Genomic DNA, 69,600 nt, shown 5'->3' with positions numbered 1-69,600 from the left:
TCCCGTGATTGCTTTGATTTTATGATTGTTTATTGAATAACTAAGGGCTTTTTACTGCATCTGGGATTTCCATGATGAATATTTTCGTTTTGATTGTTACTATTGATTGGTCAAGTCCTTAAGGCATAATGACCTTTTGTGTAGAAATATGCAGTATCAGTAGAGCTTTGTCCTTCTATCTCCTTGAATTGTCCCCAATGAAAGTAGTTTGGGCTTCCATTGCTCTGAGATAAAGATTTCTTATTTTTTGACTAATAATTTGTTATCTTGCTTGTATCATGGGGGAGTTGTACCACATTGCCTACATATAAAAAATGATTAGAAGTGGACTCGGTGAAGGTTTGCTGTGGTTGTTATCAACATCTGTTTTATTTTTTTTTCTTTTTGTAAAATTACAAAGTGGTTTTGAAGACTAAATTTTTTTCCAAGTGTTGTTTAATTTTCATTTTTATCCATAGTGAAGGCACCCACTTCGCCCGTTGTGATTCATTGTTATGAAAGAAATTCCGAAGCAATTAATAATTATGAACAAGAGTCATGTATGTAGTCAACCATAACCTTTTGGGTTTCTGTGCACCAATTATTTTCTGATTCATGGAATACTTGGAGATAGAGTTTTTATCCCTAATTAGCCATTAGTATATTTTGGTATATATTTTTTGGCGGGCAGTTTGTTTGTTATTTAAGGCTTTGTCTATACCTTGAGCTTTTTCCTTTCATCTCTGCAGATGTTTACTGTAAAGTAAACGTTGTAGATGTTATTTTGACCTACTACTGTGTCATGCAGAAGTCTTACAGGCAAGACAGAATTTTAGAAAGTCTTAATGTTACGGAGGAGATGTTGAGCCCAACTTCACTTACAAGGCAGCTCAACGATCAAATTGCACTAGCTAAATCTCTTGTCGTGATAGCTAAAGAAAGCAACAACCTTCAATTTGCATGGGAACTAAGTGCTCAGATTCGCAACTCACAGGTCCTCCTTTCTAATGCTGCTACGAGACGTAGCCCATTGACTCTTAGGGAGTCGGAAACTGCAATCAAGGACATGGCGCTTCTGCTGTACCAAGCTCAGCAACTTCATTATGACAGTGCAACCATGATTATGAGATTAAAGGCTAAAATGCAATCTCTTGAAGAGCAAATGAGTACAGTGAGTGATAAAAGCTCTAAATATGGGCAAATCGCTGCCGAGGAAGTCCCAAAAAGCCTCTATTGTCTTGGTGTTAGGTTGACAACTGAGTGGTTTAGAAATCTGAGTGCACAGAGAAAGCTTGCTGAAAGAAAATTAAATGTCTCAAAACTCAAAGATAACAGACTTTATCATTTCTGTGTTTTCTCTGACAATATCCTTGCAACATCAGTAGTCGTAAATTCCACTGCAGTGAACTCGAAAGACCCAGAAAAAGTTGTTTTCCACCTTGTTACTGATGAGGTTAATTATGCACCTATGAAGGCATGGTTTTCAATGAACGACTTCCATGGAGTAACAGTTGAAGTCCAAAAGATCGAGGATTTCAGTTGGCTCAATGCTTCCTATGTTCCAGTCCTAAGGCAACTCCAAGATTCGGACACCAAAAACTACTATTTTTCAGGGAACAATGTAGACAACAAAACACCTATAAAGTTCCGGAATCCCAAGTACCTCTCGATGCTTAACCATATCAGGTTCTATATCCCTGAAGTTTTCCCAGCTTTGAAGAAGGTAATATTCCTTGATGATGATGTTGTTGTTCAAAAGGATCTCTCTCGTCTATTCTCCATTGATCTAAACGGCAATGTAAATGGGGCAGTTGAAACGTGCATGGAAACATTTCATCGGTACCACAAGTACTTAAATTATTCTCACCCTTTGATTCGATCGCATTTCGACCCTGATGCCTGTGGGTGGGCCTTTGGAATGAACGTCTTCCACCTGGTGGAATGGAGGAAAAGGAATGTCACAGGTATATATCATTACTGGCAGGAAAAAAACATAGACCGGACTCTCTGGAAATTGGGCACTCTTCCACCTGGGTTACTGACTTTCTATGGGTTGACAGAGCCGTTAGATCCCTCATGGCACATTTTGGGTTTGGGATACACCAATGTGGATCCCAAATTGATTGCTAAAGGGGCTGTACTGCACTACAACGGAAATTCCAAGCCTTGGTTGAAGATCGGCATCGAAAAGTATAAACCGCTATGGGAAAAATATGTTAATTACGATCATCCTATACTACAGCTTTGTAATGTTCACTGAATCTCGTAAGATGGTGATTTCCTTTACCCCTTTCGAGTTTCCGCCTTTTCCCGTCCAGCATCAGCATTCAGCTGTACTTGGGACTCATTTTTTAGACATGCGCGATTCTTGTAGCACTGATTAGTGATGAATATGCAAATTTTTTGAACAGTAGATCTTTTAGACATTGTTATTTAGCCTGAAGCTAAATTATGTAACTAGCCCATCTTCTAATTTACTTGAGTTTCGTTTGATTGCGTAACTAACTTGTCGTCTTGTAACGGTCGTATTAACCCAATTTTTCTAAAACAAGCGCACCACATGGTGTAAACTTTGAGTATGAAACATCAGCACAATACAACTTCATACACAACAATGACAAAAAGTTAAATCTCAAAAAGACTGAGATCAGCAATATGAACCAAAAGATCAGTTTCGGACTTCACAAGAAAGTTGAGTAATCAGCATCAGCAACAAAATAACCTTAGACAATAGGGGCGAAGCATAGACTCCTTATTCCGAATATGTGATATGTTATTAAACCCGAAAACAAAAGACAAATATTTTGTCAGAAAAGGCTAGGAGTGTTCATCAGACAAATAATTGTGAATAAATAAGCGCACTGTTATGCTCGAACAAATGATCATTACAACATTGATCTTTCGGATATTAGATCATCGATGTCTATTTGGTGATTCCCAGTATTCGAATGAGAAACGACTCGCAACCACAGTAATCTACAAAGCTATATAATCTCATTACATATCGTCATCATCATAATCTTCAGTCTCATAATCAGAATCTGACTCGCCTGTTCTCGGTTCCATCAGAGATTTCATGTCAAACATGGGCTCAGACTCCATGTCATCCAGTTCAATAGATTCATAACTCATTCTTCGATCAAACTTCTCATCCGAGCAATTTAAAAGCCAAGAAAGGGAGCATTTCAACCCTCTTTTCGCAACCTGTCGATGCCTTGGCTTTATCGTGGATTCCAAACCATAAGTGAAGAAGGCCGGAAAATCGACCAAGTCATCCAAGGGTCTACCCATTTCCATTTGAAAGTAATCAAAATTAAGCTTCATTATATCAAGATTCAATGCAAGCAACTGTGGGTACCCAACAACCATCTTTTTAATCTGTTGTAAAGAGAAACCACAAATCTTAAGAAAATCGACATGGTTCATTATCGCTGATTTATTTAGGCTAACAGCCTGTGGCATTCTCTCGAGTATTTGCCCAAAATCTTCGGAACCTAGATTAAGGACAGAATCAAACAATGCTTGTTGAGTGGAAAGCTTGGACTTCAGATCACTCCCCAAAATCTCAGGATACTGAGCAATGACTGATGCAAGTGACCTTTCTCGAACATTATATTCTAGAAGACATTCAACATTTGGTTTTACCCTTTCCTTTAAATCAAATCCAAGAATGTGCGGCCGTTTTTCGATTAATCTAGCAATAGCTAACCCGGGAATGCCAATACCTTCAAGGTACTCAACAAAAGGTTTGATGGTGCGGCCTACTCGCATACCTAAAATCTCGGGGTATCTAGTTAAAACACCCCCGATTTCTCTTCTTCCAACACCTATCCCGACCAAATATGCTACTGACGTGCTCATGGTCCCTTCAAGCTTGAATCCCAAAACCTCAGGATATCTCTCTAAAACACGAGGAATATCAGCTTGTTTGATATCCATTCCTTGCAAGTACTTAATTACAGGTTGAAGATCCACAACAACACTAGAGTGGAGAACTTGTGGATACCGCCTTAAGAACTCGGTGATGCTAGACTTTCGGACACCAAGTTTTCCAAGGTAATCTAGTACTGGGATCATGTTCTTTTTGACGCTGCAGCCAAGAACAAGTGGATAGTTATTAATGTCCTCAATTGTAAGTCCCAATTTGTGAAGAAAGTCAACACGTTCCCTCATGACATCAACTGTAACGGGTAGTTCTAGTCCATCTAGTTCATCAGGCACAACACCAATCCCTTTCAGAAACTCATAAACACGGGCACGATTCTCCATTGTTTGTTTCTTCATTTCTGATAAACTAGGACGCATATACAAGGAAGATGCACGCTCTTCCTTCTTCTTAACCTGGCCGGAGTAAGGTTTAGATGCTCGAGAGCTTGAAAAAGATCTTTCAGCCACTGATTGCTGAAAGCTAATCTTGAAACCTGATTTCTTGTTAAGATTACATGGTAACGGAAGTGCTAAAATTGGAGGCAAATGTACTTCACGAAGCCTCAAAAATGGCAAGTCCATAGGTACTAGCGAGAAACCAGGCTTTGCAATACCAGTGCAACCTCTGATATTCATGTTCTGAGATAATACAGACATTTAATTTATCTGCAACAGCAAGAGCAACTATCATGTGTAAGTTAAACTCTTCTAGCATAGAAATTAGATATATTTCTACTTTAAAGACAAACAAATAAAAATGTTCTAACATCAAATAAAGGAAACCCAAAAGAAGTAATCTATGTTATTATGTTAATAACAAATAGTGTTTGTAAATCAACATCCACACATATAATTAAGTAAACCGCTTAAGCCAAACAACTAACATTAGCATTTTTAATAATCTGGTGTCTTGATAGTTTATCGTTTTGAAAATCCACATCCATTAATAAGTACAATCATCTGTTTCCTTCAAATAGCTACACATCTCTCAAAAAACTCTCATACAATAAAATAACGGAGAATAGTGTAATTTATCCAAACCAAATAACTTCACCTCGGTGGGAGCCAAAAGATTAATAGAGTACTTCTTTAATTTTAGATTATAATGACTGAATTGAAAAACACAATAAATTATGTAACTTTTATATATATGTTTGATATTGAGTACTAAAGTCAATAAGAATAAGATTGCGTAGATCTCCTTCATACCCCTTTATACCCCGCCTAGATAAGAGCCTCTAATATCATTGTGGTAATGAAAAAAAAGGTCCCACCTCTTCCAATGTTACATTTGCCACCAATGTCTTCAAGCAATCTCTCCCCCTAACACTAATCAACCACAAACACATCTCAAACTAAGCTCAAGCTATGTATTAGCTTTAATGTATTGCCCAAGGGAGGATATGTTCAACCGTATAGGGCCACAAAAAATTCAGGGTCTTAATACTAAATCATATAGTATATGTTCAGCGTTTGAAGATATAAAGTTGTTCATGATTTTTAAAATTGCACAGGGCTCCTTTGAAGAATTTGTTAATTTTTACTCCCCTTTATATTGCCCTTATCTTTATAGATGACGGAACCGTAACCACATTTTAGCACCGGTAACACGAGTAAGAAAGGTAAGCATAATACCCAAAATATTGCAATAACATGACTACTACAGTATGAATTGATGAATGATGAGAGTAACACGGAAGAAACGATAAAAAAAATAATTGGGAATTAGAAATATACCCATGTTGGCATTTTGAAAACTCAAATTATAGAAGATAAAGGGGTTGAACAAAGCGCAACTGGAAAAGAAAATACAACGAAATTGAGTGAGAATTGAGACTAAATATAAATGAGAAAAGCTGAAAAACAAATAGAACAAAAGAAAATACCTGAAATGGTGGAAATTGGAGATATCTTCTGTTGAATTTTGAAGAAAATATGAGAATTAGTTCAAGTTCTTGAGCTTTTTATTGGTGTTTTGTTTAAAGATAGAACACAAGAGTCCAAGAGGAATGAGGATGAAAGACGAGGGTTTTTCCGAAGGGATTCGTAATTGTAGTGTTAAATTTTGGGGCACTCTTGTAAATTTTGGGATAAACCCAATTGAATGATTTTACAAGAGGTCTTGTGCCAGGAAAAGTGAAATAAACAAACTCACTTTTGAACGCTATTCAATTCATTCACTCTTAAATTATATTTTATTATTAATTATTAATAATTGAATTTATAAGTTAAAATATTGTTGTGTGGAATCTTATTTAATTTATTATATTAATTAACTCAATTTTTAGTTATACATAATAAGATATATTAATTATTGAATAAGTACATTAAATAATATGCATAAAGTAAACACAAATTCTTGGGAGAGACGGTCTCTTTGAGACATATTCTCTAATTGGGTCAACTCATTATATATTTTTTAAAATATTATAAATAGACATTAAGAATGATATAAGACTTATAAGTAGACATTTAAGATATAGAAAGTAACCATTAAGAATAATATTTGTAGGCATAAAGAATACAATAAGTAGGCATTAATCTTTAATGGGTTGGACTTAAAATACGTCTTTCAAAAAAACGATCTTTTAAGAAACAGCTATAAAGTAAATAAGACACTTAAGATAGATATAACTTAAGGGGCTAATTGCTAAAAAATGGGTTGTTTGAAAGAGCTACCTAAGGGCTAGGTGTTTAGATGAGCATATGGACATAATAGTTTCGGTGCGTTCAATTTCATGTGTTTTCTCTTCTTTAAATGTTTTTGATGATGTAAAGCTAGCTTTGTATGTAGGGGGAGTAATACCGTAGCTTATATGGTGGTTAGATGGGAGATTGATTTTACTCATTGGAAAAGTTTATATGCCTCTTTTTTTTTTATTGTCTTCGAACTTTGGCTGAGCTTGATTTAGACAAGTTTAATCTATAGTTTTTCTTAAAAAAAAACCCTTATAATGCAGAAAGAGTTTTGTTTAATTCTCATTGCTTGTAGAAAAGTGTAAAATTCTTCCCTTTTGTCTGTTAGTAGTCTATAGTCTGGTATGTATATAAAAAATATATGTACACATTTGACATGATTGTTTGAAAGAGTTGTATTTAAAAAGAAATTGATAGTAATTGTTGTTATAGTATATTTTAAGGATTTGATAATAATATTTATAATTATTTAAAATTTCATTTTAAATATTGTCTAAAATATTATTACATTTATCTATTTTAAAAAGGAAAAATTACTGTGAATAATAGAAATTTTTACTGATTTCCTTGTAATAATACAAACTTTCAATTATCCTTGAATAATATCAACTTTAGGGTGTGTTTTCTCATAACATCCAATTTTACATATGACTTGTAAAACAGGTAATTTTTACTCCAAAAAAAAGATAAAGTAAATTTAAATAAAAACAACACCAACTCCCCTCTTCAATCTCCCATATGTGCACCACCCTCTCCCTCTGCGATAACTCCCCACCCCATAACTGCAACACCAGTTTAATAGTGGTGGTAGATTTTGATAAACGAATTTGAATGTGAAAAGGTAGAGTAAGATGATATTGGTTCAAATGTTGGATGGTTATGATGGTGGTTCACATTTAGGGTGGGTGGTTATAGTGGTTGTTTGTGGGGTCGCATCAGGGGAAGGAAGGTGAGAGAGGCTGCGCAGGTGCTGTTTAAGGGAGGATTGATCGTGGTGGATTTTAATGAAGGTGGTGGTGGTAGAAATACACATCCGCAAAAAATACTTCAAGTTGTAGGAATACACATTTTTTTTCCTTTTTCCTGCAATTTGCTGCGATGTAAAAAGAAGCCGTCCATGACAACAAAGATCGAAGAACAAGTAAAACTCAATTGATTGTTTCTTCTTGAAGCTTTAATTTCACAATTTAAGCTCAAATTTTCATCTCCAATTTTGATTTTTTATTGTATTTTGTTTGATTCATTGATTGTTTTATTTATTGAATTTCTAGAATTTTCATGAATTAGGTTTTTTATTTGTGTGTGATTGTGATCGAAACTATTTCGAGATCCAACTCTCGCTTTGTTGAGTACTTGAGTTAGTTTGGGGAGTAACAATTTGTGTAGAAGTTTGATTATAGTATTATTGTGCTGATGTTTGATTTGAATTACACCATACAACTTCATTGATTTAGCTTTTTTATTGTATTTTTTATTTATTTTTTATTTTTCTTTTTTTGTGCAAGTTGACCTATAATTATAGGTATTCAACAAGTTAAGTATGTTAGGGGGAAATGCACACAAAAATTGGTACTATTCAAGGTTAATCGAAAGTTTCTATTATTGTAGAAAAATTAATGAAAATTTGTATTATTCATTGTAATTTTTCTTTTAAAAAATATTTTCTATTAAACTTAAATAAATTATTAAATTTATTGTCTAATTCCTTATTAGGGGTGATGTGTGTATTTTATATATTATTTTCTACCATGCCCCCATTGTATTTTCATAGCATTTCTCGCGTATTTTGCTCAATATTCTATTGGTTTTTATGCTTGGTTGGAGTGTTTGTTTCTTATCTATTTTGTAGGTACAAAGCTCTAATTATGCTAGGAATCGACTCTTGGAGCGAGATTTGCAAGTTGGAAGGTCATAAGCTACTCAAAGGTCATTTTTGTGCTGACCAGGTCTCATACCCGGCCGGGTGAGCCTCTCATACCCGGCCGGGTTTCCACATACCCGACCGGGTTTGCACTTGATACTTAGAAGAACTTGAAGATGTTATTTGGAAGAAAAAGTTGCCACACACACCCGGCCGGGTTTCCACATACCCGGCCGGGTGAGCCTCTCATACCCGGGTGGGTTTCCCACATACCCGGCCAGGCCTCTATTGAAGATTAAAATGCTCAGCTGCGTACCCGGGCGGGTTTCCACATACCCGGCCGGGTTTACTCCTGGACTTAGAAAATTTTTGACCTTTGAGATTTAGTTATGCTTCGCACCCGCCCGGGTTTCCACATACCCGGCCGGGTACTGCAGTTATTTTTTTAGTAACTTCCCGTATCCTCCGATCTCTTTTGAGGAGGATATAAATAGCTTTTGAGGGGAATTTTCAAGACGGTTTTTTTTATTCTCTGTTTTGAGGGCTAGGTATTGAAGAGATTTAGCACATTACTTGTCATGGGGGATTGTTAATCAACACTTGAACATTGTAATTTTAATTATATTGAAGGTATTAGTTTCAATTCCAATCTCTTGTTCTTGTTTATCATTATTATTTTTGAATGTTTGTTTTTCCATTAAATTTGAATTTGATTTTCTCCATGAATTTAATTGTTGAATCTCTTGTTAGTTTTAATATGCTTAGTGAGTAGTTTTATTTCTAGGGTTTGGTGAAACTATGCAAAAGGTCATGATTCTTGTTTGATTTTAGGATTTAAATTTGGTTTGTTTAGGTGATTCAATTGATGGGTTCTAGATTGATTGCATGTTTGGCCAATTTGCAAGTTTTATTCGCTCAATTCTATAAGCGAGAGTTGCGAGTTTGAGTGAACGATTTCCTTCTTTGAACAATTAAGCTTTAATCGCGATAGCTTGTTTTATTGTTTAATTGTCGAATTTGTTTGCGAGAGCAACATCTTCCTTCGCCTATATTCATTCTTATCTCAATTGTTGTTCATGAATCATGATCTATGCATAGTGGATCCTTTTAGCCCTAGGTTTTTAATTATTGAATTCTATTCATCTCTTATTTTTGCGTTCTACTTAGATAACCAAAAATCCAACATTTGATCGTTAACAATAGTGAACTTAATTTAAATTGTATCTTCATCTGTCCTTCCACAGTGGTTCGACCCTACTTTCCCAACTATACTAGTTAGGTGAATTAGGAATTATTTTTGGTAGTAAAACGACCTATCAAAATTTGGCGTCGTTGCCGGGGAAGGGCAACAATTTTACTTTTTGAATTTAGCGTTTGCTTTTGCTAACCCACTCGAAGAACAACTGTTCTTCGAGCGTATTTACGTTTGTTTTAGTGTTTTTTGTGCATGACCAGGAGTACCAACAAGCAACCTTTGTTTTTTGATCCTGAGGTTGAGGCAACTGCTCGTAAAACACACGCAAGTGCAAAGAAAAGGAGGGCGGAGGCTCGTAAACAAGCTCAACAGGCCTCTCGATCTCTTGACATGGCGGCTCAGACTCCCGAGAGAACTCTTAGGCAGTCTACACAGCCCAAGGCTAGCAATGTTACCGCGGGGATTAGGATGCCGACTACTAATGCTGGAAACTTTGACATCAAATCCCATGTTATGAATATGATCACGGGAAATCAGTTCTATGGTCTTGACAATGAAGAACCCGTCGATCATCTGCAGAAATTCCTTCAAGCATTTTCTCTACAAAAGATTACTGGGATGACTGACGACGAGCTCTACTTGTACCTCTTTCGTTTCTCTTTGGCAGGCAAGGCTCAACGTTGGTATAACTCTCTTCCAAACACCATTACTACTTGGGCGCAATTGTCTGATGCTTTCCTAGTGAAGTATTATCCCGGTTATAAGACTCACGACTACAGAGTTAAGCTCTATAGTTTCTCACAAGATGCGGGGGAGACTTTTCATGATGCGTGGGAGAGATTCAAAGATTACCAATATATGTGCCCTCATCACGGTATAGAGAAGGAATTTCTTATGCAATCTTTTTATAATGGTCTTGATAATGAGACTAAGAGGATGGTAGATGGTGCGGCTGGCGGCTCTTTCATGAACAAACAAACTTCTGAGGCTATTTCACTCTTGGATACTCTTGCTGAAAATCAATGGAATAGCTCATCTAGGCGCGCAGCTCAAGCACCAAGGAAGGGGAAGCATGAAGTTGAAACTTATTCCCTTCTATCATCACAAATCTCAGCTTTGAATGCGAAAATTGATGGGATGCGCATGAATGCTAATACATCTATGCCCGTCAATGCTATGGCTACCTCTAGCCAAGGTGGAGTTGCTTGTGATTATTGCGGTGTGCACGGTCATTCTCTAATGGAGTGTTCCGTTAATCCCAATGGAGCTATGGGGGTGCCAGAGCAAGTCAATGCTTTTCAAGCTCGTCCTCCTTTCAACAACAATAGCTACTATCCTGGAATTCGGAATCATCCTAACCTGTCATATCGCAGTAACAATGTGTTAAATCCTCAACAACAACATTTTCCACCACAAGCACCAGAACAACATTATGGGCAACATCAGCAATATCAGCCCAATCAAGGACCACCCGGTTTCCAAAGGCCTCCTCAAGGCCATCAACAGCAGCATTTTCAGAACCAACAACCCCAATCCGAATTGGGGGAGTTGAAAAACATGATGGCCCAAATGGCCAAACAGCTTGAGCATACTCACAATAAAATGCTTGAAACTCAAGTTGCTCAATTGGCTGCATCTAGCTCCTCTAGACAAGCAGGAGCATTGCCCGGCCAACCCACTCAACCACATGGCAAGGAGACCGCCAATGCAATCACTACAAGGAGCGGGTTGAGTTATGATGAGCCGCCCATGCCTCACAATGAAGAGTCAAATTCGAAAGAAGTGGGCATTCCTGAAGTGGTTATTGATGAAGCACCTTCTGAGGCAGTGCACGAGAAAGAGAAAGCAAAAGAAGAGGCATTGCAAGTGCCTCCCATCACACTTCCTTTTCCCAACCGCCAAGTAAAGAGCAAGCTTGACAAACAATTCGGTAAGTTCTTGGAGGTAGTTAAGAATTTGCAGGTAACAGTTCCTTTTACTGAATTAATCACACAAGTGCCTGCTTATGCTAAATTCATGAAGGACATATTGACTAGGAAAAGAGCCTTTAGTGAGGTGGAAACAGTTGCTTTTACTGAACAATATAGTGCTTTGCTACAAAACAAATCCCCTCCAAAACGGAAAGATCCTGGTAGTTTCTCCATCCCCTGTCACATTGGGACACTGTTTATTGATAAAGCTTTATGTGATTTAGGAGCTAGTGTCAGTGTAATGCCTTTTTCTGTCTGTTCTAAACTGAAAATGGGAGATCTAAAAGTTACCAATATTACTTTACAAATGGCCGACCGTTCTGTTAAATATCCTTTGGGTATTTTAGAGGACGTCCCTGTTAGGGTAGGTAAGTTTTATATCCCTGTTGATTTTGTTGTTCTTGATATGGAGGAAGATCGACAAATTCCTATTATTTTAGGAAGACCTTTCCTTCATACGGCAGGAGCAGTTATTGATGTGAAAAATGGTAGACTTACACTTTCTGTGGGGGATGACAATATAACTTTCAATTTGAGCAATGCTTTGAAAGGTCCCATGCTTGAGAAAAAATGCTATGCTATTGATGTAGTTGATGTGATTTGTCATGATAACTTGCCCCTAACTCTTATGAAAGATCCTTTGGAGGCCGTTCTTTGTCTTGAATCTTCTACAGGTGATGCTAGCATTTGGAAGACTGAAATTGATGCTATTGAACAAGCTCTTTGTAATGAAGAGCTTAGTCACAGCAAAGGCAAGAGAGTGCAAAGGTTAGTTCGGCCTGTATGCAAAGTTGAGGTAAAGAAGCCCGAACTAAAACCTCTCCCTTCCCATCTTAAGTATGTTTTTCTTGATGAGCAAGAGCTCCATCCTGTTATCGTCAGCACTACACTCAATGATGCCCAGCTTTCCCAACTTTTAGATGTTCTGAAAAATCATAAGAAGGTCATTGGGTATAGTGTTGATGATTTGAAAGGTATTAGTCCCGACTTTTGCATGCATAGGATTCATTTAGAAGAAGATCACAAGCCTTGTATTCAACCACAAAGGCGCTTAAACCCTAACATGCAAGAAGTCGTGAAAAGTGAGGTATTGAAACTACTTGACGCAGGCATTATTTTTCCTATTGCTGCATCTAAGTGGGTAAGTCCTGTGCAAGTGGTTCCAAAAAAAGGTGGGATGACTGTTGTTAAAAATGATAAAAATGAATTAATTCCCACTAGAACTGTCACTGGTTGGCGCATGTGCATTGATTACAGGAGACTGAATTAAGCTACTCATAAGGATCATTTCCCTCTCCCCTTCATTGATCAAATGCTTGAAAGGTTAGCTTGTCATAGATATTTTTGTTATTTGGATGGTTATTCTGGATTCTTCCAAATTCCCATTCATCCTGATGACCAAGAGAAGACAACATTCACTTGTCCTTATGGTACTTTTGCATATCGTAGAATGCCATTTGGGTTATGTAATGCACCAGCTACATTTCAGCGTTGCATTATGAGCATTTTTTCTCATTTCATAGAGTCTATCATGGAAGTTTTTATGGATGACTTTAGTGTATATGGTAGTTCTTTTGAATCTTGTTTGGCTAATCTCACTAAAGTTTTGAAAAGATGTGAAGAATGTAATTTGGTTTTAAATTGGGAGAAGTGTCACTTTATGGTGACTGAGGGTGTGGTTCTTGGCCACATTATTTCTGATAAGGGCATACAGGTAGATCGAGCCAAGGTACAGGTGATTGAGCAATTACCACCACCAGTCAATGTGAAAGGGGTAAGGAGTTTTCTTGGTCATGCGGGGTTTTACCGCCGCTTTATTCAAGATTTTTCTAAAATTGCTAAACCACTAACCCAACTTCTTCTTAAAGATGCACCTTTTGACTTTACTGAGGAATGTGCTGAGTCTTTTAATAGGATAAAGCAAGCTCTCATAACCGCACCCATCATTCGCCCTCCCGATTGGGAACTCCCATTCGAGATTATGTGCGATGCAAGTGATTTTGCGGTTGGAGCTGTGCTCGGGCAAAGAAAGGACAAGGTCTTGCATGCCATTTATTATGCTAGCATGACTTTGGATGAGGCTCAGGTTAACTACGCCACCACAGAGAAGGAACTTTTAGCTGTTATTTATGCCTTAGAAAAATTTAGATCATATCTTCTTGGTTCCAAGGTTATTGTGTATACTGACCATGCAGCTTTAAAGTACCTTCTTGCTAAGAAGGAAGCCAAACCAAGGCTTATTAGGTGGATTCTCTTACTTCAGGAGTTTGATATTGAGATTCGTGATAAGAAAGGAGCAGAGAATGTAGTTGCAGACCACCTGTCTAGAATTAGGTATGATGATGGTAAGATCTCCTCCTCTATTGATGATTCTTTTCCTGATGATCAGTTGTTTGCAGTCACATCACAGGGTCCGTGGTTTGCAGATTATGCTAACTATGTGGTAGGCGGCATTTTGCCTCCTGATTTGTCCTACCAACAAAAGAAAAGGTTCTTGCATGATGTTAGATATTATTTTTGGGATGATCCTTTTCTTTTTCGTGAGTGTGCAGATGGAATTTATCGCAGGTGCATTCCTGAGTGGGAGGTCCATGGGATCCTCCAGCGCTGCCACAACTCACCCTATGGGGGACATCATGGGCCAGATAAAACCGTTCGCAAGCTGAATGAGTCTGGTTTCTTTTGGCCCACGATGTTCAAGGATGCTCAGTCTTTTGTTATGTCATGTGATTCTTGCCAGAGGACCGGCAACATTTCGAGGCGGCATGAGATGCCCCAAACTGGTATTCTTGAGGTCGAAATTTTTGACGTTTGGGGTGTCGATTATATGGGACCTTTTCCATCTTCTAATGGGAATTGCTACATTTTGGTCGCTGTCGACTATGTCTCTAAGTGGGTCGAAGCAATCGCGTCTCCCACCAATGATTCTAAAGTGGTCATCCGGCTTCTAAGCAAGGTCATATTTCCGAGATTTGGGGTTCCTAGAGCTCTCATTAGTGATGGTGGTTCGCATTTTCATGAACGAAAGTTAGATTCTCTTCTCAAGAAGTATGAAGTTTATCATCGTACTGGACTTGCATATCATCCCCAAACAAGCGGTCAAGTTGAGATTTCCAACCGCGAGATCAAATCTATACTAGAAAAGGTGGTTGCAAAGTCTAGGAAAGATTGGAGTGTGAAGCTTGATGACACGCTTTGGGCCTACAGAACAGCTTTCAAAACACCTATTGGCACCTCCCCATACCGGCTTGTGTACGGAAAATCCTGTCATCTTCCCGTCGAGTTAGAGTACAAAGCTCATTGGGCAATTCGCGAGCTTAACATGGATAACAAGTTAGCAGGGGAGAAGAGGCTTCTTCAACTTAATGAGTTAGATGAGTTTCGATTGTCCGCCTATGACAGTGCTCGGATTTACAAGGAGAAAACTAAGAAATGGCATGATAAGAAGATCCTCCCAAGAGAGTTTGCAAAGGGAGATAAGGTGTTATTGTTCAATTCTCGACTCAAGTTCTTTCCCGGAAAGTTAAAGTCTAGATGGTCTGGTCCTTTTTTGGTTACTAATGTGCATAAGTTCGGCTCCGTGGAATTGAAAAATGAAAAAGGTGATGTTTTCAAGGTCAATGGACAACGTTTAAAGCTTTACCATGAAGGAAATGTTGTTGGAACGATGGAAGTTATCCACCTTCATCCTTCTTCATCCTCTTAAGTTGGTCGAACAAAAGGGTCGTGCGGGACCTTAAAAACCAGCACTTGTCGGGAGGTAACCCGATTTCAGAGTTCACATCAATTATAAAAAAAAAAAAAAAAAAAAAAGAGAAGAAGAAAAGAAGAAAAAGAAACACTACCCGGACCCGCCCGGGTTTCTGCTCACCCGCCCGGTTTTTCTTCTGCACCCAAACCCGCCCGGGTCTTCACTCACCCGCCCGGGTCCGGTCTCCTCCCTCACCGGTTATATTTTTTTTTTTCTTTCTTTCCTTTCCCTCATTCACACTTCACTCACCACTTCATCTTCTTCCTCCATCATTTTCTCTCTCTTCCACCATTACTCTCAACTTTCCTAACTCTCTTTCCTCAAATTTTCCACTTTTCATTCATCAAAAATACCTAAAAATTTCCCCATCCTCATCCTCTTCTCATTCTCTTTTCCATTCACTAGTTCTTTTTCATCAATTTCACCCATTCCTTCAAATCTCAATCTTTACACATTTCTCTTTTTATTTTTAATTTTCACCCTCCAACTACATTAACCCAATTCCTACTACTTTATTCTTACCCATTCTTTTATTCTACTCATTCACCCATCAATTTCAAAAAAAAAAAAAAAAAAAAAACGGGAGTGCAATGGCAAGCAAGCGGGCACGAGCTTCGGGGTCCAGCTCACAACCTATAGTTCCAGACATTGAGCGCGATGAGGATTTTCCCGACGTTATTTTCTGCAATGAGGATCAACGACAAAAGTTTCAACATCTCAAAGGGCGCATTGTGTCATCTAAGTGGATCGATCGTTCGGCACTCGAACGATTAGGTATTCTCGAACCCACCCGTGATTTATTTGCTTCTCTTGGATTGTCTACTTTGTTTAATGCATGTCATAACACTCATGAGCATCTTACATTAGAATTTGTGAGTTCATTGTGGGAAGATGTTAGTGATAGGAGCAAACCTAAGTTGCGGTTTCGGCTGCACAACCGGAATTTTTCCTTGACCATTTCGCAATTAGCTAAATGTTTTGGCCTCCCTACGGGAGGAGATTTGCGAATACCCCAAGGGGGTGAGGCATGTGAATTATTTCGTCGTTTAACTGGACTGACCAATGTTAACACATCACACATGCATATTAATCAAGTTCATCATCCATGTGTGCGTGTGTGTTTGAAATTCTTCAGTACTTGTTTGTTTGGTCGAGCCGACCCTCACTCTGCTCGTAGTTTGGATTTAAACATTTTGGCTAAGTATTTCTTGGCGGGACAGACAGATATCAATATTAACATTCCTGTTTTCCTTTGGAAACACCTGTTATCCATTTCCCGCCATGCACTTTCTTCGAGCCAGGATGTTGTTATTGGGGGTTTGGTCACTCGCATCGCGACTAAATTTAAAATTCCTGATGATGCGGTTGTTCTTGCTGATTGTTTATTGTCCTTACAGCACCTTTGTCAATGTGGTTATTTGGTGGAGGGTAGTCAGGGGGGTTTTCGGTGGAAAATTCATTCCCGTCCCCCCTTTTATATTGATATGCCGACAAAGGATTTACCATCTTTGGAGCCCAACCGGGCTCATTACTTATTTCCTGCGGCTTTTCCTGCTGAGTCCTCCGGAACTCGTACGGGACCTCCGCTGGGACCACCTCCGATGGCTCCCCAAGGGTACTCCCCTTTTGAACAACTCATGATCGATAATTTCAATGCGATGCAATTGTCTCAGCGGGAAATGGCCGCCCAATTGACCACTTTGGACACTCGATTCACTCACTTCGAGCTCCAATCTCAGGCTGCTTTTCGACCACTGCTTGACTACCATCATCAGCAAGGTCATTTTCATGCCGATGTTCAGTATCCTGATTGGTATTCTCCCCCTCCTACCTATCAGGATGATGACGATGATGATGAGCAGCAGGATAATGATTTTGACCCCATGGGTTAGTGGGCTCTTGCCTCCCTCTCAAACTCTGAGGACAGTGCTTGATTTAGCTTGGGGGGGATCTTGATTGTTGCTTTGAACACTCTCTTGTATATATTCTACTGCTTTTAGTGTAGTTTTTTTTGGTCGGAGTTGGTTGCTTCTCTCCTTTTTGCAGGTTCTTTTGCAAGTCACACTTTGGATAACGTGACGATTTTCTGTACTTCAGCTTGCATTAGGAAGTTAATTGGTAAGATCTTCCCAACTCTTTTCATAATTTAGCTTTGAGTATTTTTATTGCTTTCTTAGGATTGTTGCATGGTTTGTACCACTCATTAGGAGTGGGAGTTTACATGTGACCAAAAATATTGTATTGCTTTCTTAGTTGTAATGTATTTCTTTCTCCCTTGATGCGCCTTTGGATCTTTTTGACAAAGTATGTTTCCCTGTGCCCTATGGTTGAAATTTTTAACACTTGTGATTGCGGAGACTGGTCATTGTAGACTTTTGGGTTCTTTTTCCGATTCATTTGTATTATTGAAACTTGTGTTTTTGAGCATTATTATCTATTGTTTGGAACAAGGAAGAGTTTACCTTGTAAGGGTTTGGACTTTGATTTCTATCTCACTATTTCCTTCTTGAGTGATTAGTTCCTGGTGTATCACTGATCTCCATTTTGGCTTGGTACTGGTCTTGTTAGCTATGTAATTGCGTGATGAGCATGATAGAAGGCCCTCATTTGCTAGAAGCCATGTAACATTGTTTTCAAAGACATTATTTGCCATTTGATTCTTTATTTTATTTGCCATTTGATCCTTTATTTTAAGCCCTACATTTTCTTTCATAACTAACCACATTGTAAACCTTTTTGACCCTATTTTATCAACCCAAGTCTAGCTTGGGGGAGCATTTGATCGGTTAGTAGGCGATATATATTCTGTCTTTTGGCTCACATTTAGTTGCATGGGGTACTTGAGTTAGGTTGATTATTTCCTTGTTGTTGGAGTGTGCTTATCTTCTTCATTGCTCATATTCATTCAATCAATTATAAAAAAAAAAAAAAAAAAAAAAAAGGAGAAAAATCCTCTTGGTTTGTCATATGTTACCATCTTTTCATTATTCATATTTATGTAGTTTCAAATAAAAAAAAAAAAAAAGAAAGAAAGAAAGAAAAATTTGTCTCACATCTTTTATTTTATTGTACATTTTCGCCTTTGTAAGTTGTAAATCTCTTATAATTTGATGATGATATGACGGTGCTTTCCATTAGTTGGGTTGGTTCGGTAGTTATGAGTTGAAGTTATTTGGAGTTGTTTTCACCTCATTTTTTGGCTACGTTACTTTTTAGATTATGCTCCCCCAAAATAGACTTTTAGCTCGCATATTTTCAAATTGAATCCTACCTTTGACCCAAACCCCATTACAAGCCCAATAAAGACCTTCTTGATAATCATGCAGTTATATGTGCTTCCTCGATTTAATACCTTGCCAAGATCTGAGAGTATGTGTTGCATTTCGAGTCGACTTCGATAGGTCGAGTGATATTATTTCCCCTTTAAACACATGAGTGTTGTTGAGATGGGAGGGTGCCTTATTAGCATTTTAGGCTACAAAAATTGATTCATATGCACATCTTTTGCATATTTGTGGGCGGAGAGCGATCGAGTGCATTTTATACTCGCCACAGATAGAGGAGTGTCACCCGTGAGAACTCTTTTCTTGATTCCTCGTTATTTCTTGGCGATAAGGCTTGAATTCGCTTGTATGATATTTTACTCTTGGATTGGTATTGAACTATTTGAATGCTTTGATTGAGAGAATGTGATCACAAGCGTTTTGCGATGTTGCTTTTATAGGGTGAAGCATACTTTTATTCTTAGAACCTTGTCTTGTTTGCTTGAGGACAAGCAAAGGTTCGGCTCGGGGGAGTTTGATGTGTGTATTTTATATATTATTTTCTACCATGCCCCCATTGTATTTTCATAGCATTTCTCGCGTATTTTGCTCAATATTCTATTGGTTTTTATGCTTGGTTGGAGTGTTTGTTTCTTATCTATTTTGTAGGTACAAAGCTCTAATTATGCTAGGAATCGACTCTTGGAGCGAGATTTGCAAGTTGGAAGGTCATAAGCTACTCAAAGGTCATTTTTGTGCTGACCAGGTCTCATACCCGGCCGGGTGAGCCTCTCATACCCGGCCGGGTTTCCACATACCCGACCGGGTTTGCACTTGATACTTAGAAGAACTTGAAGATGTTATTTGGAAGAAAAAGTTGCCACACGCACCCGGCCGGGTTTCCACATACCCGGCCGGGTGAGCCTCTCATACCCGGGTGGGTTTCCCACATACCCGGCCAGGCCTCTATTGAAGATTAAAATGCTCAGCTGCGTACCCGGGCGGGTTTCCACATACCCGGCCGGGTTTACTCCTGGAGACCTGGACTTAGAAAATTTTTGACCTTTGAGATTTAGTTATGCTTCGCACCCGCCCGGGTTTCCACATACCCGGCCGGGTACTGCAGTTATTTTTTTTAGTAACTTCCCGTATCCTCTGATCTCTTTTGAGGAGGATATAAATAGCTTTTGAGGGGAATTTTCAAGACGGTTTTTTTTATTCTCTGTTTTGAGGGCTAGGTATTGAAGAGATTTAGCACATTACTTGTCATGGGGGATTGTTAATCAACACTTGAACATTGTAATTTTAATTATATTGAAGGTATTAGTTTCAATTCCAATCTCTTGTTCTTGTTTATCATTATTATTTTTGAATGTTTGTTTTTCCATTAAATTTGAATTTGATTTTCTCCATGAATTTAATTGTTGAATCTCTTGTTAGTTTTAATATGCTTAGTGAGTAGTTTTATTTCTAGGGTTTGGTGAAACTATGCAAAAGGTCATGATTCTTGTTTGATTTTAGGATTTAAATTTGGTTTGTTTAGGTGATTCAATTGATGGGTTCTAGATTGATTGCATGTTTGGCCAATTTGCAAGTTTTATTCGCTCAATTCTATAAGCGAGAGTTGCGAGTTTGAGTGAACGATTTCCTTCTTTGAACAATTAAGCTTTAATCGCGATAGCTTGTTTTATTGTTTAATTGTCGAATTTGTTTGCGAGAGCAACATCTTCCTTCGCCTATATTCATTCCTATCCCAATTGTTGTTCATGAATCATGATCTATGCATAGTGGATCCTTTTAGCCCTAGGTTTTTAATTATTGAATTCTATTCATCTCTTATTTTTGCGTTCTACTTAGATAACCAAAAATCCAACATTTGATCGTTAACAATAGTGAACTTAATTTAAATTGTATCTTCATCTGTCCTTCCACAGTGGTTCGACCCTACTTTCCCAACTATACTAGTTAGGTGAATTAGGAATTATTTTTGATAGTAAAACGACCTAATCAAGGGGCATAAATTAAAAAAATTGTACTTTGGAATGAAATTGGTAGATTAGCTGGTCAGTGGTCAGTCGTCGAAAGAGAATCTTTTTTGGAGAAGAATTGTGAAGAACTTCATGGGAACAAGATCAATTCTTTCTCGAATCTCTTCAAACATCGCAATTCGAATCCGCCATAACCAAAAACTTCAAACTTCATCTTCCTTTTCATCTTCTTATTCTTCCTTATCTTCTTCTGCTGCTATTCTTTCAGATTCTTCCCCTTCTTCCTCCGATGAGATTCATATTACTGATAATTTTGTTCGGGTACTTTTTCTCTCAATTTTTTTTTAATTTTATCTTTTCTTATTTGCAGTTCGTCAATTATTTATCCTTTCAATTTGTTATGGTTCATGTAGCAAATGTCATATTGTTTGGATTAAGGCTTTAACATTGTTTGTTTGTTTCCATTGTGCTCAATTTATATGTAGCCCTAATCCCTAATGACTGTATACGAACTTCATTATATTACTTCGAAAAGCATCAATTGAGAATTTATTAAATCATGTTGATAGCTAAAATGAAATGTATCATATTTCCATCTTTAGCTCATGTACATAGCCTAAATCCGATACAGAACGAGGGATTACTACCCTAAAGTGTGGATTCTGCAATCCTTCCTCAAGGACCGAGCATACTAAAAGGAAAGGGAGGAGTTATGTTTGCGTAATCATAGTCTCATAGAGAACTATTTCTTTGTGATCACAAGGTATGTGATAATCGAAATCAAGATCTTAATGGAGTATAGTAAGTTACTTTTTACTTGAATGAAACTACGAAGATAATGCCAATTTACACTCTTGTGACCAAAGTTCGATTCTCACCACCTTTCGGAAGGATTAAATCCCTTACTCCTAGCCTGTGGTAGTGATTCTCAAGCCTTACACCCAACTTTAAAAATAAAAAGATAATGCCAATTTTCTCAAGAGGTTCAAGGTACTTCAGTATTGGTGTCTCTTGAAATTTGTTGTGTTAGAAAGATAGTAGGTCACCCATAATCCAAGACACCTGGTGTGTATAATGTATATATATGTCCTTTATTGTATTGCCTTTTCTTATGATTTGGAGGAAATATCTGTCCTTGCCTTCTTTTTTTCTGGCAAAGCTTCTCCTTGAATTTGCTGGTGCTAAAATAAAATTTTTGGATCTTTAAAATTTGCAAGAAGGCAAAGTATTTTTGGATCTATGTGGTTTGAAGAAGGTACAAGTTATCTCAGGAGGCTTTGATTCGCATTATTTTATTGAGGACCTTGGTTTGCTCTGTTCTTTTTCTCGTACACCAAGCCTTTCCTGGTACTTTTTTTCTGTTAATTGGGAATTTTTACCAGAATGTGATCCATATTAATCCTATGCCTTTATTCCAACTTTCGAGTTTCTGACTGTTTCTTTTGTTTTATCAATGTGGATGGAAAACTATAGGAGAATGTGATTCCTGAAAGATATAACTTCTTATGAAGTACGCAAGGGGTGAAAATTTTTGTGACATATAAAATGATGATTGCACATCATGACCTTCATTCAAGCAGTTACTGGGAACTATAAACTTGGAGACTATTGACATTTCACCCCATTATAGCCTGCAAGTCCTTTTGCTTAGCTTGGATACTCAAGTTAAGAATGCCTTCCGTTTAGAGGAAATTCCTTTTTTTTTGCACGCGCGTGGGGATTCTCACTGAGAGCATGTTCTTAACAGAAATTAACAGAAATGAGAGTTTCCAACTGTATAGATTGTCATGTGTTTTATTTTTTTGAGGGGGGGGGGGGGGGGGGGGAACGTATTTGAACGGAGGACATATTTGTGGTCATGAGGTGTGCTTTGTGCTATTGGAATGCAGTGTTTCCGCTGATGCTAAAATAGTTATTATATTATGTTGTTTCTGTGGAATGCTATGATTGTCATGTACATTTTGACTGAGGGTGAAATTTTTTTAGAGGATGAAAGAACTGCAAGCTACTGAGAGTGGAGAAAAGATGCTTCGCCTAAGTGTAGAAGCTGGAGGGTGTTCTGGTTTTCAATATGCCTTTGCTCTGGATGATAGAAAAAATACTGATGACAGGTAATAGAGTATTTCTTTTCTTTCTTATGACATTGATTATTGATCATACTATCTTTTTCAAATTTATAATTTGTTTGTTAGGTGATTAGCTTATTAATGTATCTTTCACAACTATGTTTTTGTATACGAAATTGTTAGTGCTGATTTAGAATATGCTTGTTTGGTGACTATTGACTAGTATAATTTGCTAAATCTTTTGCACACAATGTTTGCGGTCTCGTACGGAAATTCGATTTTTGTAGAATCTTTGAGAAAGATGGCGTCAAATTGGTGGTTGATAAAATTTCTTACGACTTTGTGAAAGGTGCAAGTGTTGATTATGTTGAGGAACTTATTCGCTCTGCTTTTCAGGTCAGTCATCATTTTCAAAAGATTGATATCCTATCTGTGGTACTTACGTATTCTTGAATTCTAGATGCTTTCACATCCATAAACCCCAAAGTTTTGGTTTCTTGGTTATACCATACTTTCACTCAATAATGATTGCTTCCGAAACTGTTTTTCATTGTCATTCATAAGAAAATTCGTTACTGCTTCACATTTCTACTTTCTACTAGAGGGTGAAAGTATGTACCTTGTCTACTTATGGTCAAGTAGGGAAATGAAGATTGACACTAGGAGTGTTTTTTGTCTCAAATTGCCTATTTATGATTCTTGAAGACAACCTTTAAGAACTAAACTTACTACAACAACATTCCATTATCCAAATGCCATTAAGTGGCTCCAACCTAGGGTGAGATTTGGGATAATCAGATCACGGATGTAACCAGATCACGGATGTACTTGACTTACTAATCTCTATGAGAACATTATCATGATGGATGTGTTGTCGAAAAAAGCTTTACACTAGCTTCAGGAGTGATCTAGGGACAAGAGCATCAGGCTTAGTGCAGGAGTGGCCAATTCGGAACGCGATGGTGATAAATGAATTCAACCAAACTCTGCCAATGATCTTTACGCAGAAAGGGAAGTGCCATAGAGTTTATCGGACCTTATACATCAAAGAAAAAAAACTTCATGATTTCAACATCGGATGAAGGATATATGGCCAGTGCAAATTCACCCTGATAATTGTAAATACGGATAGAAAGATGTACAAAAGAAATAAACAAACAAAAAGAAAATGAACATAGTGGTTGTGGGTGGATATTGTGAATCTGTTATGTTAAGCTCAGCAGCAGCAGATCAATTCATCACAGACAACAGAATGCAATCAGCAAGTACAGACAGAATGAGAGAAAGAAGAGTAAAGAAGGAAGAAAGAGAACAGAAAGGAAAGAAAGGTAGAATGCTTATATTATTTACTAGAGAGCAAAGTACTCCCCTGAGCTCTTTGAGTGGCCCAGTAACTCCCAAGGTACTACACCCCTATTGATACTACAAGCCTAATGCTCTCCTCCTTGGATCACTGTTGAAGGTAATTTGAAGCTTTTTTTGATTAACACAACACACTCCTGATATTGCTTATAAAAGGGTTAGTAAGGTAAGTACTCACAAAGACTTCATTTAATGATGCTCTACTCATCCTAGAGTTAAGAATTCACATCATAGTAAAAATATTACAAGGATAAAATCTACATAAGGTAGGAACCTAGGCATGCACACCGTCCGTGGCTTAAAGGGACTTCTGATTCACGCCTATTACTCGTCTAATTTAGAACGAGCGAATGAATTATGCTTACTCTATAAAACATGACTCCTACTAAGACTAATAAATATGTTATGATGCTATCAAGAATCTAACATGTCCTGACTAAGATTCGGAATACATCTTGAAATTGAATAAGAACTTGAAATCAACCTAACTCATCAGCCTACTTGACATACAACTCCTCCAATTTGAATTAGAAAAATCTCTATTCATAATCGTTGTTGGGAATTGAGTGACACTTTGTTTCACATGAAATGAATCATCTTAGGGACTTGGGCAAAACCATAAAACCTACTAGGACAAGCATTCACAAAACAACCAACTATGTAGATGAACCTAACCTAACATCTATGTTGATGAACCTTGAACCGACACTTGTTTAGATAAATCTTGGACTTGAATTGAATCTTCTAGACATGCTTCCATGATCGCATCATTTGTACACTAACTATGTTCAAAATCTTTGGAAGTTTTCACAATATAGTCAATTTGGACAAATGACATGTATCTGTTTGAGGCACAAGTTTGAGTCCGAATAGCATCCATATGCAAAATCATTTATGTTTTACAATATAAAGTTCTATAAATTATCCATGACACTGATTTTATAATTTGGCGTAACAAATTTCCCTAGATTGATTTTCTGATACTTGAACGCTGGTCAGGGATATTTTTTAGTTGGCCTCTTGTCTGTGTGATTTATCAACTCTTGAGCTCTTATAATGTTTTTGTTGACTGCATGTGTACCTTGGATATGCAGGTTGTTGAAAATCCAAGTGCAGTAGGTGGTTGCAGTTGTAAAAGTTCTTTTATGGTGAAGCAATAGTCCAAACTTGAGCAAAAACACATGCATACGAAATCAAGTGATACAAGACTCAACATTGTGGCTTTTACGCAAAGTCCGCTTTTAATGTGGTTCTCTTGTATTTATGTTCAAGCAAGCAATTATTGCACCTATTCATGAAGATGAACCTCTAATTTGTATTGTTTGTACGAAATAGCTATTCTATTATAACATGTCTTTTTGGTTTAACCTACATTAGTTTGCTTCATCAATTTACACATGGAATCATCAGATATATTTTGACATTCAAGGGTGTAAGTTCTCATTTATGAAAATTTGTATTGCCGCTGCAGATTGCTATCCGAACCATCGACAAAAACAGAGCATTCAAGTTTCCTGGTATGTGAAATTGCAATCCAAACCATTGACAAGCTTCAGTTTGTCAAAAACAAAATTGAAACACTATTCGTTATTACAAAATCAATATGGCTTTCAATATGCCACTCTAAATTCAAAATGCAACAAATTCTTCAAGGTGAACCCATACAATGAAAGATTATTCTTCTGACTGTCTTTGACCAAGCACAGGGATGTCTTCATATCGTTTCTGCATACCAATTAAAAGATAACAAAAAATCAATTCCTCCACAAACATAAGAAGGAAGCAAATGGGAAGAAATAACAACCCAAACCACATAATACTATGCTACACTAGGCCTACACAAAGATCATAAGTTCAAATACACTAATACGATATTATTGATGCAGAGAGATATACTGCATTTTCTTCTTCATAAACATGTATCCATACTAAACACTTTTCACTATATACTATACACTTGTCAGCAACATTATTCATCTTCGAAACGCAATCAAACAACTTTCCATTAAAATTTATCACATGTTCACATTAGCTACAAGAGAACCAGTCATATAAAGACTATAAACCAGCAGCCAAAATTTATCCGATCTCCAGATCCCCCATAGGTTGGATTAATCAATATTCAACTCCCCCAGCAAACAGAACATGATTGGGCATTGACATAAATCACCCTAGTAACTACTAATTATACTTGATCACCAGCCCCAAAGTCAGCTAAGCCTCAGTTTTTAGATTGCACCTGGGAGGGAAGGAACATAAGCCTTAAAAATATGCAACATGCTCAAAGGAGATCTCAAAAAAGGTAAATAGAAAACATATGTGGTGAGTGGGCGCATCAGATGGGCTTTCGAGGCTAAGACCAAAAGGCGTTCACGCCTAAGGTGCTCTCAGGCAAGCTTTTTAAAATTCAAGGTGAGAGACTTGAAACTGAAGAAGCATAATACAAAGTCAGAGGAAAGAAAAGAAATAGACATACCCCCTGGTTGTTGTACTCCCACAATTTATGAACTCCATAATCCACTACCTGCAATACCATGAAACTAACATCACAAACACTCTCCAAAATAATCATCAACAATGACACTCAAAAAAATAAATCCATCCACCATATGAAAAAATCAGGAGACTAACAAATGTGCAGTCTTCTTTGAATGTCAACCACCACAAGACTTGCATTCCAAGAACACAAACAAATTTTGCTAATGCAGAACAATCCACAGCGAAACTTAGCAACTCGTACCGCTGATAGTTTTGGATAAGCATACATGATACATCTTTACTTCAAGACTAGTTCAGTATTCAATGAATAACATTCAATGCTTGAGCAAAAACTTTCACTCCTTTTTCTTTTATTTTTAAGCTAGAGAAACTCTAACAATATATTTGGATAACATCTTTGGAGAGAAAAGAAAAGAAAGGTGAAGGGAGGGAAGGGAAGAGAAATGGAAGGGAATAAACTCTTGTTTGTATAGGAGGGAAGGGAACGGAGAAGGGAGATAAGAGTTTTCCCTTCAAATTTTCAACTTTAGAAATATTGATACCTTAACAAAAAAAACATTCATCCAATCCCTCCAAATCACTTCACTCCCATTTTGTTATCCAAACAAGGGATCCCACATCCCTCCAAATCCTTTCCTTCCTTTCCCTCAATTTCCTTCCATCCAAACGTACTCAAAATCCCATTTTTTACATGGGGCAGCAGCATCAGATAAAGGATCCGAAATTCTTCCATTGAGCTAACAGTTTTATACTTCTTTATCAGTAACATTTGCAATCATATAAGTTGATGAACCTAATGCTTTACTCTTAATTATATAATCGCAGAAAATAAATCCTGTGAACGCCATGATTCATTTTTCAATAATCTAAATCTTCATTCTAAAACATTATGTTATGAACCTAGAAATATAAGGTCAAATCGTTTAAATATTCTGTTCATCAATCTCGTAAAAACAAAAGCTAGTCTCAATAGTACGATTTCAATGAAAAAAAAATCTTCAAATCGTTGCAAATCTCAGTTCATCTAGATCCAAAAATTCATAAATTATCAGTAATAAACTAGAATTCATCACAACACCAAACGAAAACCAAAGAACCCTAAAAGACGAATTTCAATCCATACAACAAAGAAATAAAGCAAATAAACAGGAAAGAAGCGTACCCGTTCACCGACAAAAGCACCGGCGATGACAAAGGTGACATAGATAGAATTACGGCGCATGACAACACGGTAAAGGCCTTCCCATAGGCCTCCACCAGATCTTCTTGCAGATGCATCCATGGTGATTTCTTTCTCTCTGTTCAAGCGGATTAGGGTTACAGGAAAAGCTCCCAAAAATGGAGGTTCTCTTCGCGGAAGCTACGAGTTGGAAGTTTGAAAGAGAGGAAGACTAACTATTAAAAATAAGTCCAATGTTTAGATCCCTTTTCTAAAACTTTTCCTATGAACTCAAATTCACGCATAAAAGAGAGAAGTAAAAATTAAATTGACGAAGTATATATTGAAGATAAAATATATTTATGTGAGATCTTATTAGATTTATCTTGATGTAAAATTTTTTAATATATAATATTTAATAATGCTTACTTAAAGATATCAAAGCTTAAAATTTGTTAAAGAATACGAGCAAAAATAAATTAGACAAATAAAAGGAAATGGGAGTAGTTTTGTATGTTTAGATTTTTAAAGGTTTTTGTTAGAATTGCTCATGATTGGAGTTGGTTTGATTTGATTTCTAAACCAAATTAATTTATAAATTCGTTGTACTTAAGATGTTTTCAACTTAGAATTACAAGTTGCAATAAAAAGCAGAGTAATAACAACTAAAAAGTATGAATAAATTTTGTGTGTGTAATATTGAATCACAATAATTCACATTGAAAATTATGAGTAAGAAAAAGTTCAATTCAATCCAGCACATCATTTTACTATTTAAGTATTTATGCTTGAATCACTAAAAGCTAGGAAGTAGGAACCTATGTATTTATGCTTGAATCTACAATTCAAGCTCAACTCAAACAAATTCTTTTCAATTTTCTCATCGTTCAATGTAAGTTGTAATAGAAGTTGCCAAAAGAGATTTTGAATGGTACTATGATAGCAATGGAGGGGTTCCTCTAATGCTATAGAACAAGATTAAGCAAATAAAGATTCAAACAAATTTACAATTCATGTCTCCAACAGGTATGAAAGGGGTAACTTCTAAACAAATAACAAACCAAATATTCAAGAGTTTCCACCCACAATTAATTACATACATTTTAAGCTTCACAAATGGTGAAAAGGGATAATGTGTACATAATTTACAGATTTAACATAAAAAACCCGCTATACGATCAAAGTGTCAAACCGAAGAGACTGCAGCATAGATATTCTAATGATATCACCATCATATTCAACCACAGCAGGCTCCGTTCTGAGAAGTGGAGGCGTCTCTACCACCAGCATTTCCTTGTATGCCTCCATATCCAACTTTAATGCCATAAGACTATAACAAACAAGAAAAACTTGGTTGTAAATTCTAGTACACAAACTCAAAGCCAAAAACTAAAAGTATATTGTAAGCAAATTTATTCAAAACTGACACTAAAGTTCGTTAGAATTAGCAAGCTTAGCGTCTGCGGCTAAGGATAGTATCAGGAGCTTTCTCCACTTTCCTCAACCTTATCCCCTCTAGTTCTGAGTTTTCCTATATGACAGCTGTAAAATGCTTCACCTTGCTTCCCTCTTCCAGAATCTTAATACCAAGATATGGGGTATGAAGCAAAACAAATCAACTTAAGAAATCCTCTGTAAAACAATTCCTTTATTAATTGGTCCATATAAGTCCATGTTCACTATTCAACCTTTGAATAAATTTATTTTGTACATTTAAGCAAGGTTTCGATAAGCAAAACCTCAACCAATAGATCAAGAGCTTATTTGAGATAGATAACCAAAAACCACGTGGTTGTAAGGATTTCCCGATGTCAACACATTAAAGGTGATCCACAACAAGGAAAAAGAAGGATAAGCTAACCTCATTTGATACATCAAAAACTCCATCCTGAATCTTCTTGTAGATTGTAGCAGCAGTTTTAATGAAAGCCTTCAGAATACGAAGTATTTAAATTTTAGAAGATAGTCTATAAAGACTTGTACAGCTTTGAAGAAATATATTTCACATAATAAATCATGATCAAAATCAAGATTAACGTTCAAGAGGGGCATTCATACCTCCTCAACATTTTGAGCTGTTTTAGCAGAACATTCCATGAATATCAATCCATGTTCCTTGGCAAACTGCTCGCCTTCCTCGGTGCTTACTGCCCGCCTATGTGCAAGATCAGATTTGTTACCAATAAGCATGATTGTCATGTTTGCATTAGCATGTTGCCTTGCATCCTCCAGCCAACTAGCAAGGTGATTAAAAGTCTCCCTCCTGCACGAAAAACCATGTAAATTAAGTATAACTGACAGAATATATAACCCACGGGCACAGGTGCGTCCCAAATCAAAAAAATGGAATTGCATTAGGTGAAGAGGTAGTTGTTGATCTTTTGTGAATTGTGACAATAGAAGCCCACATTTAAGCTACCTTCACATTCGGCTGGCCCAAACCCCCTATTTTACAATATATATATAGGAAAGCATTGAAGTAACCATATTCCAACACCTTCAATTCCAAAACAAATGCAACTCATTTCTTTCCTCATTAGTAGTAATCAAGCAAAATGTATCCACTTTAGCGTTTCATCCTTGGTACTAATTTAAAACTCTTGCTTTCTACTTTTCACATATTATCTCTCATAACTAAATACTCAAGTAACAGAACTTCCATGACTATTTTGGAACGACTGAAAGAAGGTTTTTTCTTTTTTTTTTGGGGGGGGGGGGGTTATCAAATGACCACCGATATAGCCATAGCTAGTACTAGCAAAATTCTTGTAAAAATCAGAAACACATTATAAGATAGTCTTAGCTGCAAAACAATACCTGGTAATGTCATAAACCAGAAGAGCACCTGCTGCCCCTCTGTAGTAGGACCTTGTGATAGATCTAAAAGATTCTTGACCAGCCTATACGAGACACAAAGTTTGTCAAAAAAAAACGTGTAAGTGAACACATACCCCTAATTAACCTTAATATTTAATACCCACCGTATCCCAAATTTGCAACTTAATGGGCTTGTTATCAATTGTAATCATTCTGGCCCCAAATTCAACACCAATGGTCAAGTCATGCACAGGCTGAAACCTCTTGTCTGTAAACTGCAGAAGAAGACATGATTTCCCCACTCCTGCAAAACAAAGAATAGTCGTATTGATTACTTACGTAGCCTCAGCCCTTAAAACACTGATGAAAAAGAGTATAACTGTCATCTCAAATCTGTAGGAAATTTTTTCTACAAATTCGTAAACAAAATGTCCACATCATACAAATAAGAAAAAACATGCTCCTTTGAGCATACATAAATGTTCCATCCTCTAGATTCTTAGGAGTCTTCTATTCAAACCTACACATAACAAAAATAAAATTATAATTTGTCATCAAAAACTCAAATCTCATCAGAACTTGCATTCCAAGTTTAGGTTGTAGATAACAATAGCCCAAATATGATATGTTATTACACATCATTAAAAATCCAAATGGATTTATTTTCATAAAACGAGCCTTTAAGCCAGACCCAAGATCCATGAAGAGCTTGTTGGATAACCCTCAAGGAAGGACAAGAAAGAAGGGAACGAAAGAAGGATGAGATTTCTTCCTGAATCTCTCCATAATTAGAGAAATTGGTTTAGAGTATAAGGGAATTAACCCTTGCAATCCCCCCCCCCCCCCCCCCCCCCCCCTCCACATATTCACTGTCCAAATAAAGGAAACCTCTTCCGTCACTCCCTTGTGGCCTTGTCTATATTTCCTTCTATTCAAACAAGCTGCAAAACCAAAGCATCTCAATGTCAATGTATTTTCAGTTGACAAGCTTGGGTTGACTTTCTCTCCTGCAAGGATAACATTAAATGAATTGGGCGTCTTTACATCCAACAAGTTTGAACCATCTAATAACACTGGAAAAATGCTTCATTTTCACAATTAAATATTTTCCTGCACACCAAGGGACAAGTGTTCATAGGCACATGGCTTAATTGCAATACATATGGGAGACTCATGTATTATGAACTTAAGTGAACCAGTTTGTTTTTTTTACCAATAATTGCTTGATTGCTTGTTTGGCATAAGGATTTTTCATTTATATAATATCTGTACTTGGTTTTTGATACCTTCCCATACCAAATTTTTATTTCATTTTCAAGAATGCTACACTCAGACTTGAATGAAATCACATCAAATTCAGCAAATTTCCACGCTCATTCTCACTCTCACTAAGACGATCAAAAAGAACTCAATTAGTCGACCAACATAACTGTTCAAGGAAATACATGTATCCTTGACAACATACATATTCACGATCTATGACAGCATGAAACAGTTCTGAATTTGTACCCTCATTCTTATTCATGCAAAGCCTTTTCTACTAACCTCACTAGAATCGTATTGATGGATGGTGCCCAACAATATACAGAACTTACTTACCTGCCATGAAAACCCATCTATGCAGCAGTTTCAATTCAATTTCGAATCCATTTCCAAACATGTATGCATAAACCCTTCACTAATTTATAAGTACGTTATAAATATTTATTCAAGCAACTCAAGAACTCCTTGATTCAACATTCAAAACAGACCAAAAAAAACCATACACAATTAATCAAACCATGCAAATTTTGGAAAACCCTAAACCTAATCTCCAAAAAAAACCCCAGAAACCTAATTTTAATTCTAGTGAACCAAAACGCTAAAGAATAAAATAAATTCCCTTCAGCAATCAAAATACTATGGCATATATAATCAAAAACCATATAAAAAATTACATATTTTAACAATCATGAAATAAAATGCATAAATTATCGAGCGAAAATGAAAACAATTACCGGTATCTCCAATTATTATGTACTTGAAAAGATAAGCGTATGACATCTCCGCAAAGTGTATAAGCAACGATCGTAGAAACAGTGTTCAAAATTAATCAATTAATCAACAGATAAGTTGATTGATGGATCGAAAACTATGATCGAGAAGAAACTAGGGCGCGAGAGAAATGGATAATAAGTCAAAAAAGAAGTAGGAAGTTTTAGGTTAGTTTGTTTGTCATGTAACTGTTCCTGAACAAGACAGCAAAGAGGACACCTTTGAAATGCTGGCTCTTTCTGGACTTTCTTAATGAGAAATGAAATAATGATAATTAGAACGGAGAAGACTTAAATATAATTAATTTTTTTTAATTTAGTTGTGTTTATCTTATTTATGTTGATCATAATTTTTAAAAACACAAATTCTCATTTAAGATGTTTCACTATTTAAAATTGAGCTAAACAATCTAATTAATTTAATTAAATATTCACTCTAATGAAACCGTCTCATTCCATTTTGCAATGTTGTAGTTTTTGTCTCGGTCGAACATACTCCATAAGACTTATTGTTAATTAAGTTATGAGTTCGATTTTCACGCCTATGCAATAGAGAAATGAAAGAAATAAGGAAAACTATATATTTTTTGGGTAAGAAAAATAGTAAGGCATATATTTACTTAGTTATCTTTTGCCAAAAATAATATTATAGTAAGTAATTTGAAAGAAATGAATAAAGAAAATATATAACAAGTATGCTAAACGGATAAAGTACTACTGTACTACTATAAGGGGGTGTTTGGCACATGGGATTTTAAGGATGAAATTTGACTTTGGTCTTGAAAAAGTTTAAGCCTTTGTTTATTTAAAGGAAATGAGAATAGAGAATGAAATAAAAAAAATGAGAAAATCTCCAGGATATATGTTTTGGAAGGAGAGTGTTATTTTAGTTGAGACTTTTATTTTTATGTCTTTCTTCTAAGTCCCGAACATAACAAAACAAAAAATAAAATTTTTTTTATCTAAAATCCCATCATTTCTATATAATAAAATACCTATGTTTTATAATAAAGAACCTATGTTTTTGGAGCACACGAATGGTCTCATCCTCGACAAAGAGATAAAGAATATTGGATATATTACGCAAAAAAATATTGTTGATATTGATGTCGATGACATCTCAAAAGAGAAAATACTTCGATATCATAGCGAGAAGTTAGCTGTTGCATTTACACTAATGAGTTTGCCTTCTTGAAAACCCATCATCATCAAGAAGAATTTAAGGATATATTTAGACTGTGATTCTGGATTTAAGTTGATAGTTAAAGCTACCAAACAAAGTATAATTGTAAGGGATAATAGTCGATTCCATCAATTTTCTTGTGGAGACTTTTGGTAGGAAATTATAATTCACTAGAACATTATTTTCTTGTTGTTCAGGTTTAAATTGGTCTTAGGAGAACTATACAGTGATTTATTGTATTATTGAGCTGACCAATGGGGTGAAGTCAGCTGGGTACATTTTCACCGCGATAATCATGGGTTGAATCCGAAGGGGATATGATAAAATTCAGATTTGGAATCTTGAAATTTTTTACTTTGACTTCAGATTAGAACAGGGCATGGATTTGCATGGTAAAAGTTAGATCTTTACCTAGACATCTTGTTATTGTTATCATGTCTTGACATTGTACAAATGAGCATTATTTGTAATTGACTAACTCTTGTGAGAAACCGTTTCTTGATAAAATGACTTGGAAATAAAAATTCATATCCCAATAATTATATTAGTTGGATTAATACTAATAGTTATGAATATGGTATAATTTTATATTTTCCTATTTATCACAGTTCACAGCAAGCGCAACGAATTGAACTTTTCAAGATATACATAAGAACGTAAAGCTACATTATTTCAAAACCCTAAAACTCAAACAAGGAAATGGCCGTTATGTACGAGCTAGAAACCAGCAAACGAAGGAGTAATCGTTCTACCTACAAAAAGAAACTATATATCTAGATTGAATAGAGAAGTATTTCGAGGATTACAGATTAATCGAGCTTGATGTATGAATCATGCTCTAGGATAACGTGATCGCCCTTTCTTCCTCAAAAACTCCGGGATCTCCACTGAGCTACTTTCGTTGAAAGATGGCCGTCTGTTAAAACCGTAGCCAACATCTGCCTGTGTTTGCTGACTTACCTGTGTCATCCGCAAAAAAAATAAAAATAAGGAAAAATCTAGCCGTGAAAGAATGAATGTAGAAAAAAAAACCATCTTTGCGTGGAAGGAATACCTGGACTGGCATGCTCTCACCATCTTCCTGACGTTTGAATCCGGTTGCTATTAGAGTTATGCTGACCTGAAGCAAAAGAATACGAAAATTCACCGACAAAACTGTTAGAACTATAAAAGACCAGAAAAAAGGGACTCTGTAGTATAAAAGACCAGCAACGGCATGAAATGACACAAATATTAAGAAATGGTATGGCCATTTAGATTGTGTGGACGGTATTAAATAAGAGAGGCAATGTGTGGATGGTATTCAAAAAGTGAGGCAATGTGTAGATGAGAATTAAAGAAAGTGGTGGGGACAATTCTATAAAGGGAAATGTTGCAAAGTTAAAGAACAAAAATAAACGAAGTGTTGCAAATTCATGGGGACAAAGCGGGTATTTCAAAGGCACAGTTTCAATATAAATACTAAAAATTCCATCATCATCATCCTAATGAGTCCCGCCCAAGGCAGGGAATTGATGGACTTCTTGCACTAGAAACACCAGCATATGCTTAAAACTTCCATTCTCAAAACCTAGTCCACCATTTCTTGGGACACAATATAACAATGTGAAATGTTGGCAGTTGCATTATAATACTTGAGTAGTCGAGTGCAAAGTTGATGAGGAAAACACCAAGTCAAGTAAGAGAATCGACTAAAAAATAAATTAGACAGCATACAAATCAATGAAAGGTTTCAAGGAATGAACGTATTTTGCTGCATAAAGTATATAATGTGTTGCAAACTCACCTGACCACTAAGTGACGGGTCTATCACGGCTCCAAATATAAGATTGGCTGTTGGATCTACTAGATCATATATAACTTCTGCTGCAGCATTGACCTGCAAAAGTTTACGATTCGAACATCAGTCCCAACAAAAAGAGCATCAGACAGAGAGAGTATGAAAGCTATGAATACAGAACAAGTCCTCCATCTATCACAGATTGTTCGCCTAGATTCCAGGAAAAGATACATTTCTCAGCTATTAATGAAGCAAAATAGTAAACTTATGTTCTAATACATTTCTCAGATAAGAAATTCTGAATAGGACCTTATACCACTGAAATTTCCAAATTATGGAGCGCTGACACCTCCTTAAAAAGAGAACCGTTCTCGAAATCTATGCCTAGGCTAAGGCTAGTGAGTATGCCCAAGCAGCTTTCATGTAGTAAAGATATAAAATAGAAAAGCTGATTGAAGCTAAAAATTCCAAACAGATAATAGATATTGAATTCACAAGACTTATTGACAAAAATCGGTACCTCAAATAGAGTTAAATCAGTTCCACCAGTTATATTCCACACAATTCCAGTGGCTCGTTCTATGCCAATATCTAGTAGTGGAGACTGGATGGCGTTGAGGGCAGCATCTCTTGCCCGGGTTTTACCTGCACAAAAAAAAAAGGCATAAAAGTATGTTATTTAGAATTGAAAACTCATTGAGCGTCTGCCTTGGCTATTTGATGAAAGAGTCCATAGACTCCATACCCAATTCAAAGTGCATCATGGATACTTGAGGTACAATGATACTCGAGTAACATTGTACTGGAATACGTAACTTCTGAGTCTTTCTATTGCAACTATTTTAGGAGTATCGGACCTAGAGAGAGCTATTTTAAAAATTAAAGGATTTTAATCTTATCTAAGTAATTTGTAACAGGAATGAGACGATAAGACACCCTTGTATAAGGATGACAACAACAGAGAGCGAAAAGATATCTTCCTGAGCTCTTCTGTATGTATCAACCTCCAGAATAAGGTTATGTAATCCTTTGGAGGTGGGCATGTGGGGTGCAAAAGGAATGTTAGTTGGCTTGAGTGCGTTTTGGCCTATAGAAGAGGGTAGCTCATATAAGCTAGAGACCGTTTCTAGTTATCAACAAGGATAGTCATGAGTGCAGGATCCACAATATTTAAAGCATTCAGAGTTTGAGATCAAAGGTTTAGTTTTAGGTTCACGATTATAAACACGACTTCATAACAAGCTCACATCACCCTGAAATATTTGCACTTTTATGCTAATTCAAATTAATAAAAAGTATACCAGTGGCAGTTCCTATCCCCATCAATGAAGAGCCAGCATCTGCCATTATTGCACGCACATCCGCAAAATCCACATTCACAAGACCAGGAATCTGTTTATAAATAAGAGATTACAGATCAAGCAGCTAGAAAAAAATGTATTTCCTTACAGGCAAATATGTAATCAGATCAGAAAACTTACAAATGTCACTTATAATCAAATCAATAACATAGTCAAGCATCACGGCACATGCTCACTAAATTTATTATCATAGCTTAAGTTGTATTGAAGATTTTTAACTCGCAGCATAAACCACGAATTTTCATAGCAAGATGCCATGTAATGTATAAAAAAGTAGGGATACCTTGGGAACTAACAATTTTATTTGACAAATGTGTAGAAGAACAGGCAGTTAGAGCAAAAGTAAAGGCACTGATTAATTGCTGAGAGTTTTATAACAGCTAATCTTTTCATCAACCTATGTTACTTGGACTCGGGTTCTGATGTCGGATACTAGTACGTGTGCAAGTGTCGGTTACGTCTAAACATTCAATTTTACGCCTAAAATGAAGTATCTAAGTGCCATACCAATGTACGAGCATAGAGGATCGGACACGGGTACGTGAAGCAAAATGAAGAGTCTGAGTAACATAGTCATCAACTATAGAGAAGGTAGAGTTACAAGAAGCCTTCTGAACAACACATACCGTGATGATATCAGAGATGCCCCGAACACCCTGACGTAATATATCATCAGCTAGGTTAAAAGCTTCTGTAACAGGTGTGTTTGGGGAGACTGCAGTCAATAATTTGTCATTTGGAATGACGATGAGAGTGTCAACGTTCTCTCTCAATGCAGCAGTTCCTTCTTGCGCCTGAACTGCCCTCCTCCTCCCCTCGAAAGAGAATGGGGTTGTCACGATGCCAACAGTCAAGATACCCATTGACTTTGCAATCCCTGCAATTACAGGTGCTGCACCAGTTCCAGTGCCACCACCCATGCCAGCCTGCAGATATTAAAATTTGTAAGAATGCTAATCAAGATTCAGACTTAGTTTCAAATTTCAATTAGATTGCCTAATGAGCATCATACAAAAATGTTGCTCAGCAAATTAAAGCACAAGAGATGTTCAAAGAAAGTGCGCATAGACATGTAGGGAGAATGTGCGAGTGAGGACCAAGTGCAACAAGAACGTAAATTGGATGTTAATTTTTAACTGCCAATCGGATGTTAGGGGCGGATAATATGACAGAACTTTATCAGGAAAAAACTAAATCAAGTGTACAAATATTATCGCTTTAAAATAAAAGGGTTATATACAGGCCATAAGTTAAGAAACAGTAGTATAAATTTCATCAACACTCAAAGTAGTGGAACATCTTGGTAATATTTCTACATGAAGTGTACTCATTGGTAAGTGCTATACAAGTGGAATTCTCCTTTATTTGGGAACTGGACTACATATTTCTGAACCTCATTTATTTTCTATATTACTGGAGAGTTTATTTGTCAGATGTGGTGAGCAATATACAACAAAAATAGTGAAGTTATATTTTATGACAACAAAAAAAAATCATTTAGAGGCTTTCTGTACCACTGAAATCGTATATTACATTACATTGACCCAACGCCCCTAAGTGGGTCCCGTCTAATCATTATCTGGAGGGTTGCATGTTTGTGCCCTTACCCTAGTAATAATAGAGGTCATTACCTAGTACAAGGTAGCAGAAGTACAATATAGGATATTTACTTTTTAAACGTACACATATGACCTTAAACTACATTTCCCAAGAGTACGACCTAGGTGATCAAAATAAGCCTAGTTACATAACACTGGATCAAGTGACACAAAAATCCATGCCTAAGAACAAAACAGTTTAACTTAGTGTACTACTTTTTCCCTATAATCACGAGGTCATTAAAGGCTTTCCGGCTTCGTTTGTTTCCACCTATGTTACTTGGACTCGGGTACAGATGTTGGATACTGATACGTGTCCAAGTGTCCGATACATCTAAATATTCAATTTTACGCCTAAAATGAAGTACCTAAGGGTCTTACCAATGTCCGAGCATCAAGGATCGGATACGGGTACGTGAAGCAAAATGAAGAGTCCGAGTAACATAGTTTTACATAAACAAGAAAAACACATAATTTGATGAGACATTCAATGATAGTTAGATATAGTTTCTTTGAGGCACTGAAGATTACAAGACTAAAGGAACATGAACGCACCGTCACAAAGACCATGTCCGAGCCATGAAGAGCCTCTTCTATTACTTCTTTGCTTTCTTTAGCTGCATTCATTCCTATCTCCGGGTTACCTCCAGCTCCTAGACCTCGAGTGAGCTCTTGACCAATTTGCAAGTGGTTCTCTGGGTAAATAGGAGACATTCTCATTGCCTGAATATCCGTATTAACAATCCAAAACTCAACACCTTTCATGGAACTCTCTATCATTCGATTAACAGCATTTGAACCACCGCCCCCTACTCCAATAACTTTTATCGTAGCTTCATTATAATTGTTGCCCTTGGATGGTTCTCTCAAGCTATCCATCACACTTTCGCTCGGACCATTATTCCTTGGGCTATTCACATCACCCCCTCTAAGCAATGAAATTTCAGGGTGGAGATTAAGAAACTGGTCATTGTTATTAGATCTACTTATACTGTGTGAGTTAGACGAACACATGAACTTGGCCGAACACGATACTACCATTTTGTGGTTATTCACCCATGAACCATTCCTTTCATCAAAAACCCTGATGGAATTCACTCTACCCAATTGACTCTCTATTGGGAGTCTTCTTCCAAGAACAGTCAACACCCCCCTCGAGCTTCCGGCATCAGAAACAATAAGAGATTGTGACCCACAAGTTGCCATATCAAAATTCAGTTGTGTGCCACTCAAGCAAGTATTATTCTACAACAATACAATTCCTCACACAATAATTTTACCAAACAGCAAAGACATACTTCCTAATTCAAAACCTGCTTAAAAATCAGGAAACAACAAGGGTACAAATTAAAGTCATAACAGACCTAAAGCAAAATTAACAACATCATCATCATCATTGCCGTAATCATCGTCATACTCTGTATATCCCGCTCATAGAAGTTATGATCAGGTTTAAGAGGGTTGGATGACGGCAGGCCATACCCTTGTTAAAGAGATAAGGAGGATGCCAACAATGAGATGAGACCTAAAGCAAAATGCTGCATATTAAAGCAATCATAGAAACCCACAAAAGGTTTTTAACAAACTGAGAAAGGAACAAACAAACAGTCAAAGACAACAGCTGACTAAAACGGTATCCAAATAGAAGATTCACTGAATTCTAGAGCACAAAAATTATCACTAAAAGCGCATTTCCTCAGAAAATTATGAATGTAAAAAATGTACCCTGGTGAAATTCCTAAATATTTTGATATAAACCCAGATTTGCTTAACTAAGATTGAAAATTTGACCCCATATTCGACGGAAAAGAAAAACCCTAAACCCCCATTACATAATACTGCAATAATTTCAAATAAAGACATAAATTCGATAATAAAAAAGAGGAAAGGATTGCACCTTGGAGAATTGCAGAGCATTTGGGAGGTGAATTTTTCAAAATGGGGCTATTCTTCTATTTATCTTTTTCCTTTACCTTTGTTCTTTATATTGTGAAGTATTTTGGATTTTGGCATTAACCAAGAAATTTCAACAAATAAAAGGAAAAGAGAGAAACAAATCAGCTAATCAATCTATCTTAATATCTACAATTCTAACAAATGATTGAAAGATAAAGAACCAAATGCATATAATGTGGGGCACAAAAATGGATTACATTAGAGAAAAGACTTGCAGTTTCATAAGCATCGTTGAGAGGGTTTAATGGTGTTTTTACTTTTTTTATTTTACCTTTTTTTATATTATAGTTTAAATTTTTAGATGGAATTATTATTACTTCTATGAAATTTGCAACTAATGTATTAAGTTACTTTATTGATTTTATTGATTAATTTTGATAAAATAAGACAAATTATTTAAAATAAAATATATAAATGAAAAGAAAAGATAAATTACTTATATTGTGAAAATTAAAGAGAAAGTTTAGATTTATAATCAAAATTTGAAATGTAGCAAATTTTATGTAAAAGACTAAGATAAATTATGTAAAAAATTATGCGGGACAATAGTACTATTATAAAAGGGTGATTTTTTAAGAAAACTTGTGCTATGTATATCATATGCACATTTCAAAAATATATATTATTTCAACCAATTAAAAAAATGAGTTTAAACAAACACAAAATAAATCACATATATACTCCTTTTGTTCCTTAGGATTTGTCCAATTTTGACCAAAAATGCGCTCACAAAAACTTATCTAATGGCGCAAAATTCTAAGGAACAAAGTAATACATTTAAGAAAACAAGTCTCTATAATAGCGTGCACATTTCTATTTGAAGACTAAAAATCAAGTAATTTGAGTAGAAAATAAAGGGATATTAAGAATGATGCACAATATTTTTGTGTGAAAGAAGTCCAAACAAAACTTACTCTACAAAAATATATTTGTTTGTCAAAACAATTGACAAACAAATGTATTTTAGTACGTAATTTTTGTTAAAAAAAAAGATTAATTTTTGTCAGTTTTTTCTATATTAAACTATTCTTAGAATATTGAAACAGTTTAAGATACATACATCCATAAAAATAGGTTAGGTTGAATTGGAAAAAAAAAACTTATTTAGGTTGAGTCAATTTTCAACCTATAAATTTTCAACTTTAACAAGTCAATTTAATGTTATACAATTCGAATTGAAATTATATAAGCTTAATTCTAACTTAAATTAAGGTTTTAGAGTCAGCTTAATATTTATCGTATAAAATTGTTTAATAAAACAAAATACTAAGTATTTAACTACAAAGGATTTTAAATTATATATTACAAACGAAAAGAAGGTTATAATATGAATTTAAATAAATACAAGTATCTGAGTGAGAAATTTGAGGTGTTATGTTATAGACTTATAGTTTAGCTCATTTACAAGTTATAAAAGCACACAATTCCAGATTAGATTAGTTGAACTCAAGCTTTTTATAAACGTGATACACTGGAATCGGATATAATGACGAAGCTGGTGAATTGAACTCGAGTTGGGAAATGAGATTGCTCATAATCTTGCAGGTCGCAACTCCTGGGTTGCAAATGGAGGCTACTAAGAAGTCTTCTATGAAATTCGATAGTTCCACTAAAGCCATAGAATTTAGCTTTCGATTGCTTGTAGTGTATAAGTCCTAAATTTCTGGTGCATCTAACATCTTCTGATGTTATATCGGCTCAACACCAGGATAACCGGCTAAGCAAGAGGAAGAGAAGGACGTTTCATATTACTCCTACCAAGAACGTCTTCTACAAAATTCGATATTTTTCCTCTTTTCTAATGTTCTCCCAAGCTCCCACAACAGAATACGGAGGATGATGAGATGAAGCTAGACAATCCAAACATGCGGTTCACCGTACAATTGCTCGCAAGGATAACCTTTAAACACAAAGCTTTTATCAGACTTGTGTTGTGAAACAAATTTCCACTCATTAAGTCATCCAGATTCACAATATCCAATACCAGCTCTTAAGAAGGGAAGGGACGAGGGAGAACCCCATGAGCAAAACACAGTCCTCCACAAGTGCATTGCAACTAAACAATCCTTAAATACAAGCAAATGAGCAACTGCTAATGGCAACACCAATCTTATATAGATCACGTAGCATTCAAACCACATTGGTCATAAAAATGCATTTTAGGTAAGAAAGTATCACAAGAAACCAAATCAAGTAACTATTTTGGTGGTTGAAAGACAAAAAACAAAACCCATGACAAAGAGGCTGGCATTGGCACAATACAAGCCAACTTTGGACAACAAAACACATTTCATCTTGAAAAGAGGTACAAAATTAATCTCAGAACATGTGTCATGCACTATATTTAATTCAAAGATAAGGCAGTGCTCAAGTCATCAAGGAGATTCAAGCACCATTTTCAGAATTTTGCTTGTAAATTAAAAGCAATTATGTTATGTTAACTCACTCCAAGATCTAGACTAGACAGCAACTTGAAACATATTCTGCTAGTGTCAAAAACCTCTTTTACTTCAATCTATCCTTCTTTCCAGGCTTCAACTTTATGACTTCATCAATGTAACGCATACCTTGGTTTACATATGCATTAGGAGGTTTGACACTACGAACAGTAGCAGCAAACTGATGCGTTCTCTGTTTATCAATCCCAGCACAGCAAATTACGTCTGGTTTAAAGCAAAAGACTCTAACAGCAGGTGGGACTGACAGTTCAACTTCATGGCTGTAACCCAGTTTCAGGTACAACAACCGCCCCTCTGCTTCAGTTCTGGCTTTATAACCCGTTCCTAACAGCCTCAGGATTCGAAAATACTTTGCCTCCATTTGATCTGCTGAATTTCAAAAATTAATAGATATAAACTTAGAAGTAAGACAAGACGCAAGAATTCAATAACCTTTAAATGCAAAACGAAACAAACACAAGTAGTCCATATTGGCTAATCATGGGTTTGGTCCAGAGTTTCAAAAGACCATAACTATGATGCTCTCTTGCAACTCAAACTTGACTTTGGCTTAAATTCACTTGAACTCATTTGACTCCAATGAGCTCAACTTGAGTGCTTGATATTATTAAGCTTCATTCAAACTTAAAATCCTTTACTAGTCACAACTTGAGCTCTGATTATCAACTTCAAAATGGATAATTATTGATTTTCAAAAGAGTACAAGATTACATATTTGTCTCACAAGCAACACAAGTTTTGATATGAGTCTTCTCTTCCAAGCATTGTAAATCGTGATTACATTCCAAGTCAAAACTATTTATTTATATTTGGAAATAGGTCCATCAAACCTCCCTCTCGTTCTTTATAAAGACAAACAAAGATATCATTAACACAAACATTTAATATGGATTTGGTCACACCCCATAACGGAGCCAGCAACATAAGGGGAAAGGGTGTACCTATACTATAAGGTATTCAAGAAGACTTGGCAAACATTTATGATTCTACGAAATTAAAGTTTTCTGTGAAACCAAATTACTAGAATTTGAAATCAAACTACTCCTAAGGTTATCCTTGTTCAGTATTCTTAATCAAAAGTTGCAAAATTCGCTACACCCCTTAACCGAGCCAGCAGCATTAGGGGAAAGGGTGCACCAATACTATAAGGTTTTCAAGACGACTTGGCTTGGCGCCAATACCCATTTACATCACAGATCATCAATAGTCTAAATGTACTATGGAATCCCAAATGCGCGAATCAATCATAATAAGTATACTCCACTCTTATTCACAAAGTCACCAATTCGCAAATGAATTTCATAAAAACATTAACCAATATTCAGTTCAATTAAATACCATTGTTAGTAAGCATATAGTCAGAACACAAATCCAAAATGCATGACAATTAAACCTCCACATTAGTTTACAACAATTATTAGGTTTACCAAAAGTGCTAAGTGACAAAATGAAGCAAAAGACAATAAAAGATAAACTGCGATTGTCCACCAAATAAATACGATCTTAAACCCTAATTACACCTGAACCAGTTAATAACCTTTAACTGTTTGTGGGATTCATCAACTGAAATTCATACAGTTCCAAGGAATCACATCATCCCAAACAGTCATTCGAAAAAAGTAACAACAGACTGAGAATGCGAGAATGCGAGATTCATCAATTGAAATGTATCTATTGAAATTCGAAAACAAGGAATCAACAACGGGTTCATCTACTGAAATTAGAAAATAAGGATAAAACTACAGTATTCATCAACTGAAATTCGAAAAATCAAGAACACTACAGAATTCATCTACCGAAATTCGAAATATCAAGAAAAACCCTAACCAAAGTACGGAACAAATCAAACAACACAACCTTAGATCTCATAAAAGAATCAACAATAATTCCAAAAAAACAACAAATAATTCGAAAAAATCAACGAGAGAGTAGCATATTTACATTACAAGATTCTACCCTTGATTGAGTCTTGATAGTTAGCACTTGAGAGTTGATGAAATGGAGAAGGCTAGAAAAGAATAGAGAGGGGCGCCTCTAGGTAGCGCCCAAATGTCCAGTGTCTTCGGGTCTCTTGACTTGAGTCTTAAAAGGGGTAGAATAGAATACAGAGTGGCGCGATTAGGATTTCAGCTGGTCTTTGTATAGGACGGATTCATAATAATTAGTTTATCTTTTTAATTGAACATTTTAAAATTATAAGTAATTATTTTACTCGGGTTAATTTTATTTGGTTCGACTTCATCTGTGGTTTTAAACAAATTTTGTTCTCCCTTAATTACATATATTGATGATGATTTTCAATTTTTTCACCATTTTGTTCACACATACTTATTCATTTTAGGAATTTATTTTGTTATTTAAGGTTGTCTAGAGAATTTTTTTTAAAAAAATAAAAATTAATATTATTCATCAAATCGACATTTAAAGTGAACTTATTTAAAAAGGAAAAAGAATATTTTCTCTGAATTGATGGATATTTATCTTCTTGAGTCATTATTTTAATACTATAAATACTACATTCTACATGAGATTTTTAGTTGTTTTTTAAATAATTATAAAGTAATTAGTTATAAGATAAAATATTACTTATTCATTTGATTTATCATATATAAAAAAATTATTTAATTAAATTAAATAAATTTATAGTTATAAGAACATTTAAATCAATGTACACAAAAATATATTCTATTGGCCAGATTGTTAAATTCACTTTTTATCCTTAGAAGCCTTTTTTGGAAAAAAAATAGTGTATCAAACTCCCTCTATAATTCAACCAATTTTTGGTTAAAAAAAACATTTTTAGAGTCTCAACACATAGCTATAACCTTTCAATGTATCAAACATATCCCAAATTTTTGACATTTTTATGCATATAATAATAATATAAGTAACTATTTAATCATACTTATCATTATATCACATTAATGTTATTATCATATTTTGACTTGTGAGCAATGACATACCCAGAATTTTAACTATAAAAGTCCTCAAAATTGAACTTTAGATAAAATGAAAAAAATTAAAAGAGATATGACATTTTTTACTTAAGATATTCAACATCTTTCACAATTTTGCTCAAAAAATTCAAGAAAAAGTGTCAAAATACTCAAAAAGTACCTAATAATTTTTTTTTTCCAAAAAGTACCTAGTAAAAAAAATTTTGTAAAAAAATACCTAATAAAATTTTTTCTTTTCTAAAGAGTATCAATTAACGTTTTCCTTCAGTTGACCGTCAAATATAAACGGTTGACTAGACAAAACCGAAAATTTTTCTTCATCATCTTCAATTTATTTTCCAATTCAATTTCCTCATGTCTGCTTCCTCTACTTTTTACTCAAAATTGAAGTTAAATTGGAAAATAAATTGAAGATGAGAAAGAAGAATTTTCGATTTTGACCAATCAACCGTTATATTTAATGGTCAATTAAAGGTAATAGTTACTTGATACTCTTTGGAAAAGAAAAAATTTTATTAGCAATTTTTTGACAAAACTTTTTTTATTAGATACTTTTTGAAAACAAAAATTAATTTTATACTTTTCCTATAATTTACAATTTATAACGGAATCTTGGCATTCTCAGTCTCAGACCCCTTCATGCGTCTTTCGCTGATTGTGAGTGCTCTAAAAAAATCATAGTGAGCGATTAATCTGCCCATATAAAAAGTAAAAGGTGAAACCCAAAATCAAGCTACTACTATAAATAATCCAATATCCATCTTTTTCAATCCTAACATTACACAAGAACAACAACAAATTCAAAATGGAGAAAAAGGGTAATCAATCAGACTCAAATGCTGGTTCATGATTTCAGTTCATGGTGTGTAGCCTACTACCTTATCCTCACCACTATTCAGTATCTGTATAACTATCAAAATGGGTACACTAAAACCAACAGAGCAAATAAGATTACACACATTACATCAGAGTATGTAGAACTGTGGAGCATCAGAGTGACAGGTGCTACTGCTCGACAGACAGTTGCGTCTTAATGATGGTGTCGCTCATACCGTCAAGGTAAGGAAACAAGTGTCCAGAACCAGGCAATTCATGATAGTGAATCCATGGAAGCTTTCCAACTATGTGACGTTGCAATTCGACAGGCACGAGTATATCTTCATCGCCTTGCCAAACGTGGACAGTCCCTTCATTGTTTGCAAATGGATTTGTTAGCTCAGTTGGATCGAATTCCCATTTGCTAAACGCCAAGATCAAGTCTTGGTGGAGGGAATTGAATTCTCCTTGTTGTCGAGTAGGTGTCTGATGGCAAACCATTCAAAAACAAGGATAACTAACCATTAGGAACAAAGTCATTACAGATATCTGTTAACAAATGTAACCCAAATGTCAAAGAACCAACTCAACCAAAAGCTTAAGTTGACGATTGAGGCCCCAAGATATGTTATATACTCTAACCGCCCCCTTACACGAGTGCCCTTTGGGCTAGAAGTGTGGATGCAACACAGACCTTCCTCATACCCAGTGCTAAATATTCTACTTTAAATGAGGGGTGGTTGAGATTCGAACCTGTAACCTCTTGTCACATTGGCTCTGATACCATGTCAAGGAACCAACTCGACCAAAAGCTTTAAGTTGATGGTTGAAGCCCAAGGATATGTTATATACTCTTAACACCAAATAACAAGAATGGTTTAAAATCTAATAACCCCAAATTCTAAATTTTACACGCTATTATTTTCCTGCATTGTTTGTGTGAGGTTCTACAAATCCAGAGGTGGAGCTATTAGTGGGTGAAGGGATGAAGGCTAGCCAAAGACCACCCTCAAATATCAATAAAAATATACTAGTATATATGAGGTGTTTGACTTGAAAATTATTTTAACTCTACATTTGAATCACAAGACTAGTTAGTCTCGTTGTTAACATAACATAATTTGACTTGCAACTTGTGAGTTGTGACCAATTTCAACCCCTCGCCTAAAAATCATTTTGCGATGCTAACATGAAAATTTTTCACCCCTCCTCACTTGATGGCCTCGCCTCTATAACATTCCCGTAGGATAGATACACAAAGATACACGTGCACAAACACACACATATGTACCCATAATACTTAAACATCAAAATACACGTGCACACTGTTAGACACGTATGTATGTGTACAATATGTAGTGACATATGAAAAAAATCGATAAGTTATTCAAGAATCAAAGAGCCATACCGAATCCTCTGTTCCGGCGTGTTGTGCAATAAGTTCTTTGTCCTGGCGAGAGAAAACTTCTGGAAGTTGATCAATCACGCTCATAACGGGGAAAAGTTTTTGTGTATTCCACCAGTAAGTTAACCATGGTGCATGATGTATAACACGCAATGCCCACTTATCGCGTTGAAGTTGTTTGTTGTACATTTCAGCAGTAAGGTTAGCAGGTAAACCAGGCCACCAGTAGTTGACAGCCGGAGCTAATAATGTTACTCCTGCCAACCTATTAGTATAAAAGTACCCATAAGTCATTTCTCGAATTGAATTGCAAAAACGACTACTATACTTTAACATTCGCGTAAACCAACAATACCTGTGTGGAATATACTTGAGGCATCTCCATGCTACTTGCCCACCCATGGAAAATCCAATCAGATAGAACTTTTCTCCAAGTCCCAACTTATCGGCAAGCTCTTCTACATCCAATGCAATGCTTTTCAATGTCTGATTTGGATTTGGGTCACTTTCACCGTACCCAGGTCGGTCGATTGCCACAATATATATTCCCATAGTTTTTACTATTTCCTAGAAGAATCGACAAAAGAGAGTTAGATATTACAACAGATTTTAGTAGTAAATCGTCAAAGAAACACAAACAAAAGCTCTCGTTTACCGGGGAAAGAAGGTTGGCAACCACTGCATGATTCCGACAAGAATCAAAGCCATGGATATAAACAAATTTGGATTTTGCTTCTTCTCTAGGTACACCATGCTCTTTGTACGCCAAATGTCTTCCATCACTTAGTTTAATTCTTGGGGCCGTAATAGGGGGACCATCTGGAGTTCCACAAATTTTAGGAGGAGGTGGACGAGTAGCTTGATAAGCCCATGCCAAGAGACCAACAAAACCGACTAGAAGAAGTTTCTTAAACAAGCCTGAACAATGAAGAAGTTTAACATGTTAATTTCATTTCCCTCTATCCAAACACACCATTAAGTCTCAGATGCATGCTTTTTAACTTTTACTTTTTAAGGTTCATTCAGCTATTTTGCTAACAATATGTAGCCATGAAGATGCATTTAATCCTTGTTTTTGCTACAGCCTACAAATCATTAGAGTAACTACTCCATTCTCAACAGATATTTCCTTCCAACATGGAAATCAATGCACTAAATGAAACATCTTACTTTCTTTCCTATATTTCGTATACATCTAAAAGGAATAGTCTGATTTTTCGCTGTTGGAGTTGGGCTGAATACAAACAGTATCATCATGAAAACCTGATAGGCATAGACATTCAGAGGATGATGTTGGCATATGTCTTTGCACGGGTGTCTTGTAAATTTTAAACCCTTGGTATATTTACGTATACATGCTATACTTGAGGAGGGAAGTTCAATAATTGTTGTATCCAACAAATGGGGTCGGTGACTACACATGAACTTTACCTAAACAATGTCAACATATGAGATTTTGTATAATAACCTAGATAAGAGTAAGGATGTAAATAAATAACCAAGCTTTATGCATAAGGAAAGACATTGTTTCTAGGATTTTAACAGGTAAAAAATAGAACAAACCACAAAGAACTCATCACCTTCCTACTAATTGGTCATGTAAAGCAATGAATGAGTCAACTATTCACTTTCTTACTCACACTAGTTACATGAAAGTATTTATACGATAAATGGAAGCTTAACACTTTGTAACAAGGTTGGAGGGAAAGGAAAGGAAGAAAAGGGGAAGGCAGGGAAGGGAAAGGAAGGGAAGAGTAATAAAGAAAGCTTCCCTTGTTTGTCTATGAGGGAAGGGAAGGGAGCTTTCCACTTTTGGAGAGATTTGTCCATCAACAAAATTAAGGAACTAAATCCCTTTAAATCCCTTCCTTCTGAATCCCCTCCAAAATTGTTATCCAAACAAAGAAAAATACATCTTTCCAATTTCCTTCCTTTTCCCTCCAATTGCCTCAATTCAAACATAGTGTAAACGCTCCTACATAAGAAGAACCACGGAACTTTTCCTGTTAAGAGACTTGGTATAGATGGGAAAATCTCATCAATTTCATTGTCATTAGACCCATAAACCCTTTTTTTGACCAAATGAAACACTAATTAGCTTCCATATTCAAAACTCAAGAGTAATTACTCCAAACCAATATACAAAAGAAACATAGAACTTTTCCTGATCTTAAGGATGGACGCCCATCTATTGCAATAAGACCCATAATTTTTCTTTGAACCCATAATTCAAATAGTAAAGCTTCCATATTTAGAACTAATTACTCCACCCTCAACCAATACTTGAAAGAAACCTGGATCTTTTCCTGTCAGAACACTTAGAGATGGGAAAATCCCATCAAACTAAATCTCATTAGAACCATAAACCTTCATTTTAGGGGAAATCTATGCTCAGGCCTGCCTAAACCAAGAAAAATCTGTTAAAGATTATGTTGAGACTTACACTATTGACTATACTATTACCCTAAATTCGCTATTGCCCTCTTTAAACCCTAAAATCAAACATCTATCAGCTTCCATATTCAATAGTAATTACTCCATTTATAGCCATCACTTGAAATTTTATAAATAACAAATCTTATAGATAAAATCTCGAGATTCAGAACATAAAATCAATTCTAACCCATTACTCCATTGCCTAAAAGGATCACAAAGAACTGAACCAGCAATTAAAATAAATCCAATAATGAAAAACTGAAAAAGAATAAATATTTACCAAAAGAGGATGAATTAGACTTGGATTTGCGAGTGTGGGCTCTAGCGGAAGCAGCAGAAACCCTCTTGTTTGAACCTCCTACAGCCATTACTGATCAAGAAGATCCGCTGAATTGAAACTTCCAAGGGAATGAGTAGTGGGTAGAAACTAGAACATAGGTAAAGATGAGATTTTTGAGATTTGAAACTTAGTTAAAGAGCTGAAACAATAGAAGAACTTTAATTGGTAAAAAATTCCCAGAATTTGGTAAAAGCCAAATGCCAACTCATAAAATGCTGAACTTTCCTAATTTCTTTCTTAATTTGATTGTCAACAAGACTGTGGTTCAGTGCGTGTTTGGTGGTTAAGTTGATCGGGTGTTTTTTCTTTTACTAATTATTATTGTTGATCATCGTGAAATTTCTTTATTATTATTATTATTATTATTATTATTATTATTATTGTTGCTTTTCGAGTATTGCAAGTTCTTTGAAGATCTTCTTTGAGCCGAGAGACTCTTTAATCGTACTCTCCTTTATGGAGATGAGTTGTCGTCTTTCTTCCCTCTCTAGACCTTGATCATAGTTTTTCTATAAGCGGGATACACCGGGTATAATGATGATAATCAATTGTTATTTTTTTATTAATTATTTTTTAAGGAACCTATTTAATTCATTGATAAAAATGTAATACGACATACCGACATCTACAATATAGTAACAATCGATAAAATACATAACAATTTTAATCAAACAAAATTCTATGTAGAAGAAGTCACGATCATTATAAAGAATATCTGACACTGAAGTCTAACTTCTATCACAGTGCTGCTTCATATAGTGTTCTCCTCCGAGGGGGTTTTTAGATCTGGTGTGACTTTGAAATAAAGAAAAGTTTGGTACTATAGACTGTACTAGCATAACTGACACTCCTGATTACGTCATATACATTTTTGCCATCAAATTAATAACAAGACTCCAAAAACTCACCATACTTTCAAACCCAATATGTGGAAAGACCGATTCCAATAAATGAATTGAACAACTCTATAATATAGAGAGAATGAATGTTATTCATATCAAAAAAGCAAAAGAAAAAGTGAAAATAAAACGTTTAGAGGCTTACCATCAACCAAAAGGCCTCAAAACTAGTCTTAGGGTGTTTTTTTTTTCAAAAAAGAAAAAAAAAGAGAATATTAAACAATTTTTTATGAATTATAGTTTAAGGCTTGTTTAATTAGACAACATTATCAACTTTTTTTGTTGTAAAGTATTTATTTAGCGATGGTTAAAATCCTAAGGATATGTTTGTTAGAACGTAAGAAGTTTATTGTTAGTTATTTAACAGAAAAAAAAAGTTTAAAAAATATCATATCACAATAGAAAAATCGCTCACAATAGTTTTTTGTATTAAGATCATTAAATTTTTTAATTGACTAATTAAGAATTCAAAAATTAAAAAAATAATCGACAAATAATTATTAATGTATAAGAAAAAAAGAGTTATGTACTATTAGACCACCTCATAGAAATTTGGACAACAAATAGTTATTTATTTATGAATAGTGAGAGCACCTTATATAATAATTTGTGCTATAATTTTGTTAAGAGTGACTTTTTATCTCATGCGAAGCACAAACTAAAGCGTTGGGCATAATATTCTATTATTGAGCTTTGGCGTACACGGATCGATTATCAATTTTTTGGTTTATTGGATGGACCGGGGAAAGGGAGAGTTGGGTGAGTATTTAATTCAAGATCTTATTTGAAAAAAAGTAATATTTACTTCGATTGAGATAAGACTCGATTCTTTTATAGTCATCTCTTTGAAAGTTCAAAAAAGGTGTTCAAAACAGATCAAACGATCCAAAATTTACTCGACATTGTACCCAAATCCGATTTAACCTGACTTCAAAAATGTTTTACAATTATGTAAAGAAAAATATGGATCCAAAATCCAATTTTAAATCGACCCAAAACACTAATCCCAAATCACCTCGACAACTCGAATGAACATCTTTAGTTCAAAATACTATAACTTTTTTGGACTTTGGTTAGGAATTAAAAACCCGAAAAACTTAAAACTATTTTTTATAAGTCAGTGTTGTATGAGACCTTCTCACGGTTAGATGACTTCAAAACAAAAAATTCATATGCTAAAAATTTCTATAATTGGGCTATTTAATCCAAGTAATGGGCATGTCTCACGTTGACACCGTCTCATACAAGAATTTGTGATTTTCAAATGCTCTCTTGAGATACCGTCTTTTGTAACGACGACTCTTAAAAGCCCAGCCCAAATTTAATTTATATTAATTTAAAAAAACTGCTGCTAAAATTAAGCGCGGGTGTCAGGTGGAATGTGAAAAGTCACATAATATATTTGGGGTTATAACAATATTTATTTGGGGTTATAACAACATTTATTTGGGGTTATAATTGTTGGAGCTGATGCCTGGTCATCAACTCCGTTTTTATTTTCTTCCCTTCTGTAAATGTCCATATATAGAACAAGGCTTTAACCCTCTTAGATAAGATGCCCTCTTGTATATATAGGTTCAGTTTTTCCTTTGTACAAGATAGTTTTTCATAATTTTAGTTGAACGTTTCTCTCCAATCTTCTTTCTTCTTCTTCTTCTTGCTGATCTTCTCTGATCTTCTCTGGGTTCTTTTGCCAATTTCGTCAATAATAGCATATATTTAAGGGTTATAAGATAATTTATTTGGCGTTATAACATAATATATTTGACGTAACCCCAAATATATGCTGCTATAACACCAAATGTATCACGTTATAAACCCAAATAAATGTTGTTATAACCCTAAATATATTATATGACTTTTCACATTCCACTTAACACGGGAGTTTTAATGTATTTTTTTTATATTAACATAAACTAGATTTGAACTGGGCTTTTAAAAACTGTCTTTATAAAATACGGTCTGCAAGTAAGAATTGTGATTGTGACGACAAAGGCAAATCATCGTGTACTCGTCATATCATTATTATTTGACGTCATCTAAATTTATTTGACGTCATCATTTAGATTTAAAAAAAATATCAACTTATATTATTTGTGTATTTTATTTTATTTCATACTTCCTTTTTTTTCTCCTTATTTACTTTTTGCACGGTTTTTAAAGTAAAATTTAAACTTCAACATCTCAAAATGCACATTATTAAAAATTATTAAAAATACATAATAAAAAAGTATACATTAAGACAATTCTAATTAGATCTCACATGGATATATTTTATCTTCTAAATATGTGTCAAAAACATTAATTAAATTTTTCTCTCCTTAAAGTGAAATATTCTAAATGGGAAGAATATTAGAGAACGGAGGGAATATAATATAATTTACACACTTACATATCCATGCATTTCATATGTATCCATGCATTTCACATGTAAATATACCGGCATTTTCATACCATAGAAGAATTTATTATGATATATGCCATCTTCATAATAAAAAAATAAAAAATATTCTTTCTACTTTTTTATGTATTGTATATAGCTATTATAGTTTATCTCTAAAATTTCAGTGTAATATAAAAATTTATCTCTAATTATATGATACTACTATATAGACAAGATTATTTATAATTAAATAAATCTATGATCATTATGATTAAGAAAATATTTAATTTATTTTATAGACCTATAAATAAATTAATTGTATATGTATTGTAAAAATTACCATTTTCATACTTTTAGATTATCTAGGTCTTTTTATTTTATTAATTGTTTACCATTAATATTGTTGAAGTGTGTATTGTTATATTGATTTTTCAAACCTATGCTGCTATGTGCCTTATGTAGGTTTAGATTACAAAATGAGTTATTTTATTCAAGTTTGATTGAAATATTCTTTAAAGATTTATTACAATTACCAATTTTAGAGAATAACACAACTTACTCTATATTTTAAAAAAATTTACCTATTTTATTATCTAAAGTCTAAATCTATGCATGCATAGGTTAGAAAAATGGTTGTTATATTATCCATATTTAAATTATCCCACATTATAGAAAAATACGAGAATATAACGCTTTATAAACTTGAAGAATAACTCCTACTACTAGCAATTGGTTTTAGAAAACCTTTTTGCATTTGTCGTGTGTTACCCTTTCTCATCCTTGTTTAGATTGCACATACCTATTTCATAACTTAATAATATCATACTATCAGAGTCCGATTTGTTATTGAGCCTTTATAAATGGACACTTAATCTTACCACCGGCTAAGAAGTCTTTAATTAGACGTTTATTCCTGAAAGGTTTGTAACCATTCGAGTGGACTAAAATTCTAAGGATATGCACATGTGAGGTGGAGTGTTAAATTGTCTAGTATTATCCTACTCGGATGTGAATTGTCCTACTATAACCAATTGGTTTTAGTGAACATCCTTTAGACTTATAAGTAGATTACCTCCCCCCTTTGTTAATTGAGTTCCCAGACTATCTATTTCATGTATTCTATTAAATATTTAATAGAAAAAATATGTAAATAATTATTTCACAGTTATAATTTATATATGTTAATGTTTTCATCTAAGTAGCTGTATCAAATTCAATACAATAACTTTAAAATTATAAGTTATCACTTTCATAAACTAAATTCAAGGGTCAGTCTAATGAAAGTAGTCTCAACATAAAATCGTTTCATTTAAGAATTTATGATTAATAAAACTGAAGATATCTTATTGAAATGCATATATATTCGATTTTGTTCACCCATATTTGAGATGATGTGATAAAACCCTTCATGTTAAGGTGGGGATGTTATAAATTTAGTGATTGCTCACCTTTGGAATAAGTTCTTGATAAGATGCACTAACCAGCAATTATAAGTTGTTTTACACTAATAATATAAGATAGAAAGTTGAGCAAGCTTAATTTTGTGAAGAGGAGATTTGTTTATTGTACAAAACCATTGTTTTCTACTCCAAAAGTATAAGATGCAATGCAAGATAGATCATACAAGTATTATTGTAGTACTTAATTGTGTAGCAACTAGCATCAATGTCTATATTCCAAAAGTATACTGCTATCAACTTGTAAATCTGTGCCTTTTCTACTAGTCTGGCCCTTTCCTAAGCAACTTGCCACTTACTAAGAGTTGATGAGTCCATCCCATCAAAAAAAGTTGAGAGTCCATAGTCCCACAATGAGTAACTTTTTTGTTTAACTCCATCTTCTTCGTCATCAAATCTCATAAATTTCGCTCATAGATCAGCTATTATCAAAATATAAGAAGGGATATAAGATGAAAAGCCATACCCTTAAAGGAATTCTCTACTCGAGAAGACATTCAAATTAAAATGTTTTGTAATAAGTGAGATGTGATTTAATTGATTCTCCTTAGTTCTGAAAAAAAAGTCCTTAACTAGAAGATTATGGGTTAGCCTAGAATAGTTGAGGGCTTTATATTAATTTCAGCATTATAAATAAAATAAGATTAATTTTCACCACCTAACGGATCGATTAATTCTCTCACCTTCTTTGTCTATGGGTTTTTTAAGCCTTATCGAGTACGGAGTCCTTATGAGCACAATAACAGTCACGTATCCTTTGAGTTTGCTACCAAGAAATTTAACATATTGATTCAAGAGTATATTATATAATTGTTAGAAGAACAAGACAAAAAGTATACTTCATGTGAACTATAATAAACGAGAGAAGAATTGTGTCATTACAAATCAAATAAAACAGACAAAAATGAAAGTGTAGCAAACTCAAGAGGACGACGAAATATTACAACTTTAGTGTACATTTAGTAAAAGCAAGACTTTATGAGATAGAATTAGAACCTTCCGAGATTGGCAAAACAAATTGGGAGAACTTGCCATCCTAAAACAATGTTGAAAGATATAAGCAAAGAGAATAAAGATAGCATCACAATCTCCAATTAGCTTGTCACACACATAGATACTTTTGTATATTATAATGACTAAATTTCATGATAAGTCATTTCAATGCTTAAAGTTATGAAAAGAAAGATTCAATTTTCAGGTCATACTCCCATCATCAATTAGGGAAAGTAACAATGTTATGTGGGGTTACTTTTTTTGCTACAACAAGCGTAGCATCATCCAACCATCTATGGCTTTTTTTTGCATATACCACACATCACATGTTAGTCTTTTAGTCTTCCTAGCAAAATTACCTAAACTTATCTTACTTTCTTTTCATCTATTCATCCTTATTGGCTTCCTTATTGATCTTTGACATTGATTATTACTATTTTATTTTAAGTATTGACTCTCTAATTATGTCTCAAAAAAAATCAACGTAGTCAAATCAAAACTTAAGTTGATGGTTGAAGTAGCGTAGTCAATTACTCCCTCCTATTCAGCTTATGTGTCTTATTTTTTTTTATGGTCAAATCACTTTAATTGTCCAATTTCTATTTTTGGTATGGGTTTTTAACTTTTATGCCCTTAGTAGCTTTATCCTATTTTCAATTATATCCTCCATTACCCATACTAATTTTCCTCCCTTACATTAAAAACCCATAATATTACTCTCTTTTCTACCCTTAGGGTCCCACTTTTGACTCTCTTTAAAATCCGTAAAAAGTCAAATGAGACTCTTAAGGTGAATAGGAAAGAGTATTATTTTATTCCATACACTTAAAATAATAAGGGGTTGATGAGATTTGAAATTTTAAGCTTTCATCATAATAACTTTGATACCATATTCAAATCAACTCGATTAGCTAAAAATTTAAGTTATTGATTTACCCACAAATATTATAGTTTGTAAATAGTTGTTCAAAGTTCATACTATATGATTAGAAAAGTAAATTACAAGACCACTAAATTTGTCCTTTATTGTTGACTTTATTATTGTTTTATTTGTTTTTGATTTTACTTTGGTGTAATATGATTTTGTATATGGAGTTGGATGAAAGGGAAATAAGTATCTTACAAGTCAATTCATCTCGTATTTAATGGGCGGACCTCTTTGAAGGGGAAGCGAGATTGGGAAGAAAAGCATTTAAAATTATTTCTAATTTTTAATCATCAATTTAAATTTTTAGTCCAAATAAAAATAAATGGCCTACGTGTAATGAACAACACGGACACTGATCATGCGCTATGTTGATCAAAGTGTGATATGAGTTTTGATCTTTTCCCTTGTGTTATAGTTTTAGGCTATGATTTTAATTTTGTCAGACAATTAATGATGATTAATATTTCTTAGTGTCACGACACATATTAATCATGCGTCTAGAATGAATTTATTTAATTCAACTCTAGCTATTCAAAAACTAACCCGGCCAATTTAAAATGCATATTTTCATCTATAACGATCGTGAAAGTCAAATCTCATTAATAATAATCCTGAATATATTAATTTAGAGTGTAATTTCATTATAATTGTTATGTCTTCTCTAGTCGATCAGTTAGTTTTGTTGTATATGCTATATTACTTATTTTTATGAATGATTTAATATAATTACTTTTTTTCAAAAGATTAGCATATAAAATGTCGTTTTAATTAAATTGGGGCACTTTAGCATATTTATTACCTCCATCTTTTGAAGGTTAAACCTTTTAATGTTACAATAATAATTAATTAATCAATCATCTCAATTTGCATCTGTCCAATACACACTTGACATAAGAGCAAATTTATAATTTTAATATTTATGGTACACGTACCCACAAAGGAACCTTCACTTCTGTTAAATTTCTAAGTGGTTTGAACTATTATTGTAGGCAGTATCAATGCAAGAACATATTATTGTTGTTTCCAAATCACATTTGAGTTCTTCCTTCTAATGTTGAAAACATGCTTAACTTGACTCCTTATTAGTTATTACTTAGCTTATTATTTGGTATTTAACTCATTATTCAACTAAAAGTTTAAGCTGAAATATATTATTAATCAATTTCAGAATATATTATATACTTTGTCACACTTTTTTACAAGAGAGTAGTGCTTTAAATTGAAAATATGGAGTTGATGAGATTCAAATTTGCCACTTAATTAAATTTTCGACGTCAAGTGAAAAATAAAACCAACTAACAATGCAGTTTAAAATTAATAGTTGAGGCTTAAAAAAAAATATTATACACTCTATCAACCAACCAGCTTACAAATGGAATGTTAATTTTATACAAACAATTGAGGAAGAACTCAACTAGCAATATGCAATTGAGTTGATGATAAGTGGGCTCACATGAATTTAAAGGAGCTAAAAAAGCATTTAAAAGGTTATGGACTCGCAATCTCGCATGGATAAACAACATAAAAAAGAACTACTTAAATTTAATGATATTTTTTCCTAAAATCATATAATAATACATATAGAAAAAGTGGTCCATCAAACTTAATTATATATTAATTAGTCAGCTATTTTCACTAAATTACCAATATGAGATCACGGTTTTTTACCATTAAACTATTTTTAACAAAGAATCAGCCCTAGTTAAAAACATATTATTATTTGAGAAAAATATCAGAACGTATCTAATAATTTTTTTTTTCAGAATGTACCTAATAAAAAAAGTTTTATCAAAAAATACTTAATAAATTTTTTTTTTCCAAAGAGTACCAAGTAACGTTTTCTTTTAGTTCACCGTCAAATATAACGATTGACTGGTCAAATTCGAAAATTCGTCTTCCTCATCTTCAGTTTCTTTTCCAATTTGATTTCAATTTTGAGAAAATAGCAGAGGAAAAAGATAGTGAGAAAATTGAATTGGAAAAGAAATTGAAGATGAGGAAGAAGAATTTTCGATTTTGACTAGTCAACCGTTAAATTTGACGGTCAACAGAAGGAAAACTTTACTTAGTACTCTTTGGAAAAGAACAAATTCTTTTAGGTATTTTTTGACAAATTTTTTTTTATTATGTACTTTTTAAAAAAAAATTTATTAGATATTTTCTACACTTTTCCTTATTATTATCATAAATTTCATACCTAGTTACTGTTAGGAAACACACGTGCAAATCACATGTGTAATATAGTAGCTAGTATGTAGTAGTTGTACTAATAAAAACAAAAAATAGAATAAGATAAGATATAATATGAGTAAATGGGTATCTCATAACAGTATAAAAGTGCTGTAAGCTTCCTTGCCCTATGCAAAAATATACTTGAAAGATAGACGACTATTTTTTTTGATTATATTGTTCATTGTGTAGGTAGCTCTGAAATGGCAATTAGGTTAATAGAGCCCTTAATAGTAGGTCGGATAATAGGAGATGTGATAGATCCATTCACCCCATCTGTACAAATGTTTGTCAATTTTCTCACTAAGCAGCTTTTTAATGGTTCTGAGCTTCTTCCTTCTGCTGTTTCCTTCAAGCCTCGTGTTGAGATCAATGGTGCTGATTTGCGCACTTTCTTCACTTTGGTACGTTTTTATCCGTCTATGCCTGGGCGAATACAAAATAGTAGTATAAAATAGGCCGTGCGAATACCAACCAACTTTGCTAATCGTCATAGGTTATGCATGTGGTTCATAGCTTTTCCTTTCATTATTATGACAGTTCGGGTTTAATTCTCACCACATACATTTTTTTGTCTGTAGAGATTCTCTAGTCTAAATTATTGAATTAAAAAATCCTGGCTTCTATTCTTTGGTGGTTTAATTATTTACATAAATCAATACTTCCTACATTCCTTTTTGTTTGCCCATTTTAAGTTTTTTCACTTTAAGAGAGAGAAATTTAAATTTGATTTTTGAAGTATATATTAAAGAAAAAATATATTCATGTGGAATTTTGTTAGATTCGTCTTGAAGCAAATTAAAGAATTTTATTATATAATTTTTACAATTTTTTATGATTTGTACTTCGGGATATTGAAGCTCAAAATTTGCTTTAAAATGCATGCAAAAAGTAAAATGGACAAACAAAAAGTAACGGAGGGAGTATAATAAATAGGGTTTTGATCAAATTAAATGACTCGAACCATGGCGTAGACATTTGCGAGCACAAATTCTTCATGCCTTCTAAAATTATTTAGTCGATAGTTATAGTCAAATTTACTAATGTAATCTGTACTTGAATATGATGCTTATAGAAATTATTATGAAAAGTAAAACGTAATTATGGGAGTAAATTAAGTATAATTAAGATTTTCTAAATCTTAGTGTTGTACAATTTAATTTGTTATAAGTAATTTAGTAGATGCATCATGCATGGTAATGTTAATAAATTGATCATACTGCTGAATTCATGATATTGTTTTGATTTGCAGGTTTTGACAGACCCAGATGTGCCTGGACCAAGTGATCCTTATTTAAGAGAGCATCTTCACTGGTATGCTTATTGCTTGTAAGCTATAAACCATTTCTCTTTTTGTTACACCACGTAACATATTATAAGTCTTTAATTATCATCTTAATCATTTGGTCACATATAATTCTTGCACATTGACTTTTATTATATTGGAGATATTGATAATGACTCATCCTCAAAGAGTTCTTTTACAGCTCCCACGTGACAGCTTAGCTCTTTTCTATCATTATATATAGTGTTGTATATCTTTTGAACAATTTTAATTTTTCTCTTTCTTTTAAAATCTGAATAAAAACAACTTCTTCTTCTCTTCTCTGAGTTCGATGTTTTGCTTCATGGTATCAGAGCCACAAATCTTTTGACCCGCGTTTCTTCTTCGTTCACTCCTTCTCTTTCACCTTTTCTCCTATTTTGCAATTCTTTTCTCCAAATTACAAATTCTTTCTCGTTTTTTTTTTCTGATTCAATCTTCTTTAATCTGATTCCATCATGTCTTCTGAAGTTTCTTCGCAATCTTTTTCTCTCAATCAAGATCCTTCTAGTATTTTCTACATTCATGCAACTGATCAGACTTCACAACAACTAGTCTCAACTAAATTCAATGGTAAAGGTTACTCTGATTGGAAGCGATCTATGCTTGTTGCACTTTCGGCTCGTAACAAACTGAAATTTGTTACTGGTGCTGTTCCTCGACCTTCACCTGATGATAAAACCTTCTCTGCTTGGGAAAGATGCAATGATCTAATTGTCTCCTGGCTTCTTTTCAATCTTGAGCCGACTATCTCAAAGAGTGTTTTATATCTTCAAGATGCTGCTGCAATTTGGAAGGATCTTGATGATCGTTTTGGTCATACGACTGGAACGCAATTGTTCTCGTTGGAACAACAAATCGCTGAAATTACTCAAGGTAATCTGTCTGTTGCTGAGTTTTACACGAAAATTCGAGGTTTTTGGGATGAGATGCAGGCAATTGATCCGACTCCTGTCTGCATCTGTAATAAATGCACCTGTAATTTGACACAACGCATTCTCAAACAACAACAAGAGCATAGGCTTATTCAATTCATCATGAAGTTGCATGATCAATTCTCTTCGGTTCGAGGTAATATCTTGATGATGCGTCCTTTACCAAATGTTTCTGATGCCTATCGCTTGTTCTCTCAAGAGGAAGAACACAAGAATCTAGCTCAGTTTCATCAACCTTCTACAGTTAATTCTTTGGCATTCTATTCTAATGCTCCGAAGACTACTGCCCTTCAGACCAATACTAGGTTTCAAGGCAAGAATAATGGCTCAAAAAGGAATGTTTCTTCCTATTTTTGCACTCACTGCAAAGTGCCTGGCCATAGTTATGAACGTTGTTTCAAGGTTCATGGATATCCTCCGGATTTTAAAGGCTTCAAAGATAAGAAAATTGCTGCCTATTCTTCTACTTACTCTGACTCACAATCTCTTGCAGAAAGTACTGGTTCTGAGAGGCCTTATACTTTTTCTCACTCTGAGGCTTCTCCTTCCATCTCTACAAATCAATATAACTATCTGGTTGAATTACTGAACAAACAATCTTCTCTTTCACAAGTCTCTTCTATGGCTACTTCAACCCCCAGTGTTCTTTCTAAAACTTCTACTTCTCAAGCGCATATGACAGGTATTATGTGTTTCTTATCCTGTTCTACTCATGATTGGCTTTTGGATAGTGGAGTAACCGATCACATATGCACTGATTTGGCTATGTTTGATACCTATAAACCTATTACTGATCTAAATGCTAAAATTACTATTGCTAATGGGAAACACATTCCTATTTCACACATAGGCTCTGTTAAATTACAAAATAATTTGGTTTTGCATAATGTGTTACATGCTCCTTTGTTTCATTTCAATCTGTTATCTGTGCATCGCCTCTGTTCTGATCTTAAATGCACAATTTCTTTTAATCACAATCAATGCTTTCTTCAGGGGAAATCATTGACAGAGCCACCAATTCTTCTTGGTAGATTACAAGAAGGATTATATCGTGCTACCTTTCCAGCATCTTCTACAGCTTTCTTAGCTTCCACCTCTACTTCAAATCCTTCTGCTCAACTTTGGCATTTAAGATTAGGCCACTTACCTTTTACGCAAATAAAGCATTTAGTTCCTGATTGTGATATTTCTTCTTGTATAGCTACTAGTTTTTGTCATATATGCCCTCTAGCTAAACAACATCGGTTGCCATTCCCTCAGAGTAGTATAAAAACTGTAAAACCATTTCAGCTTTTGCACATTGACATTTGGGGACCTCACAAGGTCACCACACATTCAGGATGTAACCAATTTGTTACTATAGTTGATGATTTTACTCGAGCCACATGGACACATTTAATAAAGTATAAATCTGATGTGGTTTCTGTTATTAAGTAGTTTCTCTTGTATGTTGAATTGCATTTTTCTACCAAAGTCCTTGTTATTAGATCAGATAATGCAAAGGAACTGTGTGAAGGTGACATTAAGCAAGTATATCGTAACAACGGAATTGTACATGAGACTAGTTGTACCAATACACCGCAGCAAAATGGGGTAGTTGAAAGAAAACATAGACACCTGATAGCCACAGCCAGATCCTTATTTTTCCAAGCAAAATTACCATTGCAATATTGGGGGGAGGCCCTTCTTTGTGCTACATACTTGATTAATCGAATGCCACTTAAACCTCTGTTTAATAAGACACCATATGAGAGGTTACACAATTCTGCTCCTGATCTATCACATCTTCGACCTTTTGGTTGCCTATGCTATGTTTTGACTTCACCCATACACAGATCCAAGTTTGACCCCAGATCAACACCATGCGTTTTTCTTGGTTATCCACCCACACAAAAGGGCTATAAGGTCCTAGATCTATCTACAAATAAAATCCTTGTTTCTAGGGATGTTCTTTTCCATGAAATGCACTTTCCTTTTCATTACTCTGAACAACCAGCTTCTACATATGCTTCTAATTTTTACATACCACAGTCCACTATTTCTATTCCTTTCTCAGATTTCATTCTGCCAGATGCTTTCCAACTTAATGATAGTCCTGTTTCACCATCTTCTTTAGATTCTTCCCCTGCAAATGTTTCTTCTCCTTCTGATGAACTTCTCATAGACCTTTCGTCTTTATATGTCACTACCCCATATTCCCCTTTAAATTCTTTAAATTCACCAGTTTCTTCTTCACCTCCTCCTCCACCAGTCAGACATTCTACTAGACTCTCCAAACCTCCTTCATATCTTTCTGATTACCAGACCTACACAGCCCAGAAACATTGGTGCAATCTTGTTTCTTTCACATCCTTGCCTCTCTCACATCACAACCTTCTTTCCAAAGTTCTCTCTATTTCTGAACCACGTTCTTATACTGAGGCTTCTAAGGATCCTTCATGGGTGGCAGCAATGCAGAAAGAACTTGTTGCTCTTGAAACCAATAGCACCTAGGATATAGTAGATTTGCCTCCACACAAGAAAGCTATAGGTTGCAAATGGGTTTTCAAGGTCAAATTGAAGGCTGATGGGACTTTAGAAAGGTACAAGGCACGATTGGTTGCTCAGGGGTACACACAAAAGTATGGTATTGATTTTGAAGAAACTTTCTCTCCTGTGGTTAAAATGTCTACTATTAGATGTATCTTGGCTCTTGCAGCTCACCACAAATGGCCTTTGTTTCAGTTAGATGTGAATAACGCTTTCCTCCATGGGGACCTCCATGAAGAAGTATATATGAAACTCCCTCCTGGCTCTTCTGCAGCTCCTAATAAGGTTTGCAGGCTCAAGAAATCTCTTTACGGTCTTAAACAAGCCTCAAGGCAGTGGTATGCCAAGTTAACCTACGTTCTCTCCACTCAAGGTTTTCTTCAGTCCAAATCAGATTACTCCCTTTTCATAAAAAGAGAAGGAGTGCATATCACTTTGGCAGCAGTTTATGTTGATGATATTATATTAACCGGTACCAATTCAGAAGAGATTTGTGCTCTCAAACATCATTTGGATAAATGTTTTAGTATCAAGGATTTGGGTTGTCTTAGTTTCTTCCTTGGCATGGAAGTTGCTCATGTTTCTGATGGTCTAGTTCTTACTCAAAAGAAATTCACCAAGGAACTGTTGCAAGATTCACAAATGGATCTTCGCCATCCAGCCCCAGCTCCTCTCCCAATCAATCTCAAACTTCACCTTGATCAGGGAGACTTGTGTGATGATCCTAGTACTTATCGGTCTTTGGTTGGTAAGCTGAATTTTTTGACTAATACCAGACCAGATCTCTCTTATGCGGTTCAAACTCTCAGTCAGTTCCTTCATGCTCCTCGAACTCCACATCTGGAAGCCCTTCATCATGTGTTGCGATATGTAGCAGGGACAGTTGGTCAGGGTATTCTTTTAAATGGGAATACTCGTTTAACTCTTCAAGCTTTCTCTGATGCTGATTGGGCTTTTTGTCCCAACAGTAGAAGGTCCATTACAGGCTATTTAGTACAACTAGGCACTTCCCCCATCTCTTGGAAAAGCAAGAAACAATCAGTGGTGTCTAAGTCTTCCTCTGAATCTGAATATCGCGCCATGGCAGCAGCAGCAAGTGAGGTCACTTGGCTTGTCCGTTTATTAGAAGAATTGGGTGTTACTAATCTCACCCCGGTAACGTTACATTGTGACAATCAATCGGCCATTCACATAGCTAAAAATCCAGTAATTCACGAGCGAACCAAACATATCGAGATCGATTGTCATTTCACTCGTGACAAAGTTTTGGAAGGACTTCTGCAGCTCACTTATTTGCCTACTACATCACAACTAGCTGATTTATTCACCAAGGCATTACCATCTCCACATTTTAATTCTTTGCTTACCCAACTTGGAATGGCTGATTCTACAACCAACCCAAGTTTGAGGGGGGTATTGGAGATATTGATAATGACTCATCCTCAAAGAGTTCTTCTACAGCTCCCACGTGACAGCTTAGCTCTTTTCTATCATTATATATAGTGTTGTATATCTTTTGAACAATTTTAATTTTTCTCTTTCTTTTAAAATCTGAATAAAAACAACTTCTTCTTCTCTTCTCTGAGTTCGGTGTTTTGCTTCATATTACTATATAAAAAAGAAAGAATAAACATTAATTATCTTATTTTCATTAAGAATTAACATTAACATTATATTTTTTAATACACAAATAATAATATAAAAAATGATCTATAATAATTGGAAACTTTTTTGTGTATTTTAGGGCTTTTTTCTTAGACTCTTATCTTATATACTGCCATTATAAACATACCTTAAAAAGTGAAAAAAATATTAAAATATAGAAATATAGTCAAAGAATACAACAAAAGTGATAAGATGAATATTACTCCAATTGAACAAAAAGAAATAAAAACTCTAAAGATCAATACCATCAAAAACAGAAGGAATATAAATCGTAAATATAGAAGTACGGATGTCAACATTAAAGAATTTTTTCCTAATGGTTCTAAAATTAAATAGCTACACATTCCTTTCATTTCAGTGCGTGATTTTCGTTTACTTTTACATAAATTTAAAGACAATGAATAGCGAATAGAAATTAAAATTCAAAAATATTGTCGGCTTCAAGCAAATCTGACACAGCAAATAGAAAAGGAAAATGCGACAAAGCATTTTTGTCGTTTATTTTGTCTCATAAGGCTTTAGGCGACGAACTAAATTTTTGTCGCATAATTTTTTTTTATCGCCTATTATATCGCTTAGCTATGCGACAAAACAAAAAATGTGTCGCCTATTATGTCGCATAGCTTTATCTGAGGCTATAAAAAAAATGAATATTTGATATTATTATTAAATAATAATAGTATATATTACCATTATTATTAAATAATAATAACAAATATTTAATTTTTTTATAAATAATACATAAAAATAATATATATACAAAATGAGGAATAAAAATAATATTTACATTAATATATAACAAAATTATTTACATTAATATTTATAATACAAAAAAAATTATTTACATAAAATATTTAAATTATAATACAAAATTTCATAAATAAATGTGTACATATTTACAAAAAAATGTTAAAATACAAAGATTAAAAATAACCACCTCGACTAGAGCGACTACCACCACCGCGGCTATTATGCGATCCCCGGGACCCTCTCGATCCACCTGGGCTACTACCCATATCACCACCCCAACCTTGATGACTACCTACTCCCGAACCACGGCCTGCATTACTGCTTTCCCCATATAATGCATTCTGTAATTGGCTGTGAGTTTCTTCGAGGGCTTGTAAGCGCTCCCGCATTTCTCTTATATGTTCTCGAGTAGGGTTGTTCTCGTTGAGTTGAGCTTGCATGAATACGCGAAATTCATGCATATGACGCTGAATTTCGGAGAGATGGGTCGGAAATTTAGGGGTGTTACAGATGTGCTCTTATTTCATCTTGAGTAACGCTCCTCTTGAGGGGTGAAACGGTTCTCAAACAGATTAGGATAGTAGTATTCATTGGCTGACTCCAAACCATAATACCCGGGAAAAGAAGACGATTTTTTATTTTTATTTACCTCCATGATCCCCTTTGCGCCTGTTACTCTTCCCGCGAGAGCTTTTGGCCTTAAACTCCTGCATATCAGAGTAACTCTTCAAGGCGTTTCAGAACTCCGGTGGGGTGAAGTCAGAGCAAAAGAGTTCATGTTCCTCTATCTCCAAGCCCTGACTCTCCCTTTCGGCTCGTTCCTTCTCTCGTTGAGACGAAAGCTCTCTCTCTTTGGTTCTAAGTTTGTTCATTGTATCCCAGTACCGAATATCGAGCGTACCATGCTTTGTAGACATCCTTGTCAATGCTAGAATGCCACTTGTAGCATTTCTAATTTTATATTAAAATACAAAAAAAGTATAATTAATTTTACGTATTATATCTAACTCCATTTAAATTGATTGAATGTAACTAACATATACCTTAAATTCGTCCCAATAAAATTTTTTAACTGACCTCTGGCACCTTTTTCCAAGAAGTGTCACTAGGATCTAGAGACAGCTTAAACGTCTTTCCAATTTTGGAACAGACGCCTCTTCTAGTGTTTGACTCCGCTGAAGCATCAAATCTAAAAAAACTACGATTAATATGTAAATTCGATTTTTTTTAACTAATTCATTTTCGTTAATAAAGTTAACTTACTGTTTTTTTAGCGGGAGACATGGTAGTAATGGCCTACTGTCCCCAGGAATATCCTAAGAAGCGTGTTGGGGCGTTTGAGTAGGCATTCAGGGAGATTCTTCAAGCGGACAATGAGGATCCGGCCCGCCGGAAGTGTGCTCTTCTACTTCATTGTCATCCCCTCCATCATCGTCAACTTCCTCAACAAAAAACTGAGGTTGTTGGGTAGGAGCAACAGGATCCATTTGGGTTGTCATCACTGGATCCATATTATGATGGAGGGGCAGATGGGCAGGCAACTGAGAAGATGCCCTAGGATAGTTCATTTGGGAGGGGTCATAACCATGCTAGTAGGGATAGTATTTGGAGTATTTAGGGAAAGATCAGTGTGTTGATTTAAGAGACTTGAGAAGGATTGTTGGTATGGTTTTTGGTACGGTTGTTGGAATGGTGGTGGGTTTGGTTGTTGGTATGGTGGGGGGTTGACGTTGCCATAGTAACTAGGTTGTTGATAACCATAGTCACTAGGTGAAACATTGTCCATATAACCCAAAAAAATCAAAAAATTCTTGTTTGGGCTATTTGCCATTTTGTCTATATGAAATTTACACTACACAAAGTAAAAAAAAAAAACTAATTTCAGAATTAACATGCATTCATTTTAACATAAAATAACCTACATAACTATTTAACATAAATTAACATGCATACAAAATAAGCAACAATTGAGAGTTAACATGTAGTATTTAACAAAATATAACAAAAAACCCAAACAAAATAAGCAGCAATTCAAGTCAAATTAGTAGCATTATTTAACATAAAAAAAACCCAAAAAATAACAAAGAAACTTACATGCATTATTAAACATAAAATTAAGCCAAACAAAAACCCGAAAAACATAGATTATTTAACATAAAAATAACATGCAGTAGCAATATTTAATAAAAAAAACCCCAAAAAAAACAAACTTAAAACACTAACATGCAGTGTATTAAAATTTAAAACAACCCAAAAAATTTGACCATAGCTTAAAACCCAAAAACTTAAAACAATCCAAAAACTTCAAACATGCAGTATATTAAAACTTGAAACTTAAAACTTAAAGTCCAAAAAAAAACAAATGGCATTAAAACTAACAGATTCGAAAGAACAAAAAAAAAACCTATCCAGAAATTCGACTCTAAAAAAACCCAAAAAAAACCAAAACTTAAAACTAACAGATTCAAAACTAACTTGCATACTGCATTATTCAACGGTTTGAAAAAACCCCAAAAATTCGACTCTAAAATTCAACCATAAATATTCCAGAAATTTAGTTAAATAAAATTTAAAAATTCGACCATAAATGTGCAGAAATTTGGCCATAAATTCAAAAATTTTCGAAATAAACACACAAAAAAAAAACCCA

General features: G+C 34.8%; 9 protein-coding genes and 1 non-coding gene across 18 annotated transcripts in view; 3 read left to right on the top strand and 7 right to left on the bottom strand.

Annotated features, from left to right (window-relative positions):
• LOC130812783 (probable galacturonosyltransferase 10) overlaps positions 1–2,599 on the top strand; it is a 5,162-nt gene extending 2,563 nt beyond the window's left edge. The window contains exon 4 of one of the 2 annotated variants that reach the window (XM_057678380.1): positions 791–2,599. In XM_057678380.1, the coding sequence (XP_057534363.1) occupies positions 791–2,239 (1,449 nt within the window). In that variant the 3' untranslated portion in view covers positions 2,240–2,599. Of the gene's footprint in view, positions 1–787 lie in introns of both variants that reach the window. The other variant, XM_057678379.1, reaches the window with a different exon arrangement.
• Positions 2,600–2,734: 135 nt separating this feature from the next.
• Positions 2,735–5,989, bottom strand: LOC130812785 (transcription termination factor MTERF4, chloroplastic). Of its 2 annotated transcripts, XM_057678381.1 has the most exons (3): positions 5,793–5,989; positions 5,644–5,702; positions 2,888–4,572 (listed from the first exon to the last, which is right to left on the bottom strand). In XM_057678381.1, the coding sequence occupies exon 3, from the start codon at positions 4,561–4,563 to the stop codon at positions 2,977–2,979; it is 1,587 nt and encodes a 528-aa protein (XP_057534364.1). In that variant the 5' UTR covers positions 4,564–4,572; positions 5,644–5,702; positions 5,793–5,989; the 3' UTR covers positions 2,888–2,976. The 2 variants fall into 2 exon arrangements, with proteins under 2 accessions (XP_057534365.1, XP_057534364.1); XM_057678382.1 differs by lacking the exon at positions 5,644–5,702 and having other exon boundaries at positions 2,735–4,572.
• Positions 5,990–10,429: 4,440 nt separating this feature from the next.
• Positions 10,430–10,537, bottom strand: LOC130814371 (small nucleolar RNA R71). Its single transcript, XR_009042398.1, has one exon. It is a non-coding gene; the product is annotated as a small nucleolar RNA R71 (small nucleolar RNA).
• Positions 10,538–20,691: 10,154 nt separating this feature from the next.
• Positions 20,692–25,457, top strand: LOC130812901 (iron-sulfur assembly protein IscA-like 2, mitochondrial). The gene is made up of 4 exons (XM_057678541.1): positions 20,692–20,952; positions 22,618–22,742; positions 22,985–23,093; positions 25,154–25,457. The coding sequence occupies exons 1-4, from the start codon at positions 20,764–20,766 to the stop codon at positions 25,217–25,219; spliced, it is 489 nt and encodes a 162-aa protein (XP_057534524.1). The 5' UTR covers positions 20,692–20,763; the 3' UTR covers positions 25,220–25,457.
• Positions 25,458–25,474: 17 nt separating this feature from the next.
• LOC130812902 (cytochrome b-c1 complex subunit 9, mitochondrial-like) lies at positions 25,475–28,003 on the bottom strand. 2 transcript variants are annotated; one of them, XM_057678542.1, is made up of 3 exons: positions 27,721–27,984; positions 26,536–26,583; positions 25,475–25,784 (listed from the first exon to the last, which is right to left on the bottom strand). In XM_057678542.1, the coding sequence occupies exons 1-3, from the start codon at positions 27,838–27,840 to the stop codon at positions 25,734–25,736; spliced, it is 219 nt and encodes a 72-aa protein (XP_057534525.1). In that variant the 5' UTR covers positions 27,841–27,984; the 3' UTR covers positions 25,475–25,733. The 2 variants fall into 2 exon arrangements, with proteins under 2 accessions (XP_057534525.1, XP_057534526.1); XM_057678543.1 differs by lacking the exon at positions 25,475–25,784 and adding an exon at positions 25,813–26,298 and having other exon boundaries at positions 27,721–28,003.
• A 643-nt stretch (positions 28,004–28,646) lies between these two features.
• Positions 28,647–32,820, bottom strand: LOC130813296 (ras-related protein RABB1c-like). Its single transcript, XM_057679102.1, has 6 exons — positions 32,532–32,820; positions 30,699–30,838; positions 30,535–30,617; positions 29,776–29,980; positions 29,579–29,647; positions 28,647–29,047 (listed from the first exon to the last, which is right to left on the bottom strand). Exons 1-6 carry the CDS (start codon positions 32,575–32,577, stop codon positions 28,955–28,957), a joined length of 636 nt encoding a protein of 211 aa, XP_057535085.1. The 5' UTR covers positions 32,578–32,820; the 3' UTR covers positions 28,647–28,954.
• Positions 32,821–34,325: 1,505 nt separating this feature from the next.
• LOC130813200 (cell division protein FtsZ homolog 2-1, chloroplastic) lies at positions 34,326–40,686 on the bottom strand. The gene is made up of 8 exons (XM_057678964.1): positions 40,387–40,686; positions 39,045–39,802; positions 37,518–37,817; positions 36,832–36,922; positions 36,051–36,175; positions 35,537–35,629; positions 34,805–34,870; positions 34,326–34,710 (listed from the first exon to the last, which is right to left on the bottom strand). The coding sequence occupies exons 2-8, from the start codon at positions 39,693–39,695 to the stop codon at positions 34,582–34,584; spliced, it is 1,455 nt and encodes a 484-aa protein (XP_057534947.1). The 5' UTR covers positions 39,696–39,802; positions 40,387–40,686; the 3' UTR covers positions 34,326–34,581.
• Positions 40,687–42,555: 1,869 nt separating this feature from the next.
• Positions 42,556–45,014, bottom strand: LOC130813642 (60S ribosomal protein L6, mitochondrial). Of its 6 annotated transcripts, none has more exons than XM_057679481.1 (2): positions 44,851–45,014; positions 42,556–43,273 (listed from the first exon to the last, which is right to left on the bottom strand). In XM_057679481.1, the coding sequence occupies exon 2, from the start codon at positions 43,263–43,265 to the stop codon at positions 42,951–42,953; it is 315 nt and encodes a 104-aa protein (XP_057535464.1). In that variant the 5' UTR covers positions 43,266–43,273; positions 44,851–45,014; the 3' UTR covers positions 42,556–42,950. The 6 variants fall into 6 exon arrangements, with proteins under 6 accessions (XP_057535464.1, XP_057535463.1, XP_057535465.1 ...); XM_057679480.1 differs by having other exon boundaries at positions 42,556–43,270; XM_057679482.1 differs by having other exon boundaries at positions 42,556–43,270; positions 44,861–45,014.
• Positions 45,015–46,577: 1,563 nt separating this feature from the next.
• Positions 46,578–51,152, bottom strand: LOC130813303 (uncharacterized). Its single transcript, XM_057679110.1, has 5 exons — positions 50,799–51,152; positions 48,738–49,000; positions 48,438–48,649; positions 48,086–48,347; positions 46,578–47,163 (listed from the first exon to the last, which is right to left on the bottom strand). The coding sequence occupies exons 1-5, from the start codon at positions 50,884–50,886 to the stop codon at positions 46,867–46,869; spliced, it is 1,122 nt and encodes a 373-aa protein (XP_057535093.1). The 5' UTR covers positions 50,887–51,152; the 3' UTR covers positions 46,578–46,866.
• Positions 51,153–59,916: 8,764 nt separating this feature from the next.
• Positions 59,917–61,080, top strand: LOC130813658 (protein TERMINAL FLOWER 1-like). The gene is made up of 2 exons (XM_057679502.1): positions 59,917–60,151; positions 61,000–61,080. The coding sequence occupies exons 1-2, from the start codon at positions 59,951–59,953 to the stop codon at positions 61,078–61,080; spliced, it is 282 nt and encodes a 93-aa protein (XP_057535485.1). The 5' UTR covers positions 59,917–59,950.
• The last annotated feature ends 8,520 nt before the right edge of the window (positions 61,081–69,600 follow it).

This window comes from Amaranthus tricolor, chromosome 5 (genome assembly GCF_026212465.1).
Source record: "Amaranthus tricolor cultivar Red isolate AtriRed21 chromosome 5, ASM2621246v1, whole genome shotgun sequence".
In the NCBI taxonomy this organism is placed as follows: Eukaryota; Viridiplantae; Streptophyta; class Magnoliopsida; order Caryophyllales; family Amaranthaceae; genus Amaranthus; species Amaranthus tricolor.
This window is presented reverse-complemented; position numbering and strand designations above follow the sequence as displayed.

Excerpts from the sequence above, each read along its gene's own strand:
- LOC130812785 (XM_057678382.1), bottom strand. The coding sequence starts at position 4,563 with ATGTCTGTATTATCTCAGAACATGAATATCAGAGGTTGCACTGGTATT.
- LOC130812901 (XM_057678541.1), top strand. The coding sequence starts at position 20,764 with ATGGGAACAAGATCAATTCTTTCTCGAATCTCTTCAAACATCGCAATT. Across the intron at positions 22,743-22,984 it reads AGAAAAAATACTGATGACAG|AATCTTTGAGAAAGATGGCG; the intron begins GTAATAGAGTAT and ends CGATTTTTGTAG. Across the intron at positions 23,094-25,153 it reads TTATTCGCTCTGCTTTTCAG|GTTGTTGAAAATCCAAGTGC; the intron begins GTCAGTCATCAT and ends TTGGATATGCAG.
- LOC130812902 (XM_057678542.1), bottom strand. The coding sequence starts at position 27,840 with ATGGATGCATCTGCAAGAAGATCTGGTGGAGGCCTATGGGAAGGCCTT. Across the intron at positions 26,584-27,720 it reads GTGCTTTTGTCGGTGAACGG|GTAGTGGATTATGGAGTTCA; the intron begins GTACGCTTCTTT and ends ATGGTATTGCAG. Across the intron at positions 25,785-26,535 it reads GGGAGTACAACAACCAGGGG|AAACGATATGAAGACATCCC; the intron begins GTATGTCTATTT and ends ATTGGTATGCAG.
- LOC130813296 (XM_057679102.1), bottom strand. The coding sequence starts at position 32,577 with ATGTCATACGCTTATCTTTTCAAGTACATAATAATTGGAGATACCG. Across the intron at positions 29,981-30,534 it reads CTGGTTTATGACATTACCAG|GAGGGAGACTTTTAATCACC; the intron begins GTATTGTTTTGC and ends TTTTTCGTGCAG. Across the intron at positions 29,048-29,578 it reads TTTTTGATGTATCAAATGAG|TCTTATGGCATTAAAGTTGG; the intron begins GTTAGCTTATCC and ends TGTTTGTTATAG.
- LOC130813200 (XM_057678964.1), bottom strand. The coding sequence starts at position 39,695 with ATGGCAACTTGTGGGTCACAATCTCTTATTGTTTCTGATGCCGGAAGC. Across the intron at positions 37,818-39,044 it reads CGGACATGGTCTTTGTGACG|GCTGGCATGGGTGGTGGCAC; the intron begins GTGCGTTCATGT and ends TAATATCTGCAG. Across the intron at positions 36,176-36,831 it reads GGGGATAGGAACTGCCACTG|GTAAAACCCGGGCAAGAGAT; the intron begins GTATACTTTTTA and ends TTTTTTGTGCAG.
- LOC130813642 (XM_057679481.1), bottom strand. The coding sequence starts at position 43,265 with ATGGAGGCAAAGTATTTTCGAATCCTGAGGCTGTTAGGAACGGGTTAT.
- LOC130813303 (XM_057679110.1), bottom strand. The coding sequence starts at position 50,886 with ATGGCTGTAGGAGGTTCAAACAAGAGGGTTTCTGCTGCTTCCGCTAGA. Across the intron at positions 48,650-48,737 it reads TTGCCAACCTTCTTTCCCCG|GAAATAGTAAAAACTATGGG; the intron begins GTAAACGAGAGC and ends CGATTCTTCTAG. Across the intron at positions 47,164-48,085 it reads ACGCCGGAACAGAGGATTCG|ACACCTACTCGACAACAAGG; the intron begins GTATGGCTCTTT and ends GTTTGCCATCAG.
- LOC130813658 (XM_057679502.1), top strand. The coding sequence starts at position 59,951 with ATGGCAATTAGGTTAATAGAGCCCTTAATAGTAGGTCGGATAATAGGA. Across the intron at positions 60,152-60,999 it reads TGCGCACTTTCTTCACTTTG|GTTTTGACAGACCCAGATGT; the intron begins GTACGTTTTTAT and ends TTTGATTTGCAG.